At 46.1% G+C, this 70,762-nt stretch overlaps 2 protein-coding genes across 10 annotated transcripts in view; both read right to left on the bottom strand.

The window, feature by feature from the left end:
• The window catches only part of LOC120296960 (protein CTLA-2-alpha-like), a 25,829-nt gene extending 12,899 nt beyond the window's left edge, over positions 1-12,930 (bottom strand). Inside the window, exons 1-2 of one of the 4 annotated variants that reach the window (XM_039319045.1) lie at positions 12,798-12,930; positions 3,692-3,772 (exon numbers count right to left, since the gene is read on the bottom strand). The gene's annotated coding sequence lies outside the window, so the exon portion shown is untranslated. Of the gene's footprint in view, positions 603-3,691; positions 3,773-12,797 lie in introns of those variants that run through there. The other 3 variants (XM_039319044.1, XM_039319046.1, XM_039319043.1) reach the window with 3 other exon arrangements.
• Positions 12,931-19,824: 6,894 nt separating this feature from the next.
• Positions 19,825-69,647, bottom strand: ANKRD24 (ankyrin repeat domain 24). Of its 6 annotated transcripts, none has more exons than XM_039319037.1 (17): positions 69,428-69,647; positions 68,505-68,569; positions 64,109-64,166; positions 62,440-62,510; positions 60,121-60,227; positions 57,451-57,638; positions 53,702-53,730; positions 52,336-52,437; positions 47,400-47,507; positions 46,214-46,255; positions 44,811-44,909; positions 42,056-42,128; positions 39,586-39,707; positions 34,688-36,280; positions 28,351-28,518; positions 27,173-27,238; positions 19,825-20,261 (listed from the first exon to the last, which is right to left on the bottom strand). In XM_039319037.1, the coding sequence occupies exons 1-17, from the start codon at positions 69,630-69,632 to the stop codon at positions 20,184-20,186; spliced, it is 3,174 nt and encodes a 1,057-aa protein (XP_039174971.1). In that variant the 5' UTR covers positions 69,633-69,647; the 3' UTR covers positions 19,825-20,183. The 6 variants fall into 6 exon arrangements, with proteins under 6 accessions (XP_039174971.1, XP_039174972.1, XP_039174974.1 ...); XM_039319038.1 differs by having other exon boundaries at positions 52,336-52,419; XM_039319040.1 differs by lacking the exon at positions 69,428-69,647 and having other exon boundaries at positions 62,440-63,316; positions 68,505-68,547.
• Between the last annotated feature and the right edge of the window lie 1,115 nt (positions 69,648-70,762).

The raw sequence follows: 70,762 nt of genomic DNA, 5'->3' as shown, positions 1-70,762 counted from the left end.
TATCGGTCGGGATAAAGCACATGCAATTTAGGACGGTGTTGCATGTCCTGCTTCTGGCTATTTCACTAACTTAGCTTCTGAGGATGGGAAGAACAGGAGGAGGGTGTGAGAGCAGCCAATTGTTAGTTGTCTTCCTTAGCCAGCTGGAAATCCTCCTCCCATTGCACTGGGATATTTGTTGGAATTTGGGGTCGAAAAGGAAAAAACACACACACAGCTTTCCCTGCTCGCTCCTTGTTAACATCACAAAAAAATGAATGGACTGGCCAGCAATCTTGTTTTTCTTCCCCTGCCTTACCTCCTGTGAGCTATGGGTTTCTCTCAGAGAGAAACTGCAGCCCGGAGAACTGGCAAGGAAAGAAATACGATTAGGGATGGGAAATCGAGAGATATTCAGTAAGAGGACAGATAAAATGGAGAGGCTGAATAAATAAAGTTCATGCACAGAGGAATTAAAAGGAAGTTCCCCAAAAAGAATTGAAGGAAACACTCCTGCCTACTGCAAAGGGAATACACGCAGCACAGATCTTGGGATGAGGCCACAAATGGGAGGGGGAGGTGAGGGAGAGAGAAAGAGAGAGAATAGAATTGTAACAGAGTTGGAAGGGACCTTGGAGGTCTTCTAGTCTAACCCCCTGATCAAGCAGGAAGCCCTATACCATTTCAGACAAATGGTTGTCCAATCTCTTCTTAGAAAACTCCAGTACTGGGGAATCCACAACTTCTGCAGGCAACTTCTTCCACTGGTTAATTGTTTTCCTACTTGAGCAGGGGGCTGGACTAGAAGACCTTTAAGGTCCCTTCCAGCTTCTATTCTATTTCTAATTCTAATTCTAATTCTAATTCTAATCTACTCTACTCTACTCTACTCTACCCTACCCTACCCTACCCTACGCTACTCTACCCTATCCTACCCTACCCTATTCTACCCTACTCTACTCTACTCTACTCTACTCTATTCTACTCTATTCTATTCTATTCTATTCTATTCTATTCTATTCTATTCTATTCTATTCTATTCTATTCTATTCTTGTTCCCACTGTCAGGAAAATTTCTCCTTATTTCTAGGCTGGTTCTCTCCCTAATTAGTTTCCATCTATTGCTTCTTGTCATGTCTTCATTGGTTTAGAGAAGAGATTGACACCCTCTTCTTTGTGACAGTCGCTCAAATATTGGAATACTGCTATCCTGTCACTCCTAGTCCTTTGCATTAAACTAGGCCTAGCTCTATTTTGATTGATTGATTGATTGACCACAAGGGAATATCACTGCTAGATCATGTCTGGGCAGCATTTTCTCTCATGTGGTGGCCCGCCAAATCCATCTCAGAAGCCCACAAATAAAAGATTGCGGTAGATCTCTCCTGTTGCCTTGTCGAGGTGGAGTGTTCTTGCTTTCCAGACATATTGTCATCTGTCGTTCGGTCTTCTCGATCTAGAAACTGGTGTAGTTTCCTTTAGAGCAGTGGTTCTCAATCTATGGGTCGCGACCCCATTTGGGGTCAATCGACCATTTCACGGGAGTCGCCAAGCAAGGCTGTCCGCCATTTTTTTCCCCTTTTCCGGCGGGTGCCTCACCTCCCTTGGGCTGAGCCAGCTGGTGGCCCAGCCGGTGGTCGGCCTGCTCCGTCTCTGCCACTTGCCAGCTACGCCTCGGCCAGCGCAGGGGGCAGCACCATGCATGCGTGGCGCTCCCGGGCAGGGAAAGTCCCCAACTTACGACTGGTTGGGTAGTCTCGACTTACGACCGGCTTAGTCCTCAACTTATGACCGGTTGGTGGTCGCGGCATTAAAAAGGTTGAGAACCACTGCTTTAGAGGCCTCTTGAATTAGCAGCAAATATGTGGCATCATCTTCCGTGGATTGATTATCTGCTTCATGGAGAAATATATTTTCCTTCTGGGCTCTATCTTACTTCTTGTGAAAATTGCCTATTTTTCCCATTCTATAGGAGTGTTTGGGGAGGAGGTTGTTTTTGGGTTGTTGTTGTTTTTTTGGTAAACCGGACACCAGCCTCACAGAAGATCTCCTCTAATCCTATGATGGCTCAATTCACTTAAGTAGCTTAGATCGAGTTCATCAGAAGCTTTTTGAAAATCCAAATATACAATGTCAACAGAGTCACTTCCACCGCATGCTTGCTGATATCTTGAAAGAACTCGAGTTAATGTTGTTAGTTGTGAAGTCGTGTCCAACCCATCGCGACCCCATGGACAACATTCCTCCAGATCTTCCTGTCCTCTACCATCTTCTGGAGTCCATTGAAGCTCATGCCTCCTGCTTCAGGGACTCCATCCAGCCACTTTTCTGTCGTCCCGTTCTTCTCTTGCCTTCCATCTTTCCCAGCATCAGGCTCTTCTCCAGTGAGTCTTTCCTTCTCATTAGGTACTTGAGTTTCAACTTTAGGATCTGGCCTTCTAAAGAGCAGGGATATTTTAAAAAGGCAGGATAGAATATTTCCTCTAAAGGAGAAATGGAGAAAAGTCTTAACAAAGGCAGAAAGCAGCCCCAGTCTTTCTTAACAGCCTCAAGCAGAAGTCTCAAGTCTTTAGAGATGGATATTTTATACCTATTAAGAAAGACTGGGGCCAATCTATTCATAAAGAAAATGCCCTAGCCCCCATGGCTGATGGGATTAAGAATTTACATTCCCCCACCCAAATTCTAAGGCCAGGGCATGACCTTTAGGACATATCATTAGACTAGCAAAAGGCACAAGGCTCACTACATTGCACAACCCCCTGGAGCATCTCAATCGGAACCCTATAAAAATCCATCCACTCACTCAGCCATTTTGTCAGCTGTTCTAGAATGCATGCTGTTGCTGGTTCTATTCATCAATAAACAGACCTTTCAAAAGCAGCCAGCCTCCATTTTATTCCCAGCTTGGAACTGGACCTGATTTTTCTTTCGACAACAGTTATCGTGTCCCCGTAAACCTTCTCTTCAATAAGCTATACATACCTAGCTCCCTCAGTCATTCATCCTACGATTTAATCTCCAATCCCCTAATCATCTTTGTTGCTCTTCTCTGCACACTTTCCAGGGTCTCAACATGCTTTTTTAATATATTGGGAGACCAAAACTGGATGCAGTATTCCAAGTGTCATCTCACCCGTGCAGTATAAAGCGCTTCTATCACTTCTCGTGATCTTGATGCTATCCCTCTGTTCGTGAAGCCCAGGATTGCATTGGCTTTTTTTAGCAGCTGCAGCACACTGTGGGCAAGCTTCCACATCTGGAAATGGAGAACGCTATTCTCCAGGCAAATAAAATAGAGGCAATTCAGATTTGCAGAGAGGATAACAAAAGCTATGGCTGTTTCGTTGTCTGCTCTGAGATCTCGGAGGCCCAATCATTTCGTTTTTAAATCGATCTCAGATGTGCCTTGTTTTCCTTTGCTGAGAACACAAATGTGTTTCCAGAATGCCAGTATCAAAATAAGGCCTTTATTAAGATGGCTGTAGTGACAGAATCTTGCAAGTCTGATTATGCAGGGGGTTGGATTACAAGACCACCAAGGTCCCTTCCAGTTCTGTTTATTGTGTATTCCACCTGTTTGCCTCCCCCTTCTTATATTCCAGGGAATTAAAAAAGTGTCTGTTTGAGCCACTTCCAAATGTTATCTCACTGTTCTGGACTTTTAAAAATAGAAATAGCGTGGATGTCCTCTATACTAAGATGTACTTACGTTGCAGAGAAAATATGTAATTTACAATTTCCCTTTCTCTTCTCAACTGTAGTAAAGCAGCGTTGATCCCAGTCCATATATCTATTAAGATAATAAAGCCAACATTGATCTCCAAATACAGGTAGTCCTTGACTTAACAACCACAACTGAGCCCAAAACCTCTGTGGCTAAGTGAGACATTTAGTAAGTGAATTTTGCCCCATTTTACGACCTTTCTTGCCACAGTTGTTAAGTGAATCACTGCAGTTGTTAAGTTAATAACCCGGTTATTACGTGAATCTGGCTTCCCCCGTCGATTTTGGTTGTCGGGAAGTCGCAAAAAAAGATGATCGCGTGACCCCGGGACACTGCGACCGTCATAAATATGGGTCAGTTGCCAATTGTCTGAATTTTGATCACGTGGCCACGGGGATGCTGCAGTGGTCTTAAGTGTGAAAAAACGGTTGCTTTTTTCAGTGCCGTTGTAACTTTGAACAGTCACTAAATGAACAGTTATAAGTCGAGAACTACCACTAATTATTTGTAAGGGTGTGCAGAACCTGTTCAGTCACCCAAAGCAACACTGCCAAGCTGGAAGAGACCCTCCCGGCGCTAAACAAAATTGTGTTTACTTTGCAGAAACATAAAGACTCAAATTACAGACGATTGAATGCAAGGCAGGTGTCAAATGATTTCTGCAGTTGGATATAAATCGAGTCATGATAAGGTCAATGTTCTGCTTCAGGAAAAGAGGCATTGAGATGAAGCAACGAGTTCCAACAGTTTATTTATTTATTTATGAGACTTATATACCGCTTTAAGTGCAAGCACTCTCTAATAGGTGTACACCAGTAAGCAATGTGTCAGAATCCAATTATATTTCATCTTTAATTATCAAACATAGAAACTCCCAATTCTGCCTTCTCTGGATTCTGCCATAAGAGGGAGAAAAGGGGGAGAGCAAAGGGGCTTTATGGCCCTCACTTCCTTCAGCACACTTCAAAGGACTGAATGTGTGTTTATTGTGGCCTCTAAGCTTTAACATATCAAAGAAGAGTAATTGCCTTTCATGTAGTTATCTGAAGTCTCCATCCAGACGGAAGAAGAAAGGGGATGGAATTGTGATACTTGAAACTATCACTGGAAGGGGGGTTGATTGGGTGGGACTACTGGGGAACCCCTTAAAACCTTGAATGGGAGAGCTTGAACCCCAAGTCCTGTCTAGCATGCCTGCAACCATTTTCTCTTAATAAAGGATTCCTGTTGGAAGAGCTATTCCAAGAGTTCTGTCTTCTTAAGATGCAAAGTGGGGTGGGTCCTTACATTAGACAGGACTTGCAAAATTAATCCACCTGGAAGGTAGACCCTTGCCGGGGGATTTTGCAAAAATTTACCATGTCAGACAACGAAGCAAGAGAGGGAGAAAACTCCCTGGAAAGAGAGCCGCTGACCCAGTTGGAACCTTGCCAGATGTTGGGATCCGAGAGGCCAGATTTCTCAGAAGAAGAAATGGTGGAGACACAGGACCACAAGCCTAGCTGGTCGATGGGCGTTGGAAAGAAAAGCGAGTGGGGAAAGGAATCAAGAAAAGTGACCCTGAGACGGGGGACCAAGCAACCAGAATGGAAGCAGGAGATGGAGAAATCCCTGCACGCAAGTGAAGAGGGAGGAAGCTGTATGCCGTACTCAGACTGGATCCTAGAGAGAGCTATTGACCTGATGAAGAGAACTCTCAGCTCCCTAGGAGAGGAGATTCCTGAGCCCTACGCCCGCCCCAGTTCCTGGAGCCACAAAGGGAGAGACACCGAGGGGGACGTGGAACCTGCAACCCCAGGGACATTTACTGATCCAGGAGCTCCCACCCCCTACCGGACCACAGATGGAAATCTGGACGGAAGACACTACCACCCACAATGGAGGCACCGATCCATTCCAAGACGTCCACCGTTGGAGGTGAAATTCAAAGGGGAGCCAACACGCTTGGGGTTTTTCCTAACCCAAGTCCTCAGCTACATGGAGGAATATGGGCAGGACATCCCCAGCGACAAAGCCCGCATCCGGATCGTGCAATCTGCCCTGGATGGACCAGCTGCAGATTGGGTGGTGAACCTGCATGACTCCAATGCCCCAGAACTCAGTAACTTCAACCGTTTCATGTCCTCGTTGAGAAGACGATTTGAAGACCCCCTGGCTGATCGCAAAGCCCGTGAAAGAATAACAACGATGAGGCAGGGCAAACGCCCAGTGGCTGAGTATACACAAGAATTCCGAGCCATTGCCAGCAAACTGAATTGGCCAGAAGACATCCTCCTTGGCCGTTTCAAAGACGGACTAAACTATGATCTATATGATGCTTGCCTGCCCCGAGGAGACCCACATCGACTTGAGGAATGGTACGTCTTGGCAGAGGAAGCAGAGATCGACATATTGAAGAGGCATCGCCGAGGAAAACAATGGAGCCGCCCCCCGCCTGAGCTGACACACCAACCGGTGAAATCATCGGATACAGCCAAGAAGCAGATGGGGTGTTTCAAGTGCGGAAGAGAAGGGCATCGAGCTGTAGAATGCCGCTCAAAGGCCCCCCAGCACAACCCAGACAGATCCCCAATCAACAAACCCAGAGGGTATTCAGCTAAGCCAAAAGAAACAGCCATGAAAATGATGGAAATTGCAGAAAACCCCACCTCTGCTCACCAAGGGGAAAGAACTCCAGCCTACACCACAGGGACGGTGGATGCCTCAGATGACAGCTCGGAAGGCGAACCCCTGGTAAGTGGACGCATCACACCCATCTTCAAAACAGTGACTATATTAATCCCCCCCATGCCCGAAGCTGTGAAGGTGAAAGCCTTAATAGACTCTGGCTGCACCCGCTGCCTCATTAGCCCAACACTAGTGGGGAATCTGGGCATCCCATCCAGGAGACTGGAACAACCAATCTCATTTGGCCAGCTAGATGGATCCATAGCAGGGGGGGTGCCAGCTACCCTAGCCACTCTGCCAATACACCTCTCCCTGGGCAACCATGAAGAGGACTTAACGTTTGTGGTGACCCCAGGTATGGAATGCCCAATGATTCTAGGGATGGAATGGTTGAAAAAATGGAACCCCTGGGTAAATTGGAGGACGACAGAAATCAAATTCCCGAAGGGGGACCCTATGGACTTAAAACCCCAAGAGAGGCTACCAGAATCAAGAATAGAAAAAGCATCCATAGGAGAGGAAAAAAGATTAACAGAAATACCAGAGGAATATAGGGACCTTGCTGAAGTCTTCAGTGAGGAGAGGGCGAATGAGCTTCCCCCCCACCGACCCACAGACTGTACCATTGAATTCAAGCCTGGGGCAAAACTCCCGAAACCCAGATTATACTCCATGAGCCCAAAGGAGAAGGAGGAAATGGAAAGATTTATAAAAAAAAACCTGGAGAGAGGTTTCATTGAACCAGCTAAGCCTAAAGTGGCTGCCCCGGTCCTTTTTAGAGAGAAGAAGGATGGCTCTTTACGTTTATGCGTGGATTATAGGGCCCTGAACACAATCAGTGAAAGCAACCTATACCCGCTGCCCCTCATGAAAGACATGCTGTCACACCTATCGAAAGGGAAAATTTTTTCTAAACTAGACTTAAGGGAAGCTTACTATCGCGTGAGAATCAAGGAAGGGGACGAATGGAAGACTGCATTTAACTGCCCCATGGGGTGCTATCAATTCAAAGTCTTGCCATTTGGATTACAAGGGGGCCCTGCAGTCTTTATGCAATTAATCAATGACGTTCTAAGGGAGCACCTGTTTAAGGGGGTCCTTGTTTACTTGGACGACATTCTTATCTTTACCGAAACAAAAGAAGAACACGTCAAACTTGTCAGAGCGGTTTTAAAGAAGCTGCGAGCCGCTCACCTATATGCCAAACTCTCAAAATGCGAATTCCACCAGGAAAGGATAGACTACCTAGGCTATCGCATATCCCCACAGGGCATTGAAATGGACCCAGAGAAGGTCAGAGCAGTATTAGAATGGGCACCACCCCGCACAAGAAAGCAACTACAAAGTTTCCTGGGCTTTGCAAATTTTTACCGCCAATTCATCCCCTCATTTGCACAGATAGCCTTGCCCCTCACCAACTTACTAAAAACGAAGGGAACATCCTCAGTAAAACCTAGCCAGCCACTAACATGGACAATGGAGTGCCAAGCAGCGTTTGAGAGACTAAAGAGACTTTTTTCTGCCGAACCAGTACTAAGGCACCCAGATATGGACAAGCCCTTCATAATACAGGCAGATGCAAGTGATGTGGCAGTGGGGGCTGTGCTATTACAAGAAAATGATGATGCAGTATTGCAACCCTGTGCATATACATCTAAGAAACTCACGGAAACAGAACAGCGCTGGCCCGTATGGGAGAAGGAGGCTTATGGGATACGTTGGGCATTACTCACGTGGCGACAGTTCCTGGAAGGCAACAAAATCCCCTTCCAGGTATGGACTGATCACAAAAATTTAGAAGCCCTGAAAACTTCCAGGAAACTCAATCCCAAACAAGCCCGCTGGTCCCAGCATTTTCACCAATTCCAATTTAAGCTCAAACATTTACCAGGAAGAAAGAACTTCCTGGCAGATGCACTATCTCGCATGCCCCAATATAACAGCGCACGAACCACAGACTCTAGACCAATAATGGCAGAATCACAACTGGCAGCGCCAGTAACCACAAGAACCCAAGCCAAAATAAAACCACAACTGGACAGCCAAACTGGGATTGAATTCAGAAAAAGTTTGGAAACAGATGATTGGTTCCAGAAAAACAAACATGTGTGCACAATGAGAGACGGATTGCCTTGGGTAGGGGAAAAGTTATATATACCAACAACTCAAAGACTAACTTTCATGCAACTTTGCCATGACACAAAATCAGCAGGGCATTTTGGATTTGTAAAAACTTTACACTTAATTAAACGGCAATTTTGGTGGCCATCAATAAAAAAGGACATAGAAAGTTATGTTGCCAGCTGCCCAACCTGTGCATCAGCAAAGAGGTTGCAAGGGAAATCGCCAGGGCTGTTACAACCAGTGGCAAGTCCCTCAGCCCCCTGGAGGGAAATAGCCATGGATTTTATAGTGGAATTGCCTGAAAGCAATGGGAATACTGTTATCTGGACAGTCACGGACCTATTTTCCAAACAGGTGCACTTTATCCCTTGCCAAAAAATTCCCACTGCAAAGGCCTTAGCAAAACTTTTTATCCAGCACATTTACAGATTGCACGGGGCACCCCAACGCATCATCTCTGATAGGGGAGTGCAATTTACGTCTACATTTTGGAAGGAATTTTTATCCCTCTTAGGGACCACTCAGGGACTGACATCTAGCCATCACCCTCAGACAGATGGACAAGCGGAACGCTGCCAGTCGGTACTTGAGCAATATTTGAGATGTTTTTTAAATTTCCAACAGAGTGATTGGACGGACTTACTTCCTTTTGCAGAAGTTGCCTACAATAATGCAGTCCACTCCAGCACAGGCTACACTCCTTTTCAAATAGCCAACGGCCAAAGTTTCAACCCTATGCCAGAGTTAACCCCAAAAGAACCAACGATCCCTTCACTGAAAGAATGGATGGAAAACCTACAAAACACCTGGCCAATAGTCAGAAAATCACTAGATGAAGCTAGGCGGGCATACAAAGCACAAGCCGATAAAAAAAGGGTTGAGCCTACACCATTCATTATAGGAGAAATGGTGTACTTATCTACAAAATACCTAAAGTCCCTACAGCCCTGTAAAAAACTTGGACCAAAATATATAGGACCTTTTCCAATTAAAAGGATCATAAATCCAGTAACAGTAGAATTAGAATTACCCAAAAACCTCAGGCAAATACACCCAATTTTTCATTGCAGCTTGCTGAAAAGAGAGCATCAGTCACCTCTACGGCCAAAAATCCCCCCCCCACCACCTCCAATCATGGTGGAGGGGGAACAACACTTCGAAATAAAAGAGATCCTTGACTCTAGGAGATATCGTGGAACAACTCAGTACCTAGTTGCCTGGAAACACCTCCCTGCCTCACAAAATGAGTGGGTCCATAAACGTCACGTCAGAGCCCCGAAGCTATTGAAGAAGTTTCACACAGAGTATCCTAACAAGCCTAACTAAATTTTTTACTTGTGTTTTCTTTCAGGTGGATCTCTCTTATTGTTAAGAGGGGCCGGATGTCAGAATCCAATTATATTTCATCTTTAATTATCAAACATAGAAACTCCCAATTCTGCCTTCTCTGGATTCTGCCATAAGAGGGAGAAAAGGGGGAGAGCAAAGGGGCTTTATGGCCCTCACTTCCTTCAGCACACTTCAAAGGACTGAATGTGTGTTTATTGTGGCCTCTAAGCTTTAACATATCAAAGAAGAGTAATTGCCTTTCATGTAGTTATCTGAAGTCTCCATCCAGACGGAAGAAGAAAGGGGATGGAATTGTGATACTTGAAACTATCACTGGAAGGGGGGTTGATTGGGTGGGACTACTGGGGAACCCCTTAAAACCTTGAATGGGAGAGCTTGAACCCCAAGTCCTGTCTAGCATGCCTGCAACCATTTTCTCTTAATAAAGGATTCCTGTTGGAAGAGCTATTCCAAGAGTTCTGTCTTCTTAAGATGCAAAGTGGGGTGGGTCCTTACACAATGTATATATATATATATATATATGTATTTACATTGCCCCCAACAATCTGGGTCCTCATTTTACCTACCCCGGAAGGAGGGAAGGCTGAGTCAACCTTGAGCCGGTGAGATTTGAACCGCTGACCTGCTGAACACAGTCAGCTAAAGTGGCCTGCAGTACTGCACTCTAACAGTTCATTTAGTGACCGTTGAAAGTTGCAACAGGACGGGAAAAAGAGACTTGGGACCATTTTTTCACCCTTAAGACCATTGCAGCCATGGTCACATGATAAAATTCAGACGCATATATAAATATGTCAGATAGATGCTGGAAATGTAAGCACAACTCAGGCACGTACTATCATATTTGGTGGACATGTGGCAAAGCAAAGGCTTTGGTCAGGCCACACTTGGAATACGGCATCCAATTTTGGTCACCACGATGTAAAAAAGATGTTGAGACTCTAGAAAGAGTACAGAGAAGATCAACAATGATGATCAGGGGACTGGAGGCTAAAACATATGAGGAACGGTTGCTGGAATTGGGTATGTCTAGTTTAACGAAGAGAAGGACAAGGGGGGACATGATAGCAGTGTTCCAATCTCTCAGGGGCTGCCCCAAAGAAGAGGGAGTCAAGCTATTCTCCAAAGCCCCTGAAGGCAGGACAAGAAGCAACGGATGGAAACTCATCAAGGAGAGAAGCAACCTAGAACTAAGGAGAAATTTCCTGACAGTGAGAACAATTAGCTAGTGGAACAACCTGCCTCCAGAAACGGTGAATGTTCCAACACTGGAAGTTTTTAAGAAGAAATTGGACAGCCATTTGTCTGAAATGGTATAGGGTTAACTGCCTGAGCAGGGGGTTGGACTTGATGACCTCCAAGGTCCCTTCCAACTTTATTAGTATTAGTATTGTTGTTGCTGCTGTTGTTGTTGTTGTGAAAAGATACATGCTTGGTTAAAAAAAATATTAGGTGAACATGTTGACTTTAAACCTGAACTTTTCTTACTGGGTATAATGCCTGAAAAGATCAATAAGCAAAGTCAATATTTGATTTTACACGTCACCACAACAGCAAGAATAATCTTTGCGCAATATTGGAAGAACGAAAGACTAGCACCAGAGGAAGAAATAATCAGAAAAATATTGGAATGCGCAGAGATGGACAGATTAACTATGAGATTGAAAGATAAAGAAGACACAGATTACTATCAAACTTGGGACTTATTTTATTGTTGGTTAGAGGAAAGAATGAAGGATTAGGAATCGAATAGGTATTAGCATAGCCGATCCCAGACAGCTTGTTGGCTGAAAAATTGACATATGCATGTCAAAGAAAATCAATAAAATCTTTGTTTAAAAAAAAATTCAGACGCTTGGCAACTGACTCATACTTACGACGGCTGCAGTGTCCTGCGTGCGATGTCATCACTTTTCAAAAGCTGACAAGCAAAGTCGATGGAGAAGCCAGCTCCACTTAACAATCCTCTTAATTAGTTAACAACTGCTGCTATTCACTTAACAATTGTGGCAAGAAAGGTCGTAAAATGGGGCAAAAACTCACTTAACATGTCTCACTTAGCAACAGAACTATCAGGCTCACTTGTAATGGTAAGTTCGAAGACTACCTGTATTGGATGAAAACTGTGTTGTGTTGTGCGTGTTACCTGAAGTCACTTAAAGACCCACCTTCCACCTGTCTGACTGGCTTTGCAAACACAGTTCTCACATATGTTTACTCCAGAACAGTGGTTCTCGACCTGTGGGTCGGGACCCCATTTGGGGTCGAACGGGAGTCGCCAAACAACGCAGTCCGCCATTTTTTCCCCCTTTTCCTTAGCTGTGCTACTCCCTTTTATTCTATTGGCTTTTGAAAGCCAATAGAATAGACTCTCTTGAATAGAGTCTAATTCTATTGGCTTTCAAAAGCCAATAGGAAGTGTCCAGGCTGTCTCTGCCCTGCTGAGCCCGCCAAAAGCCCCAGTCTGCAAACGGTGCTGCACCAGTTGAGTAGTCCTCGACTTACGACCGGTTGAGTAGTCCTCGACTTACGACCGGTTGGGGGTCACGGCATTAAAAAGGTTGAGAACCACTGCTCCAGAGGAACACTCACTCCAAAAAGATACACAAGTGCACAACAACTCAGTGGGACTCTCCTAAACGGGATGCCATTCTGACGATTAAGCAGATTCTTGAGGACCTGCAGATGCACTTACACAATTAGGATCCACAGTGAATCAATCAGAATGGAGCTGGAAGGGACCTTGGAGGTCTTCTAGTCCAGCCCCTTACTCAAGCAGGAGACCTATACGATTTCAGAGAGGTGCAGAAAGAGAAACATTTTTTCAAGCATTCTGCAGCCCTTGTTCTTTTCACTTTTTTAAAAAAACAAAAAACATTCTGTCTTTGCTTGATAACCAGATCAAAATCAGGAAAAGCATCTTGGGCAGTGAAGAGAGAAAAGGACTCACCAGGACTTTGCTTCTTACGTTGTGAAGCAAATTAGAAAAAGGCCTCAGAGTTCAAGCTCTCTTAAGCTTGCAAAGTTCCTCATCTGCACCATTTACACATACCCGGCTCGCTTTTAACTCCCTCAAATGCTCCTTATAAGCCATAGGCTGGCTAAGCATCAGAGGGCAAACAGGAAATTGGGTGTGTACTGTGTACATACACACATGGGAAGAATAGAGTGAATCGGAGAGGGGAAAGTCAACACTGAGAAGGGAATTAATAGAATGTATGAGTGTGCAATGAAGGCGAGGCCCAGTATGTTCAAAATAGATTTTTGGGTTAATCAGAATAACAGAGTTGGAAGGGAGCTCGGAGGTCATCTAGTCCAACCCCCTGCTCAGGCAGGAAACCCTATACCATTTCAGACAAATGGCTGTCCAGTCTCTTCTTTAAAACTTCCAGTATTGAAGCATTCACAGTTTCTGGAGGCAGGTTGTTCCACTGGTTAATTGTTCTCACTGTCAGGAAGTTTCTCCTTAGTTCTAGGTTGCTTCTCTCCTTATTTCTAGGTTGCATTTCTGTTTGATTAGTTTCCATCCGTTGCTTCTTGTCCTGCCTTCAGGGGCTTTGAAGAATAGCTTGACCTCATGTTCTCTGTGGCAGCCCCTCAAATATTGGATAGCTATTATGTCACCCCGAGTCGTTCATTAAACTAGACGTACCCAATTCTTGCACCTATTCTTCACATGTTTTAGCTTCCAACCCCCCCTAATCATCTTTGTTGCTCTTCTCTGTACTCTTTGTAGAGTCTCAACGTCAACATTTTTTACGTCGTGGTGATCAAAACTGGGTGCAGCATTCCACATGTGGCCTCACCAAGGCGTTGTAAAGTGGTACTAACCACTTTGCGTGATCTTGATTCTCTCCCTCTAGCATCGACCTCCCTTTTCCCAATCACTGGGGTCAATTCAAGTTTTTGTCACCTGCAGAACTCTCGGAAACAGACCCAACGAACCTGTCAGACCGCCCCACGGTTTTGAAAAGAGTGAAAATACTCTAAACAGAGCGAAGGCAGATGTTTTATTGCTGTGGATTGTGAAAAGAAAGGCAAGGACACGGTGCATTTTTGTACGGATCCTCGGCTTAACCATGCAAGGAAATTATTAACCCAGTTTGTTCCCCTGTGGCTTTTACCTTATGATGCCCCCCACCGGTCTGGAAACCAAGTAAGAGATACAGAATTCCTTCCTGCATTCCTGCTTCAAACAGTGGGTTTTGTTAAAAAAAAAAATTAATGTGAGGATGAAAAAAAAAAGTGTAGCTTGCCAACATTCCTTCTGTGCCCACCCAGAATTGCTAGAGCGAAAAATTCTTTCTTAAAGATGCTTAGGAAAGCCACACCCCTTTAAAACTCCTGAAAGCCTCTCCAAAAATGCCCTGGATCCTCAGCCACTGTTGACATCCAGGCTATCTTGACCTAGGTTGGCCCTTCAGACAACACATGCAGGCTTAAACACAAAAACCGACTCACCTTAGCCTTTGGAAGGGACTGAGCAACTTGCTTCCAATGGGAGAGGGGGGGTCTATGGAGATTCTCAGTCATCAAGCTCACGGATGCCCCAAAGTGGGGTTTCTTTTGTTTCTCCTTGAAGACGTTTCGCTTCTCATCCAAGAAGCTTCCTCCATTCTGACCGAATGGTGGAGGATGGAAGGAGAAGGGAAGGACTGCAAGGAATGAATATATATCCTTCCATTCTCCATCATTCAGTCAGAACTGAATGCTCCAACACGGGAAGTTTTTAAGAAGAGACTGCACAGCCATTTGTCTGAAATGGTATAGGGCACGGGGGAGGCAACCTTGGCTCTTATAGGACTCGTGGGCTTCAACTCCCAGAATTCCTGAGCCAGCATGGGGGAATCATGGCCCCCTTTAGGACTCGTGGACTTCAACTCCCAGAATTCCTGAGCCAGCAGGGCTCAGCTTGGAAACCTCTCCCTTTCCCCTCAGCGTGGCTGGCTCAGGAATTCTGGGAGTTGAAGTTCACAGGTCATAAAAGTGCCAAGGTTGCCTATCTCTGGCCTAGGCCGCTTTATGACTCGTGGACTTCAATTCCCAGAATTCCTGAGCTAGCATGGCTTAGCTTGGAAACCTCTCCCTTTCCCCTCAGCGTGGCTGGCTCAGGAATTCTGGGAGTTGAAGTCCGCGAGTCATAAAAGGGCCAAGGTTGCCTACCCCTGTACTGAGCAGGGGGTTGGACTAGATGACCTCCAAGGTCCCTTCCAACTTTTTGATTATTATTCTTATTCTTAAGCTTCCTGGATGAGAAGTGAAACGTCTTCAAGGAAAAAAACATAGAAAAGTCCATCCCTGGAGATTTTTCAAGAGATTGGACAGCCATTTGTCTGAAATGGCATAGAGCAGTGGTGGCGAACCTATGGCACACGTGCCAGAAGCGGTACTTGGAGCCCTTTCTCTGGGCACACGTGCCATTGCCTGAGCCTCGCCTCCCCCCACGACCCCACCAGCAGCCCCTCTGGAGGAGAGTCACCCGAGAGTGTGGCCCACATGAAGCAGTGCAGCCAAGGACATGGCAGCCAGGCAGCGTGGACAAGACTCTGCCCTCATGCTCCATTGGGCACAGTTGATGCTGTGGGGCACGGGCAGAGGGCATGGCTGCCATGGCACTGCTGGGCTGCCTGGGCGATCTGTGGCGGGCCATGGAGGTGGTGAGTGGCCCTGCAGGCAGGCAGGGCTGGGGGTGGGCTGGGTCAGAGCAGGGCTGGGGCCAGTTTTTGGGCACTCGGTCTCTAAAAGGTTCACCATCACTGGCATAGAGACTCCTGCTTGAGCAGGGGGTGAACTAGATGACCTCCAACGTCCCTTCCAAGTCTGTGACTCTATATCGTTATTATATTATTCTATCTTCTGAAAACAGGTAGTCCTCGACCTACAACAGGGCGCTTAGTGACCGTTTGAAATTACAGCCAGCTTCTCAAAGGCTACTTCAGTGGTTCTCAACCTGTGGGCCGGGACCCCATTTGGGGTCGAACGACCATTTCACGAGGGTCGCCAAACAATGCAGTCCGCCATTTTTCCCCCTTTTCCTTGGCTGTGCTGCTCCCTTTTATTCTGTTGGCTTTTGAAAGCCAATAGAATAGACTCTCTTGAATAGAGTCTAATTCTATTGGCTTTCCAAAGCCAATAGGAATTGTCCAGGCTGTCTCTGCCCTGCTGAGCCCGCCAAAAGTCCCATTCTGCAAACGGTGCTGCACCAGTTGAGTAGTCCTCGACTTACGACCGGTTGAGAAGTCCTTGACTTATGACCGGTTGGGGGTCACGGCATTAAAAAGGTTGAGAACCACTGGGCTACTTGCAACTCGGTTTCAAAGTTACGACAGCTGCCGTCACTCACTCTGACGACCAAGTGCAGGGATGCTCCAGGACTCTCACCCACTTATCCCGCTGGGTACCCGGGTACCTTCATCCACGCAAATCAGCTGGAGCTCGGAAGCCGAAGAAAGGAAGGAGAAATGGAGGGGGTGCCCACACGCCCCAGAAACGAAGGAGGTTCCCACTCAAGCGGGCTTGCTCCAGGGCCCAGCTAACTTGCCTTTTTGATTTTTAAGCTTTGGAGAGAGAGACACCTGGCCCTGCAGGATCAGGTTTTTTTTTTTAACCCTGTGGCAAACTTCGGTAATACTTTGCAACAGGATCACGGATCAAATGACCCTGTTGCAAAATAGTACAGGAGTCAAAAGTCGATGAACCCCTTGCAAAATTTCCGATTCTCACCAATTCTTTGACTCTTGTACGTCGAAAGATTACCTGTATTGTGGTTGACATCTTGATTTTAATAATAATAATAAAGTTGGAAGGGACCTTGGAGGTCATCAAGTCCAATTCCCTGCTCAGGTAGGTAACCCTATACCAAATGGCTGCCCAGTCTCTCCTTAAAAACCTCCAGTGTTGGAGCATTCACCACTTCTGGAGGCAGGTTGTTCCACTGGTTAATTGTTCTCACTGTCAGGAAGTTTCTCCTTAGTTCTAGGCTGATTTTCTCCTTGATTAGTTTCCATCCGCTGCTTCTTGTCCTGCCTTCAGGCGCTTTGGAGAATAGCTTGACTCCCTCTTCTTTGTGGCAGCCCCTGAGAGACTGGAACACTGCCATCATGTCCCCCCTCGTCCTTCTCTTCATTAGAATAGAATAGAATAGAATAGAATAGAATAGAATAGAATAGAATAGAATAGAATAGAATAGAATAGAATATGGAATAAATAGAATAGAATAGGAGCTGGAAGGGACCTTGGAGGTCATCTAGTCCAACCCCCTGCTCAGGCAGGAAACCCCATACCATTTCAGACAAATGGCTGTCCAGTCTCTTCTTAAAAACATCCAGTGTAGGAGCATTCACATTTTCTGGAGGCAAGGAGTTCCACTGGTTAATTGTTCTAACTGTCAGGAAGTTTCTCCTTAGTTCCAGGTTGCTTCTCTCAGACACAAAACAAAAGGAATCCTGGACAATCTCTAACTCTCTGCCCAGCCCAGGAAGAAATTCTTTTTACTTTTCAGCACAGATGGCTCTGATTCATTCAAAGTCACGGGGAAAGGCTGTTGCGTAATTTCACTGGAAATCTTATTTGCAGCCCTCTCCTTGTTGGCACCCTGACTCAAGTGTTAAGCCACCAAAGTTCATTCTCAAATGCAGGCTAATATTATGGAAGACTTCAACTGCATTTTTTTTTTTCCTGGCTAGTAAAAAGTTTTCCCAGCTTTGGGCATTTCATCCCAGTCATTTTCACTATTAAACAATTAGCAGTGATTAATTGTTAAGAATTGAAACTGTTTGCTCATTTGCCTAAGGCAGGGGTAGGCCACCTTGGCTCTTTTATGACTGGTGGACTTCAGCTCCCAGAATTACTGAGCCAGCTTGGCTCAGCTTGGAAACCTCTCCCTTTCCCCTCAGCGTGGCTGGCTCAGGAATTCTGGGAGTTGAAGTCCACCAGTCATAAAAGAGCCAAGGTTGCCTATGCCTGATCTGGGACTTCAACTCCCAGAATCCTCTAGGCCAGGGGTAGGCAACCTTGGCTCTTTTATGACTCATGGACTTCAACTCCCAGCATTCCTGAGCCAGCCACACTGAGGGGAAAGAGAGAAGTTTCCAAGCTGAGCCATGGCCAGCTCAGGAATTCTGGGAGTTGAAGTCCACGAGTCATAAAAGAGCCAAGGTTGCCTACCCCTGCCCTAGATGACAGACAGACCACTGACCAACCAGGGATAGGCAACCTTGGCTCTTTTATGACTGGTGGACTTCAACGCCCAGAATCCCTCAGCCAGCATGGCTCAGCTTGGAAACCTCTCCCTTTCCCCTCAGCATGGCTGGCTCAGGAATCCTGGGAGTTGAAGTCCACCAGTCATAAAAGAGCCGAGGTTGCCTACCCCTGGCCTAGGATGAAGATTAAGAGCAGGGGTCTTCAAACTTGGCTCTTTTATCACCCGTGGACTCCAACTCCCAGAATTCCTGAGCCAGCCATTCTGAGGGGCAAGGGAGCCCTCCAAGCTGAGCCAGGCTGGCTCAGGAATTCTGGGAGTTGAAGTCCACGGGTCATAAAAGAGCCAAGGTTGCCTCCCCCTGGCCTAAGGTAACATCTTAATGGGTTGTGGGTTTTTTTTTTTACACACCCTGTCAAATTTCAGCAGAGACAAGTCACTTGCTCTCAGATCCCAGACTCCCAATACAGGTAGTCCTCAACTTACGACCAAAATGGAGCCCAGGATTTCTGTTGCTAAACAAGACAGTTGTTAAATGAGCTTGGTCCCATTTTATGACCTTCCTTTCCACAGCAGCTGTTAAGCGAGTTGCTGCAATTGTTAAATTAGTAACACACTTGTTAAGTGAATACCTCCATTGACTTTGCTTGTCGCAAAAGGGGATAATGTGAACCTGGGACGTTGCGACCGTCATTAATATGAGTCAATTGTCAATCCTGATCACGTGAACCGCAGGGTATGCTGCAATAGTTGTGTGAAAAAACAGGTCCCAAGTCTCATTTTTTTTCACTGCTGTTGTAACTTTGGTCACTAAATGAACGGTTATAAAGTCGAGGATTACCTGTAATTAACTTTGCCCTGCATTTATATCTCACTGCTTCTCTGCCAAGCTGGGAGGTCGGGGGAGGGCAAAAAAGTCAAGATGGTGGTCCCGCTCCTTTCCTACACGTGTTGCAAAACACATTAAAAAGAAGACACGGCTTCGATTTTTGCAAATGTGACCTTCCCCTCCCACAACTCTTTCACATACACTCACACACTGACACCCTGGTACAGAACTCAAAGCTACCTATTTGCCCCCCCTCCCATTTTACCAAAACGACAAGCCTGCAGGTAGTCTGTGATCCAAGAGACCGAATAGAATAGAATAGAATAGAATAGAATAGAATAGAATAGAATAGAATAGAATAGAATAGAATAGAATAGAATAGAATAGAAAATATAGAATAGAATAGAATAGAATAGAATAGAATAGAATAGAATAGAATAGAATAGAATAGAATAGAATAGAATAGAAAATATGGAATGGAATGGAATGGAATGTGGAATGGAATAAGGAATATGGAATAGAATAGGATAGGATAGGCTGGGATGGGATGGGATGGAATGGGATGGAATAGAATGTGGAATGGAATAAGGAATATGGAATAGAATAGAATGGAATGGAATGGAATAGAATAGAAAATGGAATGGAATACAATGGAATAGAATAAGGATTGGAAGAATAGAATAGAATAGAATAGAATAGAATAGAATAGAATAGAATAGAATAGAATAGAATAGAATAGACCTTGTAGGTCAGGGGTGTCAAACTTGACACATCACATAACATGTCCTGACGTATCATGACTTTTTTCCCATTGCCGGAGCTGGGGTGGGCACGGCTTCCCTGTGACGCATCCTGCCCCTGGTCCAGCAGTTTAACACCCCTGTTGTAGGTCATCTAGTCCAGCACCTCCCCCCCCCCCCCCCCGCCGCCCAAGCAGGAGACTCTACACAGTTTCTGATGATTATAATGCAGTATCGCGGGCTAATTCTGCTGATTGCCACTATGGGTCACGCACTTGTCTCGCTCTAGGTCTGCCTTCTACTCGTTTTCCCCCCTCCCGCCCCGCAATGACCCTGTAGCCTTTAACATTGTGATGGCAGGCAGAAATTCAACCGGGAGTGCTTTGGCCATCGTGGACACGCCGAGGTGAAGCGCAAAAGATTTCCTGCCTGCTGTGAAGCCATTCAAAGGCGTTTGGGTGCCCGCCGGTCTTGCTCGCTTCCGGGCTCATGGTCGGTGTGGCCTTCGTAGTCCACCCAGCCTGCCCACCCCACCCCGGGTTCGAGTCAGCGACCCGTCACTTTGTCTCATCTGCCTTGTTCCTGGAGCCTTTGCATCTTCAAAATCTGGAAGAGGATTTTTTGCACGTCTTCATCCATGTTGCCCTGAAAGGAGCAGAAAGGGGGGGGGGGGAGGAAAGAGAGATCATGAACATCTGGACATGTTCCTCAGCAATTTAACCAAGCGTTTTGACTGGCAGGGCTTCTGACTTCGTCCCTACAAGAGGACGGAAGTCCAACAACAGATCTGTAATCTCACTATTCGAGGAGACTGGTTGCGCTGGGGGAATCCCTACGAGATCAGCGGTCACCATCTCTCCGATAAAGGAGAATATTTGTAGCCCAGGGCTGAAATGGGGTCCTGGGTGCTCTCTGAGCTGGGTGCTTTTCTTGCAGGCGTTTCGTTACGCAAACTGGGTGACATCGATAGTGCTAGTCACCCTAGCACTGATGATGTTACCTAGTTTGGTCATGAAATGTCTGCAAGAAAACCACCAGGCTCAGAGACCATCAGGGACCTCCCAGTACCACCACCACCTCCTCCTCCCAAAACTCACTCCCTTCAAGCACTGATGATGTTACCTAGTTGGGTCATGAAATGTCTGCAAGGAAACCACCAAGCTCAGAGAGCACCAGGGACCCCACAGTCCTCCTCCCTTCCCCTCCTCCTCCTCCTCTCCAGAAACCGCACACTCTTCTAGCACTGATGATGTTACCTAGTTGGGTCATGAAACGTCTGCAAGAAAACAAGCCAGCTCAGAGAGTACCAAGGACCCCACAGTCCTTCCTTCCTTCCTTCCTTCCTTCCTTCCTTCCTTCCTTCCTTCCTTCCTTCCTTCCTTCCTTCCTTCCTTCCTTCCTTCCTTCCTTCATCCCTACCTACCTACCTACCTACCTCCTCTTCTCTACAAACTCCACTCCCTTCTAGCACTGATGATGTTACCTAGTTGGGTCATGAAACATCTGCAAGAAAACAAGCCAGCTCAGAGAGCCCCAGGGACCCCTCGTGACCTCTCTCCTCCATAAGCTGCCTTGGTTGCCCGTCCGCTTCTGGGTTCAATTCCTGCTGCAGGTTATGACCTATAAGGACCCACGTGGCATGGGGCTGGATCATCTGAGATAGCTCTTCTCCAGTTATCTGTACCCATCCCATCAGGTCTGGCAGAAGAGGCGTGTTATGGGTCCCGTCTCGTTCCTCTGACAGGACGAAGGAAGAGAGCCTTCTCGTCCACACGCCTGGGACATCGTCCCCTCTGAGGTTAGATTGGCCCTGACGCGTCTAGCCTTTCAGACAACCCTGGTTTTGCATCAGCCACGGGAACCTCATGGCGGTAGGAAGCCCGTGAGATGGCTGCATTGTTCGTAAGTCACCGGTAAGCCCTTCCCGTGTTTTCTGGTTAATTGATTTAACTTCTTTTCTTCTTCTTTTTTTTTTTTTTTGTAATATTTGATTGATTCTCTAATTTTACATTTCAGCATTTAAAAAGCAACGTGGCGGCTGGGTTAGTCAATAATTCAATAACATACTCTAGCTTATGAGTAAATTTTAGATTATTATTAATAGTTTAATATGGTTGAATTTATATTATTTTTAGTATTACGGTTTAATTGTATTATTATTTTTGTTATTAGTTTGTTAATATTTATCTTGAAAAGGAGTTAAAGTAGGTTATGGATTGGATTGTTAGTACAATTGGGTAATGTTAGTTAGATTATGATTGTTTATTTGTAACCCTGTAATCAGCTCTGGGAAGTGGGGGAGGGGTGGGAGGGATTTGGGATATATATTGTATAAAATTTTTAAAACTTTTAATAATAATAAAAAATAATTCAATAACATACAAAAACCTTTAAGTTGTTTTCAATAGTTTTTGTGATTGTGGTTTTGCGGGCCGGGGAATTCTGGCAGTTGGAAGTCTACATATCTTTAAAATTGCTAAGGTTGAGAAACGTAGTTCTAAAGGACTGCGAAAGCACTTTTTTGTTGTTGTTGTTGTTGTTGTTCCTTTCCATACTTTAAGTCTGGCTGGAAAGATAAGAATGTATTCCAGGAGACTCCATAGGGCAGTGGTTCTCAACTTTTTTAATGCCGCGACCCCCAACCAGTCGTAAGTCCAGGACTACTCAACCAGTCGTAAGTCCAGGACTACTCAACTGGTGCAGCACCGTTGGCAGAATGGGACTTTTGGCGGGCTCAGCAGGGCAGAGGCAGCCGGGACAATTCCTATTGGCTTTGGAAAGCCAATAGAATTAGAGTCTATTCAAGAGAGTCTATTCTATTGGCTTTCAAAAGCCAATAGAATAAAAGGGAGTAGCACAGCTAAGGAAAAGGGGAAAAAAATGGCGGACTGCGTTGTTTGGCGACCCCCATGAAATGGTCGTTCGACCCCAAATGGGGTCCCCACCCTCAGGTTGAGAACCACTGCCATAGGGGATCAAACCTGGAATGTACTCTCTTGCTCAAAGGTTCATGCTGACCAGTTGGACATCGGCCTGCCTAGTTTTATTCCTAAGGTGGCTCTATGAAAAAGTCAAAATAAATCGAAATACTGCCGTACAAGTAGTCCTTGACTTACAACAGTTTGTTTAGTGACCGTTTGGCACGGGAAAAAGTGACTTATGACCAGTTTTCACACTTACGACCGTTGCAGCATCCCTGTGGCCACGTGATTTACCTTCGGGTGCTTGACAACTGACTCACACTTATGACGGTCATGTGATCTCCTTTTGCAACCTTTTGATGAGCAAAGTCCATGGGGAAGTCAGAGTCACTTAACCGCTGTGTTACTAGTTTAACAACCGCAGGGAGTCACTTCACAAAGGGACCTTGGAGGTCATCAGGTCCAACCCCCTGCTCAGGCAGGTAACCCCAGGGCTTTTTTTCTCATAGAACGCTCAGAACGGAGTTCTGGCACCTTTTTTGGATGGAATTTTATAGGGTAGGCAAGACGGGTTGTATGAGTTCCAGCACCTTTTTTTTTTTTTTTAGAAAAAAAGCACTGGGTAACCCTATACCATTTTAGACAAATGGCTGTCCAGTCTCTTCTTAAAAACTTCCAGTGTTGGAGCATTCACCGCTTCTGGAGGCAGGTTATTCCACTGGTTAATTGTTCTAACTGTCAGGAAGTTTTTCCTTAGTTCTAGGTTGCTTTTCTCCTTGGTTAGTTTCCATCCGTTGCTTCTCGTCCTGCCTTCAGGTGCCTTGAAGAATAGCTTGACTCCCTCTTCTTTGGGGCAGCCCATGAGATACTGGAACACTGCTATCATGTCCCCCCTCATCCTTTCTTCGTTAAACTAGACATCCCCAATTCCAGCAACCGTTCCTTGTATGTTTTAGCCTCCAGTCCCCTAATCATTTTTGTTACTCTTCTCTGTCCTTTTTCTAGAGTCTCAACATCTTTTTTACATCGTGGTGACCAAAACTGGATGCAATATTCCAGGTGTGGCCTTACCAAGGCATTGAAGAGTGGTATTAATACTTCACGTGATCTTGATTCTATCCCTCTGTTAATGCAGCCTAGCACTGTGTTGGCCTTTTTGGCAGCTGCAGCACACGGCTGGCTCCTATTTAGGTGATTGTCCACTAGGACTCCGAGGTCCCGCTCACAGTTGCTACTACTGAGCAAGGTACCCCCTATACTATACCTGTGCATTTGGTTTTTCTTGCCTAAATGTAGAATCTTGCTTTTTTCATCCTTGAATTTCATTTTGTTAGATAACGCCCAGTGTTCGAGTCTGTCCAGATCAGTGGTTCTCAACCTGTGGGTGGGGAACCCATTTGGGGTCGAACGACCATTTCACGGGGGTCGCCAAACAACGCAGGCCACCACTTTCCCCCCCTTTTCCTTAGCTGTGCTACTCCCTTTTCTTCTATTGGCTTTTGAAAGCCAATAGAAGAGACTCTCTTGAATAGAGTCTAATTCTATTGGCTTTCCAAAGCCAATAGGAATTGTCCAGGCTGTCTCTGCCCTGCTGAGCCCGCCAAAAGTCCCATTCTGCCAACGGTGCGGCACCAGTTGAGTAGTCCTCGACTTACGACCGGTTGGGGGTCGCGGCATTAAAAAGGTTGAGAACCACTGCTCTAGATCCTCCTGTATCCTAAGCCTGTCTTCTGCAGTGTTGGCTATTCCTGCCAGCTTGGTGTCATCCGCAAATGTGATGAGTTCCCCATCTATCTCCTTGTCCAAATCTCAAAGCCGTTGTCATGCCTCTGTCTGAGCCTCAATCGGAGGAGGAAATGGAGCCGGAACAGGATCCTATGGAGGCCGAGGGAGAGGCGTCTTTGGCTTCGGAGGTCTGTGGGGAGGAGCAGGCTGAGGCAGGCCAGGGCCTTTCAGGTTTGGAACAGGGGAGAGAGAGTTCGGGCGAGGAGCAAGGCCCCTCCCCACCTGATCCTAGAGCAGTGTTTCTCAACTTTGACCATTTTAAGGCATGTGGACTTCAACTCCCAGAATTCCACAGCCAGCATTGCTGGCTGTGGAATTCTGGGAATTGAAGTCCACATGCCTTAAAATGGTCAAGGTTGAGAAACACTGTCCTAGAGCTAGGAAAGTGGAGAGGAGGAGGGAACAATGGAGGCAGGCTCACTTACTCCGGAGGAGAGCGTCCCGCCCCACCCCACAAGGCACACCTGGGGATTGAGATATAAGAAGCCGCTGTGGGTTGGGGACTTTGTCGGGAACAAAAGTTGAACCTTGGGAAAGTTGTGTATTGTTGCTCTTGTTCTGTGCCTCTGTTGGAAAACCCGGACACCTTGACAGACCGGACCCGGATGATCACGTGGATTTCCTGAATTACGACCTCAGACTGCCTGTTGACTTCTCTCTTTGCAAACGGTGCTGGCAAGCTGAGATTCAAGCGGACTCGTTAAGCTGATGTTTTGTTTGGTTTTGTTATCTTTACGGCCTTGGGGACATTCCGTATGGAAACTGCCTTCAGCCAGAGTCGGCTGGAAGGTGTGTGTGCGTATTTGGGTTGGAGGCTTGCCAGCCAATGGGGGAGCATTTGGAGGACACTTGCAACCATTAAAGAACTGTTAACACTGCCAGCTGTCTGCGTGGCCTTTGTGCTGTGCTCTGGGTCATCACAGCCATAGGGTTTTTCCTCAAGGTTGAATTCACTTGTTGGACTGTTGACATTGGGTCCACGTCACTAGCGGTGTCTCCACACTCAAACGGCAGTTCAGTCCTCTAGTCCAGGGGTCCCCAACCACCTGATCTGTGGACCAGCACCGGGCCACGGTATGCCAGCAACCAGGGCACACAAACAAGCAAAGCCCCATCATTGGGATGCAGGCAGCGTACAAAACCACGCACTCTCCGATCCACGGAAAAACTTCTCTCCACGGAACCGGTCCCTGGTGCCCAAAAGGTTGGGGAGACCTCTGCTCTAGCCCCCTCCTCGTCCCAACTTTGGCTCCTTGCAAACATATTCCAAATTCCTCTTTTCCCACCCTACGAAATATTTCTAATTAGGTTCCCTAGCCTGGTAGGCAGGGCTAGATGAGTCAAAAGTTGGAATTAAGATTGCCGGGAGAAATATCAACAACCTAAGATATGCAGATGATACCACTCTAATGGCAGAAAGTGAAGAGGAACTAAAGAGCCTCTTGATGCGGGTGAAGAAGGAGAGTGCAAAAGTTGGCTTGAAACTCAACATTAAGAAAATCAAAATCATGGCATCCAGCCCTCTCAATTCCTGGCAAATAGATGGGGAAGAAATGAAGGTAGTGACAGATTTTATTTTTCTGGGCTCCAAGATCACCTCAGGTGGGGACTGCAGCCAAGAAATTAAAAGACGCTTGCTCCTTGGGAGGAAAGCTATGGCAAATCTAGACAGCATTCTAAAAAGCAGAGACATCACCCTGCCAACAAAAGTGCGTATAGTCCAGGCCATGGTTTTCCCAGTTGCAATGTATGGCTGTGAAAGTTGGACCGTAAGAAAGGCTGAGCGCCAAAGAATTGAGGCCTTTGAACTATGGTGCTGGAGAAGACTCCTGCGAGTCCCTTGGACTGCAAGGCGTTCAAACCGGTCAGTCCTAGAAGAGATCAACCCCGACTGCTCTTTAGAAGGCCAGATCCTGACGTTGAAACTCAAATACTTTGGCCACCTAATGAGAAGGAAGGACTCACTGGAGAAGGGCCTAATGCTGGGAAAGATTGAGGGCAATAGAAGAAGGGGACGACAGAGAATGAGATGGCTGGATGGAGTCACTGAAGCAGTAGGTGTGAACTTAAATGGACTCCAGAAAATGGTAGAGGACAGGAAGTCCTGGAGGAACGTTGTCCATGGGGTTGCGATGGGTCGGACACGACTTTGCAATTAACAACAACAAGCCTGGTAGTGAAACATTCGGCAACTGTTCTGTCCCAGCCTACATATGTCCTTGTTACTTCACAAAGACAACACCTCTCGTAACAGTAGACTGGGAAATAAACCCTTTTTATCTGAGTTACAGACCTGATAACTGTCCCAGAAAACCAAAGCAACAGAACACTTTTCCAATGGAGACCTTGCCCAAAAGCAACACGGAGCACGAGTCAAATAGGAAGTAACTCACAGGCAAAATAAACAGACCATGATCTCTTGACTCTAAAGTTCTTTGCAAACAGTTGCCTCCAGCAACCGGTCCTGCCCACACATTCCCTTTTTGTTACGCAGCCCCCAAGGCCTGGCTTCTCACTGCTTTCTCCTCTTCTCCTGGAGTCGTCACATTGCCTCCCTCTGTCCTACTCATATGACCTGTCTACATTTATGAACGTATCTGAGGTCTTCCAGCTGTGCTTCCTCTGAGTCCAATTCAGTTTCCCAGCACAGCTGGCTCTCAGCGTGATCACAAGTGGAAGGACCAGCCTCCGACTCTGATGACTCACCAGCCCCCCACCCTCTTCTGATTCCCCAGACTCAACTACTGAGATCACAGAATCACGATAGAAACCAACCCACAAGCTCGGAGAACGAACCTTCACCCTCATATTTCTAACTCACTGTCAGGAACGAAGACCTGGACGACTCACCTGGATAGCGTAGAGAAGGTGTCCTCTGTATAAAGAGACGATATTGCTATGGCGTCGCTCAGATTCCTAGTACGAAAGAGAATGAAAACAAATAAGTAAATAGTTCAAAATAAAATAAAATAACAGAAATGGCTCAGCTGAGATTATTTCAAGTGGAGTTCACGGCGGTCACAAACATCTTCGTGGTGGCTTAGAATGCAGGACTGCAGGCTACTTCTGCTGACCTCCAGCTGCCAGCAGTTTGGCAGTTCGATCCTGACCAGCTCAAGGTTGACTCAGCTTTCCATCCTTCCGAGGTTAGTAAAATCAGGACCCAGATTATTGGGGACAATGAGCTGACTCTGTAAACTGCTTAGAGAGAGATGTAAAGTACTGTGAAGTGGCATATGTGCAATTGCTATTCCAAATGTGGTGTTACCAATACATTAATAATAATAATAATAATAGTAGTAGTAGTAGTAGTAGTAGTAGTAGTAGTAGTAGTAGTAGTAAAGTTGGAAGGGACCTTGGAGGTCATCTAGTCCAACCTCCTGCTCAGGCAGGAAACTCTACACCATTTCGGACAAATGGCTGTCCACTCTCTTCTTAAAAACTTCCAGTGTTGGAGCATTTACTGCTTCTGGAGGCAGGCTGTTCCACTGATTAATTGTTCTCACTGTCAGGAAGTTTCTCCTTAGTTCTAGGTTGCTTCTCTCCTTGATTAGTTTCCACCGTTGCTTCTTGTCCTGCCTTCAGGTGCTTTGGAAAATAGCTTAATTCCCTCTTCTTTATGGCAGCCCCTGAGATATTGGAATACTGCTATCATGTCCCCCCTTGTCCTTCTCTTCGTTAAACTCGACATACCCAATTCTCGCAACCGTTCCTTATATGTTTTAGCCTCCAGTCCCCTAATCATCTTTGTTGCTCTTCTCTGTACTCTTTCTAGAGTCTCAACATCTTTTTTACATCGTGGTGACCAAAACTGGATGCAGGATTCCAAGTGTGGCCTTACCAAGGCCTTGTAAAGTGGTATTAACACTTCACGTGATCTTGATTCTATCCCTCTACTCCTTGTTCATTTTCCAAGGAACACCTAATCCATCTCAGAGGGAAGAAACCAGGCAGTTAGGTTTGAGGGACCCTCCTAAAACAACCTTTAGAGTTTCTCCTTAATTCTCCTTCCTTTGTCAGATACTCACAACCAATTGTTGCTCCAGATCTTTAATTCTGCTCTGGAAGGTAGCTACGTCCAGATCACTGTCTGCCTTTGGTGAGAAGATCCCTTTGGAAGAAGCACTGCTAGAAAGCTCGGAAAGATCCTTCGGAGCTTCTTTCAGTTTTAAGACCTCTTTGGAGAGCTCTGTGATCTGTCAAGAAGAAGAGGAAATAACAACACCAGGGCAACAATTATTTTTCATATCCAGCAAGCCACACATGACCGTCTGGGTTCTTCTGCAAAGCCAGAAAAGAAGTAAGAAATAGTAAGTCAAAGAAATTAAGGCCTGAGATAAGAAAAAGAATAGATTTCAGCTAAGTTCAGTTTACACCAGGGGTAATTTCAGCTTACACCAGGGATGTCCGACCTTGGCATCTGTGGACTTCAACTCCCAGAATTCCCCAGCCAGCCAACTTCTGGGAATTGAAGTCCAGAAGTCTTAAAGTGGCTGAGGTTGGACACCCCTGATTTACACCAACAGAATAACATTGTGGGAACGGACCTTGGAGGTCTTCTACTCCAGTGCTTTTCAGCCAGTGGTACGGGTACCACCTGTGCTACATTGGCACCTGGCAGGTGGTACGCGAGCATCCTAGAAAAGGGGTAGCGGTGGAGGGGAATGAGCTGAACCGGTGGCAGCACCGCACAAGCCTGAGCGAGAGACGGCTGGAGCTGCAGGGCTGTCGGGGCTCAGCGGAAGCGCCAGGATCAGTGCCGCTTTCCAGCTGATCGGCGCTTCTTCGGGGCTGTCAGGGCTCAGTGGAAGCGCCAGGATCAGCGCCAGGCTCCAGCTGGAGCTCAGCACTGATCCTGGTGCTTCTGCTGAGCCCTGAAGAAGCACCAATCAGCTGGAAAGCAGCACTGATCCTGGGGCTTCTGCTGAGCCCAAAAGAAATGCCGATCAGCTGGAATGTTGCAGCCTCTCCAGGGTCTTGTGATTTACATTCACATGCTTGGGAACTGATTCGTATTAATGACGGTCACAGTGTCCCAGGGTCATGTGAAGTGACCAAAACCTGCAGCAACCACCCAGCAGATGGGGGGGAATAAAAACCAAACACCCCCCCCACCCCACACCTGCTGCCAATCCTCAACAGAAATGCTCACAACAATGAAAACCTCGGACAGGAGGAAGAGCGCTGCCGGGCAGGCAGGCAGGTGTCTTGCTCGGCTGTGGCTTGGGGGGCCTTTTTTTCAGTGCCGTTGTAACTTCAAATAGTCACTAAGCGAACTGTTGTAAGTCGAGGACGACCTGTACTTTATCACTTTTTTTCCTTTGGGGGGGGTCATCAAGTTTTTGACACCTTGCTAGACAACTGGTGGTACTCGGATGTTGCCATATCCTAAAAGTGGTACAATGGGTGAAAAGGTTGAAAAGCCCTGTTTTAGAAGACCTGAAGGCCAAATGTCATTGTCATACTTAGCTCCATACTTGTGACTGAACTGTATTTCTCTTTCCCAACCACCATGTTCTCATCTTCTTCTTCCTCTCGACCCATTCATGCTTTTCTTCCCCTATTTCTTGGGAGCTGCAATCCTCATTTCTTGTCTCTGTAGGACCAAGCTAATAATATTAATAATAATAAAGTTGGAAGGGACCTTGGAGGTCATCTAGTCCAACCCCCTGCTCAGCCAGGAAACCCTAGACCATTTCAGCTCCCTCGGCGCATTTCTTTCGAAGGGCTCAGTTCTATATTCAATCCATATTGATTGGTTGATTTTTTAAAAAAACTTTATTGGTTTTTAAAACATAAATCACATAATAGGTGATTAACACTGTGTTTGTCTGGCTTACATTTACAAAGGAAAATCGTCAACAATTAATATCTATAATTCATAATTCACGTATTCCACACAAATGTTTCTTTTTTCTTAATTTTCACTTTAATATTGAAATATTTTCCCTTCCATCAGTATCATGCTTGATCAATGAGTTTGGCTGAATCGGAGTGTTTTTCCCTCTATTTTTCCTCAACCAAACATACAATTTGTTCCAGATTTTGTAGTAATCTGTTTCACTCTTATCCTTAAGTTCTAACATCAACCTGTCCATTTCAGCACAGGATAAAATCTTATTTATTACCGCTTCTTCTGAGGGTGTCTCACTGTCTTTCCATCTCTGTGCAAAGACTAATCTTGCTGCTGTTAGCATGTGTAATAATAGGTATAAGGATCCTTTATAGTATAGTATAGTATAGTATAGTATAGTATAGTATAGTATAGTATAGTATAGTATAGTATAGTATAGTATAGTATAGTATAGTATAGTATAGTATAATATAGTGCAGGGCAGGGCAGGGCAGGGCAGGGCAGGGCAGGGCAGTGGTTCTCAACCTTTTTAATGCCGCGACCCCCCAATCAGTCGTAAGTCGAGGACTACTCAACCGGTCATAAGTCGAGAACTACTCAACTGGTGCAGCACCGTTTGCAGAATGGGACTTTTGGCGGGCTCAGCAGGGCAGAGACAGCCTGGACAATTCGTATTGGCTTTTGAAAGCCAATAGAATTAGATTCTATTCAAGAGAGTCTATTCTATTGGCTTTCAAAAGCCAATAGAATAAAAAGGAGTAGCACAGCTAAGGAAAAGGGGGGAAAAAATGGCAGACTGCGTTCTTTGGCGACCCCCGTGAAATGGTCTTTCGACCCCAAATGGGGTACCGACCCACAGGTTGAGAACCACTGGTATAGGGGGTACCTTGCTCAATAGTAGTAACTGTGAGAGGGACCTCGGAGTCCTAGTGGACAATCACTTAAATAGGAGCCAGCAGTGTGCTGCAGTTGCCAAAAAGGCCAACACAATGCTAGGCTGCATTAACAGAGGGATAGAATCAAGATCACGTGAAGTATTAATACCACTTTACAAGGCCTTGGTAAGACCACACTTGGAATACGGCATCCAGTTTTGGTCACCACGATGTAAAAAAGATGTTGAGACTCTAGAAAGAGTGCAGAGAAGAGCAACAAAGAGGATCAGGGGACTGGAGGCTAAAACATATAAGGAACAGTTGCTAGAATTGGGTATGTCTAGTTTAACGAAGAGAAGGACGAGGGGGGACAGGATAGCAGTGTTCCAATATCTCAGGGGCTGCCCCAAAGAAGAGGGAGTCAAGCTATTCTCCAAAGCGCCTGATGGCAGGACAAGAAGCAACGGGTGGAAACTAATCAAGGAGAGAAGCAACCTAGAACTAAGGAGAAACTTCCTGACAGTGAGAACAATTAACCAGTGGAACAACCTGCCTCCAGAAGTGGTGAATGCTCCAACACTGGAAGTGTTTAAGAAGAGACTGGACAGCCATTTGTCTGAAATGGTATAGGGTTGTATGCCTGAGCAGGGGGTTGGATTAGATGACCTCCAAGGTCCCTTCCAACTTTATTGTTGTTGTTGTTGTTGTTGTTGTTGTTGTTGTTGTTGTTGTATCTATCTTTAGTGATACCCAGCAAAAAGAGTTCTGGTTTTAGCTCAATGTTCTGCATATTGATTGGTTGATTGATTTTGGCTTTTTAGGTCACGCCAAGCTGTAGGTTTGAGCAGCTCATAAAATGTAACCATAAATCACAGAATATTTCATTCAGAAGGGAAAAAACCCTGGTGGTTTTTAAGAATAGACCGGATAGCCATTTGTCCTGAATCGTATACTATACCCGTGCATTTGTTTTTTCTTGCCTAAATGGAGAACCTTACTTTTTCCATCATTGACTTATATGTTGCAACAAGGAAGGCTAAAATGACATTTGAGCTGGAGTATTTTATATATTTTGCCCATTTGCATGGAAAGTCTAAGAAACATGTGAAATATTTAAGAGTTTCATCATTTGACTTTCCATTTTTGCCATTCTATAATTTCCTAGGCATTCTATAAAACGCCTAATTTCAGACACTGACGGTAATCCTTACAAAGCCAGAATTAAGAAGTTAATTCCTCTTAAATTACATATCCAAAGTGTGCAATGAAACCTTAGATGAAGAATTACTGGTATAATAATAATAATAATAATAATAATAATAATAATAATAATAATAACCACAACAACAACAACAACAACAACAACACATCTGCCAATCCCAGGTCCTGGGTAAGGACTCGATAGGTAGAGAAAATGCCAAATCCAGTCTGAACATCTGGCTGACTGTGCGATGATCCATAATAATAATAATAATACAGTGGACCACCTGGTAAGCTGTTGCAAGAATATTGCACAGACTGACTACAAGCAGCGGCATGACAAAGTAGCAATAATGGTGCATTGGAAGATCTGCAAAAAATATCATTTGCCTGTAAGCAAAAACTGGTGGGATCATAAAATAAAGTCATAGAAAATGATAAAATTAAACTGCTCTGGGACTTCAGAATTCAAACAGACAAGCACCTGCAACATAACACCCCAGACTTAACAATTGTCGATAAGAAAGACAAAAAAGTCTGGATAGTGGATGTGGCAGTGCCTGGAGATAGCAGAATAGAAGAGAAAGAACTGGAGAAGATAACAAAATACAAAGACCTACAAATAGAAATAGAAAGACTGTGGCAAAAGCAAGCAAGGGTAGTACCAATAGTAATAGGCTCCTTGGGTGCAATCCCAAAACAACTGGAGCACCACTTGAACACCATTGGCACTGACAAATTCGCTATTAGTCAATTGCAAAAGGCGGCCTTACTAGGAACTGCTTCCATCCTGCGACGATATCTGTAATACCATCAAACATCCACATCTGCCTATCCCAGGTCCTGGGTAAGGACTCGATAGGTAGACAAAATGCCAAATCCAGTCTGAACATCTGGCTGACTGTGTGATGATCCATAATAGCCTATCCCAGATCAAACATCCACATCTGCCTATTCCAGGTCCAGTCTGAACATCTGACTGGCTGTGCAATGAATAATAATAATAATAATAATAATAATAATAATAATAATAATAAAAAGTTGGAAGGGACCTTGGAGGTCATCTAGTTCAACCCCCTGCTCAGGCAGGAAACCCTATACCATTTCTCCATGCAGAGGAGATAGCAAAGAAGATCCGGAAAAGATTCTCTCGGGCTAACCTGACAGGGAGAACAATTAACCAGTGGAACTCCTTGCCTCCAGAATTTGTGGGTACACCAACACTGGAGGCTTTTAAGAAAGGACTGGGCAACCCCTTGTCTGGAATGGTGTAGGATTTCCTGCTTGAGTAGGGGGTTGGACTAGAAGATCTCCGAGGTCCCTTCCAACTCTGAGAATAACGGAATAACAAAGTTAGGAGGGATCTTGGAGGTCATCTAGTCCAACCCCCTGCTCAGGCAGGAGACCCCCATATACCATTTCAGAAAAATGGTTGTCCAATTTCTTCTTAAAAACCTGTAGTGTTGGAACACCCACAACTTCTGGAGGCAGGTTGTTCCACTGATTAATTGTTCTAACTGCCAGGAAGTTTCTCCATAGTTCCAGGTTGCTTCTCTCCTTGATTAGTTTCCATCCATTGCTTCTTGTCCTGCCTTCAGGCGCTCTGGAGAATAGCTTGACCCCCCTTTTCTTTGGGCAGCCCCCCAAATATTAGAACACTGCTATCCTGTCAGTCTTAGCCTTTCTTTTCATTAAACTAGACATACCCAATTCCAGCAACCGTTCTTCGTATGCTTTAGCCTCCAGTCCCCTGTTCCTCTTTATTGCTCTTCTCTGCACTCTTTCTAGAGCAGTGGTTCTCAACCTTTCTAATGCCGCGACCCCATAATACAGTTCCCCATGTTGTGGTGACCCCCAACCACTTACCGTATATTCCGACGTATAAGGCGACTGGGCGTATAAGACGACCCCCAACTTTTGAGAAGATTTTCAGGGTTTAGAAAGTCATCTTATATGCCAGAAAATACAGTACAATATTGAATTTCTGTTTATAGATGAGCACAATAGGAGCTCCTTTGCTGCTAGAAAGCTTTGTCCTGTTAAGTGCTTATTTCTGTAAAAAAAATAGGGCTGGCCACTAGAGGGCAGATTGGTTTTAAATTCAGAGAACAGCTACCCGCATATACCTGCGTATAAGACGACCCCTGACTTTTGAGAAGATTTTCAGGCTTTAGAAAGCGTCTTATACACCGGAAAATACGGTATACATCACCAGGTGCCAGGGGTGTGGCCAAAGAAAAGGGGGAAAAAATGGCGGACTGTGTGGTTTGGCGACCCCCGTGAAATGGTCGTTCAACCCCAAATGGGGTCCCGACCCACAAGTTGAGAACCGCTGTTCTAGAGTCCTTTTTTTTTTTTTACATCGAGGTGACCCAAACTGGATGCAGTAGGACAAATCCGAGAGCATCTTTTCGGACAAACCAAAACATGACTCACCTTCTTGTCTTTCTCTTTGAGCAGCTCGGCCGAGTCCTCGACGTGGCTGTGCAACTCCTGGAGACGGTCGGACTCGGCCCGCAGGCTCTGCAGCTGCTTCTCGGCGCTGGCTAGCTGGGCCTCGGCAGCCTGCTTCTCGCTCTTCATGAAGAGGGCCTCCCGCTGCACCTGGAAGACTTCGGTGCAGGTCCGCTCGTGCTTGCGGCCCAGGTCGCTCAGCTTGGCCCTCAGGGCCTCGCTCTCGGCCTGCGAGGCGGCCCTCAGCTGCTCGTGGGCCTCCTTGGAGACGGCACCTCGACGGAGCTCGTCCAGGTCCGCCTGGAGTCGAGAGGCCTCCCGGGCCTTGGCTCTCAGCTCCTGCTCCACCAGCTTTGCTTTGGCCTTCAACTCCCACAAGGTGCCTTCTAACGCCTCCTTGGCCCGGACGTGCTCGGTCAGGGGTATCGACTGTCGCCTGTAGACCTCGGTGGACTTCTGAAGTTCCGCCAGCTCGATCCGGGTGGAGGTGTACTTCTCTTTCATCTCCAGCAGCCTCTCTTCGGCCTCGGAGAAGGCGGCCTTCAGCTTCTCCACCGTGTCTTCGTGCTCCGCTCTAGGGACGTACTCAGAGGCCAAGATCTCCTTGGTTGCTTGAAGCTCCTCTTCCAGCTTCTCCCGGCCTTCTCGGAGCTCCTCGAGATGAGCCTTTGCTTCTTGGTGTCGCTCAGTCATGGCTTCCAGCTGTTCTCGCAGCTTGCTGGTCTCCTGAAGGGCCTGGCTGATGGAAGACCTTCCTTCCAGCATCTGGTGGCTGTTCTTCTTCTCCTCCTTCTCCTCCTCCTCCTCCTTCTCCTTCTCCTGCAAGGAGGCCCTTAGTTCTCTTAGCTCCGTTTCCACAGAGGCGCACCTCTGGAGAAGCGCCTCTTTCTCCTTCGACACAGCATCCAAGGAGGCCCCAAGGGTGGCTTTCATCTCCTCGCAGGCCTGAGCGGAGCAGTTTTGGGCCCCTCTTTCTTCTCGAACCCTGAGCAGCCCTTCCAAATCCTTCACCTTCTGGTCTCGTTCCTTCAGCTCCTCCCGAGTCTGGTGCAGAGCAGCCTTCACCGTCTGGAGTTCGATGCTGGAACTCTCAGCAGCTTCTTTGTCCTCAACGGACAAGATGCCCAGCTCAATCTGGTCCTCCAGGAGCTTCACTTCGGCCAAAGCTACCTGATATTTCTCCTGGGTTTCTCTCAGTTTCTTTGTCAGCTCCTCCGTCTCTTCTCTCCCCCATCTCTTGAAGTTGCTTTGTCCTTCCGGCTCCACGTCAGCTTCGCTTTCCGTCGCTTGGTTCAGCCCGATCGGATCGCCCGGGCAGTTGATCTTCTCCAAGGCTTGCTTAAGGGCTGCGATTTGCTTCTCGTAATCGTCCTTCAGCCGTTGTTCGTAAGCCTCGGCCGAGATGGGTTTAGGAGGGCTTTCCTCCGTTCCCTGGCTTTCCAGCGACTTCAGCAGCTCCTGAGCCTCCAGCTGCTGTGCTTTCAGCTTCTCAAACTCGGATCGGAGCGAGTCGTACAAAACGACAGGGATGACATCCCCGGAAGGGTCAGCCTCGCTCTCGTCCTTCTCCAACACCTGCACAAAACAGAAAGTTACTTGAAACACCCAGAGACAGAGACAGAGAAAAAAAAACCCACCAAAAAGTGATCAGGAGAGTTGACTGCATTGTGTGGCATGATTGCAAGCAGTCCTTGACTTTGGACGGATGCTTTTGGTCCTTCTTCTGCGTTTTTGCCTTTCCTAAAAGGGTATTTATTAAGGTGACCAAGCGTCCTCCTTTAGGGAGGACAGTCCTCCTTTGGTGAGTTCTGTCCTCCCTCGAAAAGTGTCCTCCTTCATGTCCTCCTTTTCGATATTTGAAGACTACCGTATATGCCGGCGTATTAGGCGACCCGGCGTATAAGACAACCCCCGTCTTTATAGCCGGGCCGCATTCCTAGAACGTCGTCTTATACGCCGGAAACTACCAGTATTTCCGGCGTATAAGACGACTCGGCGTATAAGACGACCCCCGTCTTTGGCGCCGATTTCAGCGCTCACGGAAGTCGTCTTATACGCCGGCATTTACGGTAATCTACAGGGCTTTTTTTTTCTCACAGAACGCTCAGAATGGTGTTCCGGCACCTTTTTTTGATGTTTTTTGTTTTCAACTTTTGCATGAGCTGTGCTACTCCCGCTATTGGCTCTCAAAAGCCAATAGGAATTGCTGCTGAGCGCGCCAAAACACCCGTCCGGCAAACTTTGCACATGTAAGTTGTCTGCAGCGAAAGCGAATTGGCAGGAATTTTGCACCCCTCCTGCTACCCAACTACATCATCTCCTAGTTAGTCCTGAAGATACCTGAGGAGACTGGAGCAGCGATGCCACAGTAACTTTCTCTTGATCTTCGGCCCTGCTAGGGCAATAATGGCTGCGGGTGCAAGAGGCAGGGGCAACGGGGCTGCTGCGGGCGGGGGTGTGAGGGGCGGCAGTGGCCAGCTGCCCCCCGTGCTATGGGAGCCACGGGGCCTGCTCTACACAGGGCTGTGCAGGGTGGGTGGTGGTGCTGGCGGGGCGGTTGCAGGTGGGGTGTGTTGATGGTGGGCTACCCCCCAGGGCCAGAGCTGGCGCAGCAGATGCTTTCGGAGCCGCGGGGCCCGCTCTACGCAGCGGGGCAGCAGTGCTGGCGGGGCAGCTGCGGGCGGGGTATAGCATGTAAGCATAATTACAGTATAAAATGTTATTGTTACAAATGTTTTTTATTATGCAATTATCATATTATAGGGTATTCTGTATTATTGTTGCAATGAATAAAATGTTTTATTTACGATCTTTTTGTCTTCAATTTATTTGTGTCCTCCTTTTCATTGTAGAAAAGTTGGTCACCTTATATTGATTGTTATTCCCAGGCGGTCCTCGGCTTACGACCACAGCCGAGCCCCCAAATTTCCATGGCTAGGCGAGACAGCGGTTAAGTGAGCTTGGTCCCGTTTTACGACCTTCCCTGCCAGAGTCGTTAAACGAGTCTTAAGCAAACCGGGCTTCTACCTCGACTTTGCCCATTGGAAGGTTGCAAAAGGGGGTTGCGTGACACCCCCCCCCCCAGGACACTGCAACCGTCGCAAGTACATGCCAGTTGCCAGTCATTTGAATTTTGATCACAGGACCGCAGAGATGCTACGACAGTCGGTAAGTGTGAAAAAAATGGTCATAAGTCCCTTTTTTTCAGTGCCGTGGTGACTTTGGTCACTAAATGAACTGTCGTAAGTCGAGGATTATCTGTATTCCAACTCTGTCCTTGTGGGGGGGAGGGTCTCCAGCCGAAGGATCCCCCAGCTGCATGTGACTGCAACTCCAGGAGAGCATGCAGCTGGTCCTCAACTCACAAGCATTTCTTTAGTGATCGTTCCAAGTTAGAGCCACGCTGACTTATGACCGGGTTTCACACTTACGACCCTTGCAGCATCTCCGCGGCAACATGATCCAAACTCAGTCACTTGGCAACTGGCATGTACTACTTCTACTACTACTACTAATAATAATAATAATAATAATAAAGTTGGAAGGGACCTTGGAGGTCATCTAGTCCAACCCCCCCTGGTCAGGCAGGAAACCCTATACCATTTCGGACAAATGGCTGTCCAGTCTCTTCTTAAAAACTTCCAGTGTTGGAGCATTTACCGCTTCTGGAGGCAGGTTGTTCCACTGATTAATTGTTCTCACTGTCAGGGAGTTTCTCCATAGTTCTAGGTTGCTTCTCTCCTTGATTAGTTTCCACCCGTTGCTTCTTGTCCTGCCTTCTCTTTGGAGAATAGCTTGACTCTCTCTTCTTTGGGGCAGCCCCTGAGATATTGGAAGGCTGCTATCACAGTGGTTCTCCACCTGTGGGTCGGGACCCCATTTGGGGTCGAACGACCATTTCACGGGGGTCACCAAACAACGCAGTCCGCCATTTTTTCCCCCCTTGTCCTTAGCTGTGCTACTCCCTTTTATTCTATTGGCTTTTGAAAGCCAATAGAATAGACTCTCTTGAATAGGGTCTAATTCTATTGGCTTTCCAAAGCCAATAGGAATGGTCCAGGCTGTCTCTGCCCTGCTGAGCCCGCCCAAAGTCCCCTTCTGCAAACGGTGCTGCAAGTTGTCTGCAGCGAAGGCGAGCTGTCTGGAAGTTTCCACCCCTCCCTGCTGAGCACCTACTAAAAATGGAAGTAAAAGAGGGCCAGGGGTGGGAGGTGGGAGGAGTGGTGGCACAGTGGTTAGAATGCAGTATTGCAGGCTGACTCTGCCCACTGCCAGCAGTTTGATCCTGACCGGCTCAACGTTGACTCAGCGTTCCATCCTTCTCAGGTCAGTAAAATGAGGACCCAGACTCTTGGGGTAATAGGCTGACTCTATAAACTGCTTAGAGAAGGCTGTAAAGCACCGTGAAGCGGTGTATAAATCTAAGTGCTATTGCTATTGCCCTTCCTTCCTTCCTTCCTTCCTTCCTTCCTTCCTTCCTTCCTTCCCACCCTCCCGCCTGCCTGCCTGCCAGCAGTTCGATCCTGACCAGCTCAACATTGACTCAGCCTTCTCTCCGAGACCGGTAAAATGAGAACCCAGATTGGGGGGGGGGGGGCGCAACAGGGTGACTCTGTAAACTGCTTAGGGAGGGCTGTAAAGCACTATGAAGCGGTGTATAAGTCTGAGTGCTGCTATTGCTGTCAGAATTTTGATCACGTGATCACGGGGAGGCTGCAATGGTGGTAAAGCGTGAAAAACGGTCATAAGTCATTTTTTCTCAATGCCGTTGTAACTCTGAACGATCACTAAACGTTGTAAGTCTAGGATTACCTGTACTGTAGCATTGGTTATCTCAAGCAATCTTTCTCCACAACAGGGTGAGCAAAGCTGTAATTTACCTCTATTTTCTCCATTAATTTCTTGTTCTTCCGGGTCAGGGACTCGATCTGGCTCTGCAGGGTGGCTAAGAGCTCTTCAGTCGAGGCACTCAAGCTTTTTTTGGAGAGAAGCTCAGCTGCGGCTAAAAAAGAGAGGGAGGAGAAAGAAAGAAAGAAAGAAAGAAAGAAAGAAAGAAAGAAAGAAAGAAAGAAAGAAAGAAAGAGAGAAAGAGAGAAAGAGAAAGAAAGAAAGAGAGAGAGAGAGAGAGAGAGAGAGAGAGAGAGAGGAAGGAAGGAAGGAAGGAAGGAAGGAAGGAAGGAAGGAAGGAAGGAAGGAAGGGAAAAAAGGAAGGAAGGAAGGAAGGAAGGAAGGAAGGAAGGAAGGAAGGAAGGAAGGAAGGAAGGAAGGAAGGAAGGAAGGAAGGAAGGAAGGAAGGAAAAAGATGCAGAAAAACAGATTAAAGCTGGTGGAGAAGGCCCGCCTGCGCCCAACCTTTCTGTTGTTAAGTGAGGCATTTGTTAAGTGAGTTTTACCCCACTTTACGACCTCTCTTGCCACAGTTGTTAAGTGAAACACAGCAGTTGATAAGTCAGTAGCCTGGACGTTAAGTGAATCCAGCTTCCCCCACTGACTGCTTGTCAGAAAGTCGCCAAAGGGGATCACCTGAGCCCGGGACACCGTGACCGTCGTAAATATGAGTCAATTGTCAAGTCTCCCAATTTTGATCATGTCACCATGGGGATGCCAAAATGGCCATAAGTGTGAAACACGGTCCTAAGTCCCTTTTTTTCAGTGCCGTTGTAACTTTGAACGGTCACTAAATGAATCGTTGTAAGTCGAGGTCTACTTGTATTCTCCTCAGATACACCCTTGAGATACCCAGTGGTGGTGGTGGTCACTAATGCAATACAGGTAGTCCTCGACCTATGACCACAATTGAGGGAGGGGGGGTGTCTGAATTTCCATCGCCAAGCAAGATGGCTGTTCACTGAATCGCACCCAAACTTTCTGACTTTTTATATGCCACAATTCTTAAGCAAATCTTGGCGGTTGTTAAGTGCATCGCACGGTCGTTACGCGAATCCGGCTTCCTCCATTGACCACTGCTGATCAGGAGCTGTCTGGGAAGATCGGAAACGGCCATCGGGTGACCCAGAATCCTGCAACCGCTATAAATACACACGGAGGGTCAAGGGGCTGGATTTTGGTCGCGGGACCTTAGGGATGCTGCAGTGGTCGTATGTGTGAGGGCTGATGGTATGAGGTTGCTTTTTTCACTGCGGTTGTATTTCTGAACGGTCAGTAAAAGAATGATGGTAAGTAGAGGACCTTGCTCAATAGTAGTAACTGTGAGAGGGACCTCAGAATCCTAGTGGACCATCACTTAAATAGGAGCCAGCCGTGTGCTGCAGCTGCCAAAAAGGCCAACACAGAGCTAGGCTGCATTAACAGAGGGATAGAATCAAGATCACGTGAAGTGTTAATACCAAGTATTGGCATTCTTCAATGCCTTGGTAAGGCCACACTTGGAATACTGCATCCAGTTTTGGTCACCACGATGTAAAAAAGATGTTGAGACTCTAGAAAGAGTACAGAGAAGAGCAACAAAGATGATTAGGGGACCGGAGGCTAAAACATATAAGGAACGATTGCTGGAATTGGGGATGTCTAGTTTAATGAAGAGAAGGATGAGGGAGGACATGATAGCAGTGTTCCAATATCTCAGGGGCTGCCCTAAAGAAGAGGGAGTCAAGCTATTCTCCAAAGCGCCTGAAGGAAGGACAAGAAGCAAAGGATGGAAACTCATCAAGGAGAGAAGCAACCTAGAACTAAGGAGAAACTTCCTGACAGTTAGAACAATTAACCAGTGGAACCACCTGCCTCCAGAAGCAGTAAATGCTCCAACACTGGAAGTTTTTAAGAAGAGACTGGACAGCCATTTGTCTGAAACGGTGTAGGGTTACCTGCCTGAGCAGGGGTTGGACTCAATGAGCTCCAAGGTCCCTTCCAACTTTATATTATTATTATTATTATTACTACTACTACTACTACTGTTGTTATTGTTGTGTTCTTGTTGTTATTATGATGATGATGATGATGATGATGATGATGATGATGATGATGATTATCTATATTTAGATGGGGCCTAGCCGACAGATTTGCTCAGCTCTGAACACTTTATATGCAGGTAGTTCTCCACTTACTTCATTTAGTTACAATGGAACTGGAAAAAAGGGACTTAGGACCATGTTTCACACGTATGACCATTTCACGTGGTCACGTGATCCAAATTCAGATGCCTGGCCACCGACTCACATTCATGACGATCGCGGCGTCCCGGGGTCACGCAATCCCCACGAAAGCTCGTAAAACAGGGTCAAATTCACTTCACAAATCTCTCGTTTAAACGATACGAAACGTGGGGCTCGGTTGCGGTCGTTAAGCCGAGGACTGCCTGTGTTCTGCCGGGAGATGAAGGGCCAGCCTTACCTGGAAGCTCCAGCATTTCTCCTTCCTCGTCCTGCAGGGTCTCCACGTCGTAGCTGGTGTTTTCCTTGTCGTTCTGCACAAAGAGAAGAGGAGATGAGGGTTTCCTGGAATGTGGGAATCTAAGACGAGCAACACGGAGGAGAAAAGACGCTGACTGGCTGCTCTCGACTCAGGGACGAAGGCGACCGTTTTGGGAAAAAATTTGGACTTTATGCCAATTATGTAGGTGCATTTCTCTCTCCTAGATACGGTCCAGATGTGATGGAAGATCATCCAGATTCTCAAGAGGGAGGGGGGGAGGATGGGGTCCTGGGAGCTCTCTGAGTTTAGTTGTTTCCTTGCAGACGTTTCGTAACCCTTCTAGGTAACACCATCAGTGCTAGACCAGAGTGAGGTTTGGGGAGAGGAGGAGGAGGAGGAGGAGGAGGAGGAGGAGAAAAACTGTGGGATCCTTGGCGCTCTCTTGAGTTTGATCGTTTTCTTGCAGACATTTCATTACCAGACTAGGTAACATCATCAGTGCACGGTGAAATGTCTGCAAGAAAGCAGCCAAGCTCAGAGAGCACTAAGGACCCCACAGTCGTCGTCGTCGTCGTCCTCCTCCTCCTCCTCCTCCCTCCTAGCATTGATGCTGTTCCCTAGTTGGGTCATAAAACATCTGCAAGAAAGAAGCCAAGCTCAGAGAGCACTAAGGACCCCACAGTTGTCGTCATTCTCCTCCTCCTCCTCCTCCTCCTCCCTTCTAGCACTGATGCTGTTCCCTAGTTGGGTCATAAAACGTCTGCAAGAAAACAGCCAAGCTCAGACATTACCACGGAGCTCACAGTTCTCCCTCCTTCTAGCACTGATGCTGTTCCCTAGTTGGGTCATAAAATGTCTGCAAGAAAACAGCTAAACTCAGACATCACCACGGAACTCACAGTTCTCCTTCTCCTTCCTCCTTCTAGCACTGATAATGTTCCTTAGTTGGGTCGTAAAACGTCTGCAAGAAAACAGGCAGACTGGGAAAGCACGGACACACACACACACCCCTCCAGTTCAACCCTGCGCTGCAACTATTCTCCTCCATCGGGAAGGGGCATATTCCAAAGGAGCAAGAGACCCTTCCGTTCAGGAGAAAGGAGGTGCAGACAGCTCCTCCCCCACCGTTCCCCAAGCATACGTTTCACCGATGAAATGATTATTTGTTCAATTTGTTTGGCATCGTCTCGCTGCAAGCAGATGCGCGGTGGGGACGTTCGCTTGCTTTTTTTTGGCAAGATCCCGTGTACAGGGGAGGAACGAGAATGGCGCCTCCTTGAAAGAATCACAAGAATGTCTTTCTTGGGTTTTGCAGCCTGGCATCACGGCTTTCGCTTGACCATCGAGGGGGCTGGACGGCTCGGCCGGTCACTCAGCAAGAAGAAAAACCAAATGCACAGGTATAGTATAGGGGGCACCTGGCTCAATAGTAGTAACTGTGAGAGGGATCGTGGAATCCTAGTGGAGAATCCCTTAAATAGGAGCCAGCCGTGTGCTGCAGCTGCCAAAAAAGCCAACACAGTGCTGGGCTGCATTAACAGAGGGAGAGAATCAAGACCACGTGAAGTGTTGATACCACTTTACAAGGCCTTGGTAAGGCCACACTTGGAATACGGCATCCAGTTTTGGTCCCCACGATGTAAAAAAGATGTTGAGACTCTAGAACAGTGGTTCTCAACCTGTGGGTCGGGACCCCATTTGGGATTGAACGACCATTTCATGGGGTCGCCAAACAAGGCTGTCCGCCATTTTTTCCCCCTTTTCTTTGGCCACGCCCCTGGCACCCGGTGATGTATAAGTGGTTGGGGGTCACCACAACATGGGGAACTGTATTATGGGGTCGCGGCATTAGAAAAGTTGAGAACCACTGCTCTAGAAAGAGTACAGAGAAGAGCAACAAAGATGATCAGGGGACTGGAGGCTAAAACCTATAAGGAACGGTTGCTGGAATTGGGTATGTCTCCTTTAACGAAGAGAAGGACGAGGGGGGACATGAGAGCAGTCTTCCAATATCTCAGGGGTTGCCCCAAAGAAGAGGGAGTCAAGCTATTCTCCAAAGCGCCTGAAGGCAGGACAAGAAGCAACGGGTGGAAACTCATCAAGGAGAGAAGCAACCTGGAACTAAGGAGAAACTTCCTGACAGTGGGAACAATTAACCAGTGGAACCACCTGCCTCCAGAAGCAGTGAATGCTCCAACACTGGAAGTTTTTAAGAGGAGACTGGACAGCCATTTGTCCGAAATGGTATACGGCAGTGGTTCTCAACCTGTGGGTCGGGACCCCATTTGGGGACGAACGACCATTTCACAGGGGTCGCCAAACAACGCAGTCCACCATTTTTTCCCCCTTTTCCTTAGCTTTGCTACTCCCTTTTATTCTATTGGCTTTTGAAAGCCAATAGAATAGACTCTCTTTCAAAAGCCAATAGGAATTGTCCAGGCTGTCTCTGCCCTGCTGAGCCCGCCAAAAGTCCTATTCTGCAAACGGTGCTGCACCAGTTGAGTAGTCCTCGACGTACGACCGGTTGAGTAGTCCTCGACTTACGACCGGTTGGGGGTCGCGGCATTAAAAAGGTTGAGAACCACTGGTATAGGGTTTCCTGCCTGAGCAGGGGGGGTTGGACTCGATGACCTCCAAGGTCCCTTCCAACTTTATCATCATCATCATCATCATCATTATTATTATTATTATTTTCTTAAAGGGACGGCTTGATCCTAAAATATCCCTTCAGTACCTCGCATAACGAAAGCCGGCTTCGCAGCACTTCCAGTTCCTTCCTGAGACTTTCCTTCTCATTTGCCGTCTCCGCCAGTCGGCGTTGAAGATCGTCTAACTGGAAGACGACAAAAAGAAAAAAGAAAAGAAAAACCAGGATTTTATTCCAATTGTGATGCTCGCCTGTTTGGGTGTCTGATGAATTCTTTTGAACGGACCGGAATGGCCTCGATATGGAATTCCAGCGTTCCGTTGCAGGAGTCCTTGATGGGACTTTAGCGTTACCGGCGAGTTGAGTTCACGCAGGATGCTGGACTAGACCCAGACAGGATGTGGAGTTTGTGGCTGGAAACTAGGAAAGTGGGTCTTTGAATGTGCAGTTGGAAAGAGGCTTCAGGCCTACATGTTCCCAATGAGGGGGTCAACCACTGTTTGGGTGTCACTTATAGCCATTGTGTCTGTCTTTCTTTCTTTCTTTCTTTCTTTCTTTCTTTCTTTCTTTCTTTCTTTCTTTCATTTTCTTCCTTCCTCTTTCTTTCTTTTTCTTCCTTTCTTTTCTTCCTTCCTTCCCTCCCTTTTTCTTTACTTCCTTTCTTTTCTTTTTTCTTCCTTTCCTTCTTTCCCCCTCCCTCCCTCCTTTCTTTCTTTCCTTCCTCTTTCTTTCTTTCTTTCTTTCTTTTTCTTTTCTTTCTTTCTTTCTTCCTTCTCTTTCTTTCTTTTTCTTCCTTCCTTCCCTCCTTTTCTTTCCTTCCTTTTTCTTTTTTCTTCCTTTCCTTCTTTCCCCCTTCCCTCCCTCCCTCCTTCCTTCCTTTCCTTCCTCTTTTTCTTTCTTTCTTTCTTTTTCTTCCTTTCTTTCTTTCTTCCTTCCTCTTTCTTTCTTTTTCTTCCTTCCTTTCCTCCTTTTCTTTCCTTCCTTCCCTCCCTTTTCTTCCTTCCTTCCCTCCCTTTTTCTTTCCTTCCTTTTTCTTTTTTCTTCCTTTCCTTCTTTCCTCCTTCCCTCCCTCCCTCCTTCCTTCCTTTCCTTTCTTTCTTTCTTTCTTTCTTTCTTCCATCCTTCCTTCCTCCCTCTTCCTCTTTTCTTCCTTCCTTCCTTCCTTTTCTTCCTTCCTTTCCTCTTTTTCTTTCCTTCCTTTTTCTTTTTTCTTCCTTTCTTTCTTTCCTCCTTCCCTCCCTCCCTCCTTCCTTCCTTTCCTTCTTTTTTTCTTTCTTTCTTTCCTTCCATCCTTTCCTTCCTTTCCTTCCTTTTTTCTTCCTTCCTTTTTTCTTCCTTCCTTCCTTCCCTCCCTCCCTGCCTCCCTCCTTCCTTCCTTGCAATTTGCAAGCCGCTGTTAGGCTCCTCGTCATATTGTGGTGTGTGACATCATTGGGAGTTCAACCCCATGCCTCTCATCTTGTGTTCCTCTGCTCCAGAATAAGACTCACCTGCTTCTCCAGAAGAGACAAAGAGCCGTTTGGGGTCTCCAGCTGCTCCCAGAGGCGAAAGAAGGGGAGGGAAAGAGGTAAAGTTCACTGCCAGGAAAATGTCTGGTTTATTGACCCATCTCTCGAAACCGCCTCCCCCCCCCCCCCCCGGTTCTGGATGACCAGAAGGTAAAATAAAGCATGGAATTAAATGCAGGAACCAAAAATCCATAATCAAGGCTCCCTGCAGGATTTATTTACTTAACGGTACGCTTTATGAATCCTCACTTGGAATACAGCATCCAGTTTTGGTCACCCACATTACCAAAAAATGTTGAGACTTTGGGGGGAAAAGTGCAAAGAAGAGCAAGCAAGTTGATTAAAGGCTTAGAGCAGTGGTTCTCAACCTTTTTAATGCCGCGACCCCCAACCGGTCGTAAGTCGAGGACTACTCAACCGGTCGTAAGTCGAGGACTACTCCACTGGTGCAGCACCGTTTGCAGAATGGGACTTTTGGGGGGCTCAGCAGGGCAGAGACAGCCTGGACAATTCCTATTGGCTTTGGAAAGCCAATAGAATTAGACTCTATTCAAGAGAGTCTATTCTATTGGCTTTCAAAAGCCAACAGAATAAAAGGGAGTCGCACAGCTAAGGAAAAGGGGAAAAAAATGGCGGACTGCGTGGTTTGGCGACCCCCGTGAAATGGTCGTTCGACCCCAAATGGGGTCCCGACCCACAGGTTGAGAACCACTGGAATAGAGACTAAAACCTATGAAGAACGGCTGCAGGATTTGGGTTTGGCTAGTCCAGAAAAAAGAAGAAATTGGTTTGACATGAAAGCAGGATTCCAGTATGTGAGGGGCTGCCCCAAAGAGGAGGAGGGGGGGGTCAACCTCTTCTCCAAAGCACCAGAGGGCAGGAGAAGAAACAACGGTTGGAAACTCATCAAGGAGGGAAGCAACCTGGAATTCAGGAGAAACTTCCTAACCGCGAGGAAAATTCGTGGAATAGCTTATCTTCAGAAGTGGTGGGTGCTTCATCACTCAAGGTTTGTAAGAAGGGACTGGACAGCCACCAGTCTGAAACGGCAGGGGGGGTCTCCTGCTTGAGCAGGGGGCTGGACTAGAAGACCTCCAAGGTCCCTTCCAGCTCTATTCTGATTGATTGAAATCTTTATCCGGGGGGGGGGGGGTCTTCAAACACTCACTTCCTGTTTCTGTTTGTCCTGGAGCTGCTCCAGTCCCCGGATCTTTTGGAGAAAGTGAGCCCTCTCCTGCCGCAGCTTCGCAATCTCCTCGTAGGCATCCCGATCCTCCTAGGAATAAAAAAGGTAGTTGGGGAACCTTGGGCCAGTCCCCTCATCTCTCTCTCTCTCTCTCTCTCTCTCTCTCTCTCTCTCTTTCCTTTCCTCTCTCTCTCTTTCTCCTTCTCTTTCCTCTCTCTCTCCTTTTCTCTCTCTGCTTTCTTTCTCCTCTCTCCCTTTCTCTCTCTCTCTCTCTCCCCTTTTCTCTCCTCTTTTTCTTTCTCCTTCTCTCTCTCTTTTTTCTCTCCTCTCTCCGTTCTCTCCTTTTCTCTCTCTCTCTCTCTCTCCTTCTCTCCTGTCTTCTCTCTCCTTTCTCTTTTTCCTTCTCTCCCTCTTCTCTCTCCTCTCTCTTTCTCTCTCCTTTTCTCTCTCTCCTCTCTTCTCTCGCCTTTCTCTTTCCCTCTCTCCTTCTCTCTCTCTCTCCTCTCTTTCCTTCTGTCTCTCTCCTCTCTCTCCTCTCTCTTTCTCTCTCTCCTTCTCTCTCCTCTTTCTCTCTCCTTTTCTCTCTCCTCTCTTCTCTCGCCTTTCTCTCTTTCCTTCTCTCTTTCTTTCTCTCCTCTCTTTCCTGTCTCTCTCCTCTCTCTCCTTCTCTTTCTCTTCCTTCTCTTTCTCTCTTTTTTCTCTCTCTCCTTTTCTCTCTCTCTCCTTTTCTCTCTCCTTCTCTTTCTCTCCTCTTGTCTCCTTTCTCCCTTTCTCTCTCTCTCCTTCTCTCTCTCCTCTCTTTCTCTCTCCTTTTCTCTCTCTCCGCTCTTCTCTTGCCTTTCTCTCTTTCCTTCTCTCCTTCTCTCTCTCCTCTCTTTCCTTCTGTCTCTCTCCTCTCTCTCCTTTCTCTCTCTCTCTCTCTCTTTCTCTCTCCTTCTGTCTCTCCTCTTCTCTCCTTTCTCCCTTTCTCTCTCTCCTTCTCTCTCTCCTCTCTTTCTCTCTCCTTTTCTCTCTCTCCGCTCTTCTCTTGCCTTTCTCTCTTTCCTTCTCTCCTTCTCTCTCTCCTCTCTTTCCTTCTGTCTCTCTCCTCTCTCTCCTTTCTCTCTCTCTCTCTCTCTTTCTCTCTCCTTCTGTCTCTCCTCTTCTCTCCTTTCTCCCTTTCTCTCTCTCCTTCTCTTTCTTTCTCTCCTCTCTTTCCTTCTGTCTCTCTCCTCTCTCTCTTTCTTTTTCTCTCTCTCCTTCTCTTTCTCTTCCTTCTCTTTCTCTCTTTTTTCTCTCTCTCCTTTTCTCTCGCCTTCTCTTTCTCTCTCCTTCTATCTCTCCTCTTGTCTCCTTTCTCCCTTTCTCTCTCTCCTTCTCTCTCCTCTTTCTCTCTCCTTTTCTCTCTCCTCTCTTCTCTCGCCTTTCTCTCTTTCCTTCACTCCTTCTCTCTCTCCTCTCTTTCCTTCTCTCTCTCTCTCTTCTATCTCCTTCTCTTTCTCTCTCCCCTTCTCTTTCTCTCCTTTTTCTCTCTCTCCTTCTCTTTCTCTCTCCTTCTATCTCTCCTCTTGTCTCCTTTCTCCCTTTCTCTCTCTCCTTCTCTCTCTCCTCTCTTTCTCTCTCCTTTTCTCTCTCTCCGCTCTTCTCTTGCCTTTCTCTCTTTCCTTCTCTCCTTCTCTCTCTCCTCTCTTTCCTTCTCTCTCTCTCCTCTCTCTCCTTCTCTTTCTCTCTCCTTCTTTCTCTCCTTTTTCTCTCTCTCCTTCTCTCTCCTTCTATCTCTCCTCTTGTCTCCTTTCTCCCTTTCTCGCTCTCTCCTTCTCTCTCTCCTCTCTCTTTCTCTCTCCTTTTCTCTTTCTCTCCTATCTCTCTCTCGCCTTTTCTCTCTCTCTCTCTCTCTCTCTCAGCCTGACCCACCTCACTGGGTTGTTGTAGTTGTAGGAAAAATAGCTGGAGGAACAGGTATTAGGGATGTTCAGCGTCTTGAGTTATTTATAACAACTAATAAAGGTGAGATTAAAAAATAATTTAAAGATTTAAAAAAGAGAGACTCAGGTTGGCTGTTGGCGACTCCTTGGGGCTTGCAGTGATGTCATTATAAGTACATCATTACAGCCTCTTTTAACAGATTTAGCCAGAGCTTCTAAGAGGCAGCTTGTCAACCCACAGCCTTTTTGAAGTTGTGAACGGCACCAGGGCAAAGGACAGGAAGTCTTCGTCTTACAACCGTTCGTTTAGTAACCGTTTGAAGTGACACTGGCATTGAAAAACAGTGAATTATGGCCGTTTTTCACTGTTGCATCGTTCCCCATGATCATATGATCAAAATTCAGAGGCTTGCCAACTGACATGTACTTAGGATGACTGCAGCATCCCGGGGTCACATGACCCTCTCTCGCGACCTCTTGACAAGCAAAACCAATGGGGAAAGACAGATAGTGCCACTGGGCACTATCTAACAAAATGAAATTCAAGAAAAGGCAAGAAAAGGCAAGAAAAACCAAATGCACAGGTATAGTATAGGGGGTACCTGGCTCAATAGTAGTAACTGTGAGAGGAATCTCGGAGTCCCAGTGGACAATCACTTAAATATGAGCCAGCTGTGTGCTGCAGCTGCCAAAAAGGCCAACACAGTGCTAGGCTGCATTAACAGAGGGATAGAATCAAGATCACGTAAAGTGTTAATACCACTTTACAAGGCCTTGGGAAGGCCACACTTGGAATACTGCATCCAGTTTTGGTCACCACGATGTAAAAAAGATGTTGAGACTCTGGAAAGAGTACAGAGAAGAGCAACAAAGATGATCAGGGGACTGGAGACTAAAACATATAAGGAACGGTTTCTGGAATTGGGTATGTCTAGTTTAACGAAGAGAAGGACAAGGGGGGACATGATAGCAGTATTCCAATATCTCAGGGGCTGCCATAAAGAAGAGGGAATTAAGCTATTCTCCAAAGCACCTGAAGGCAGGACAAGAAGCAACGGATGGAAACTAACCAAGGAGAGAAGCAACCTGGAACTAAGGAGAAACTTCCTGACAGTGAGAACAATGAATCAGTGGAACAACCTGCCTCCAGAAGATGTGAATGCTCCAACACTGGAAGTTTTTAAGAAGAGACTGGACAGCCATTTTTCTGAAATGGTGTAGGGTTTCCTGCCTGAGCAGGGGGTTGGACTAGATGACCTCCAAGGTCCCTTCCAACTTTATTATTATTATTATTATTACTACTACTACTACTACTATTAATTGTCTTTTAATTCTAATGTTACATTTACTGCACAACCCCGTTACTTAGCAACTGCAATAATTTGCTCATCAACTGTGGCAAGCAAGGTCGTAAAATGGGGCAAAGTTCACAACATCTGTCTCACTTAGCAACAGAAATTTTGGGCTCAATTGTAGTCATAAGTCAAGAACAAGCCAACTTCGGTGTATTTTTTTTTTCTGCTTTGTATTTTGCTTTCTTAATTAAATCTCTCTGGGTTCCCGTTTCACTAAATATCCTAAAAGGCTAAAGGAATAGAAATAGAAATAGAATAGAGAATGGAATGGAATAGAAAATGGAATGGAATGGAATGGAATGGAATGGAATGGAATAGAATAGAATAGAATAGAATAGAATAGAATAGAATCTTTATTGAGAATAGAATAGAATAGAATAGAATAGAATAGAATAGAATAGAATAGAATCTTTATTGAGAATAGAATAGAATAGAATAGAATAGAATAGAATAGAATAGAATCTTTATTGAGAATAGAATAGAATAGAATAGAATAGAATAGAATAGAATAGAATAGAATCTTTATTGAGAATAGAATAGAATAGAATAGAATAGAATCTTTATCGAGAATAGAATAGAAAAAGGAATAAAATAGAAAAAGGAATAGAATAGAATAGAATGGAGTGGAGTGGAGTGGAGTGGAATGGAATGGAATAGAATAGAATAGAATAGAATAGAATAGAATAGAATAGAATAGAATAGAATAGAATAGAATAGAATAGAATCTTTATTGAGAATAGAATGAAATAGACTAGAATAGAATAGAATAGAATAGAATAGAATAGAATAGAATAGAATAGAATAAGGAATAAGGAATAGAATAGTATATAGAATAGAATAGAATAGAATAGAATAGAATAGAATCTTTATCGAGAATAGAATAGAAAAAGGAATAAAATAGAAAAAGGAATAGAATAGAATGGAGTGGAGTGGAGTGGAGTGGAATGGAATGGAATGGAATGGAATGGAATAGAATAGAATAGAATAGAATAGAATAGAATAGAATAGAATAGAATAGAATAGAATAGAATAGAATCTTTATTGAGAATAGAATGAAATAGAATAGAATAGAATAGAATAGAATAAGGAATAAGGAATAGAATAGAATAGAATAAGGAATAAGGAATAGAATAGAATAGAATAGAATAGAATAGAATAGAATAGAATAGAATAGAATAGAATAGAATAGAATAGAATAGAATCTTTATCGAGAATAGAATAGAAAAAGGAATAGAATAGAATAGAATGGAGTGGAGTGGAGTGGAATGGAATAGAATTGGAAAAGAACAGAATAGAATAGAACAGAATAGAATAGAATAGAATAGAATAGAATAGAATAGAACAGAACAGAACAGAACAGAACAGAACAGAATAGAATAGAACAGAACAGAACAGAACAGAACAGAACAGAACAGAATAGAATAGAATAGAAGAGTTGGAAGGGACCTTGGAGGTCTTCTAGTCCAACCCCTATACCATTTCCACCTTCCAGAATGGTTTCCCACTTTGTAGTTGAGCCAAGAGCCCTGGATATCCCAGTCAGGCCCCTCCCCCCACTCCCCATGCCAGAATGGGGCCTTTTCAGCCCCAGGCACAGGGGGGCTCCCCGTCTCTTTCTCTAATGGACAATCTGGGCACAGGAGCCCATCGGCCTCCTACCTGGCTGGGGTTCCCGCTGGGCGGTGGTGGGGGTGGGGGTGCCTTCCGCTTCCTTGGACTGTTGCTCTTCTCCTTGCAGAGAGACTGTCGGGAGGAAGACGCCTGAGGACGGAGAGAAGCAGGAGGGCGGAGAGGAAGAGGGGAGAAAAAGGAGGGAGGGAGGGAGGGAAAAGGGAGGGAGGGGGAAGGGGGAAAGAGAAGGGGAGGGGAGGAAGGAAGAGAAGGGAAAAAAAGAGCGAAGAAGGGAGGGAGAGAGCAATGGGGAAGAGGGAAGGGAGAGGGGGGGAAGAAGAGGAGGGACAAAGGGAGGGGAGGGATGGAGAGAGAAGAAAGAGAAGGGTGGGAGGGAGAAAGAAGGAAGAAGGGAGAGAGGGGGCGAGGAAGGGAGGGAGAGAGGGAGGGGAGGGAAAAGAGAAGGGAGAGAGGGAGGGAAGAGGGGAGGATGAATGGAGGAGAGGGATGGAGAATGGAGAAAGAAGGGAGAAAGAGAAGGGAGGGAGGGATGGGGAGAAAGAGGAGGGAGAGAAGGGAGAGAGGGAGAGGAGGGGGAGAAGGGAGGGGAGGGATGGCGAGAGGAGAAAGAAGGGAGGGTGAAAGAGGGAATGAGAAAGAGAAAGGAGAGAGGGAAAAAGAGAATGGAGGGAGGAAAAGACGGAGGGAGGGGGAGAAAGGGGAAGGAGAAAGAGAAGGGAGGGAAGGATGGGGAGAAAGGAGGGAGGGAAGGAGAGAAGGGAGGGAGGGAGAGAGGAGAAAGAAGGGAGGGAGGGAGAGAAGGGAGGGAAGGATGGGGAGAAAGAGGAGGGAGGGAGGGAGAGAAGGGAGAGAGGGAGGGTAGGGGGGGAAGGGAGGGGAGGGATGACGAGAGGAGAAAGAAGGAAGGGTGAAAGAGGGAATGAGAAAGAAAAAGGAGAGAGGGAAAAAGAGAATGGAGGGAGAGAAAGAGGAAGGGAGGGGAGAAAGGGGAGGGAGAAAGAAAGGAGGGAGGGAGAGAAGGGAGAGAGGGAGGGGAGGGGACAAAGGGAGGGGAGGGAGAGAGGAGAAAGAGAAGGGAGAGAGGGAAAAAGAGAATGGAGGGAGGGGGAGAAAGGAGAGGGAGAAAGAGAAGGGAGAGAGGAAGAGGGGGAGGATGAAGGGAGGGGAGGGAGGGCGAGAGGAGAAAGAAGGGAGGGTGAAAGAGAAGGGAGAGAGGGAATGAGAAAGAGAAAGGAGAGAGGGAAAAAGAGAATGGAGGGAGGGAGGGAGGGAAAGGACGTGGGGCCAGGGAAAGGGGGAGAGAGGGAGGGAGGGAGGGGGAAGGGGGGAGGAGCATTAAGACCTCCCAGCTGCTGCCGCCGCCCGGGAGCCCTTTGGGGGTGGGAAAGATCACCTGAGAAGACAGGTTGCCTGACTCTTCCTCTGCAAAAAAGACAAAAACATCAAAGGGATATTTCAGGTCAGAGCGGCTGGCAAGCAGGCCTCCAATTTGGGGGGTGGGGTGGGGGGGTTGACCCAGGGCCCCTGGGAAACAGCCCCCAAACAGCCGGATGCCTAAACTAGGGGAAGGGGCTTATGGAGACCCCCCCATCCTCATTGCTGGGAGGTCTGTCAAGGGGGGTCTCCGGACACGATGCCACTTTGGATAGGAACATACCAGGGCTTTGATGACAGCTGGTTTACAGGTGGGGGAGAGGCTAGAAACCCGGTTAGTTAGGGTCTGGTTAGTTTTCCGCTTGCCGAGGAGAAGACGGCAACAGACCGAGGTGGAACTGCTAGACGGGCAGTCCTCGACTTACGACCCCAATTTCCGTGGCTCAACGAGACCCTCGTTAAGCGTGTCGTGCCCCACTTTACAGCCTGTCTTGGCCGAAGTTGTTAAGCGAGGCGGTTGTTAAGTGAATCCGGTTTGGCTGGTCAGAAGGTCGCAAAAGGGGGACCGCCTGAAACCCCCCCCCGGGGACGCTGCAACTGTCATAATCGTGAGTCGGTCGCCCAGCGTCTGGAATTTCAATCACATGACCACGGGGACGCTGCAACAGCCGTTTAATCTGAAAAACGGTCGTCACTCCCTTTTTTTCGATGCCGTTGTAACTTAGAACGGTCACTAAACGAACGGTTGTAAGTCCGGGATGACCTGGACAAGGCAGGCTCTTGTCCTCTCACACTCTTAAGAGGGTAGAAAAAGAAGCAGGGACTTGACACTAGGCTAGTCCTCAACCCGCAACCATAACTGAGACCAGAATTTTAATCGTTAAGTCATGACGGTCGTAAGTCGAGGTACCCACAGGTGACTTTTACCACCCTTTTTTAATGCGTTCATGAAACGAACCATGTGGTCGTAAGTCTGAATCGATTTTCCAGAAAAACGTCATCTGTCGCAGTTACATGATGGCGGGAGGATGCAACCAGTCGTAAATGTGAGCAGGAGGGCAAACATCCAAAATGTGGTCATGTGGTCAGTGACATTTTACGACATCCCGAAGTGCTTTACAAGCCATAAATCGCCTTTTGTGAAGCCATTCCTTAAACAATCGAACATGCATCATAAGTACATCATAAAGAGACTTTAGGGTCTGTTGGGGTAGAGCAGGGCTCTTCCAACTTGGCCCTTTGATGACTGGTGGACTTCAACTCCCAGAATTCCTCAGTCGGCCATTTTGATGAAACTGCCGGCTTGGATCCAGACCAGGGGTCTTCAAACTTGGCCCTTTGATGTCTTGTGGACTTCAACTCCCAGAATTCCTCAGTCGGCCATTTTGATGAAACTGCGGGCTTGGATCCAGACCAGGGGTCTTCAAACATGGCCCTTTGATGACTGGTGGACTTCAACTGGCTGAGGAATTCTGGGAGTTGAAGTCCACCAGTCATCAAAGGGCCAAGTTTGAAGACCCCTGGGGTAGAGAGTCCTGACAGTAGAAACCGCCAGCCAGTAAAATACAGCTAGTCCCCGACTTACGACAGTTCATTTAGTGACCGTTCAAAGTTACACCACCACTGACTTAGGAGCGTTGTTCACACTTAATGCCCGTGGCAGCATCCCCATGGTCAGTATTCAGACGCTTGGCAACTGACTCATATTCAGGACAGTGGCTGTGTCCCAGAGCCTGAGCCCTGGGGGCGCAGTGGTTAGGATGCAGTACTGCAGGCTAATTCTGCGGAGTGCCGACTGCCAGCACTTTGGCAGTTCGATCCTGACGGGCTGAAGGTGGACTCAGCCTTCCGTCCTTCCGAGGTTGGTAAAATGAGGACCCAGATTATTGGAGGCAAATAGGCTGACTCTGTAAACTGCTTAGAGAGGGCTGAAAAGGACTGTGAAGAGCTATATAAGTCTAAGTGCCTATTCTATTCTATTTTCTATTCTATTCTATATTCTATTTTCTATTCTATTTTCTATTCTATTTTCTGTTCTATTCTATTGTCTATTCTATTCTATTTTCTATTCTATTCTATATTCTATTTTCTATTCTATTTTCTGTTCTATTCTATTCTATATTCTATTCTATATTCTATTCTATTCTATATTCTGTTTTCTATTCTATTTTCTATTCTATTCTATTTTCTATTCTATTCTATTTTCTATTCTATTCTATTTTCTATTCTATTCTATTTTCTATTCTATTTTCTATTCTATTCTATTTTCTATTCTGTTCTATTCTATTTTCTATTCTATTCTATTTTCTATTTTCTATTCTATTTTCTGTTCTATTATATTCTATTTTCTATTCTATTTTCTATTCTATTCTATATTCTATTTTCTATTCTATTTTCTATTCTATTTTCTGTTCTATTCTATTGTCTATTCTATTCTATTTTCTATTCTATTCTATATTCTATTTTCTATTCTATTTTCTGTTCTCTTCTATTTTCTATTCTATTCTATATTCTATTCTATTCTATATTCTTTCTATTCTATTTTCTATTCTATTTTCTATTCTATTTTCTATTCTATTTTCTATTCTATTTTCTATTCTATTCTATTTTCTATTCTATTCTATTTTCTATTCTATTTTCTATTCTAGTCTGTATTCTATTTTCTATTCTATTTTCTGTTCTATTCTATTCTATTTTCTATTCTATTTTCTATTCTAATCTATATTCTATTTTCTATTCTATTTTCTGTTCTATTCTATTCTATTTTCTATTCTATTCTATATTCTATTTTCTATTCTCTGTTCTATTCTATTCTATTTTCTATTCTATTCTATATTCCATTCTATTCTATATTCCATTCCATTCTATTCCATATTCCAATTCCAATTCTATTCTTTTGAATTCATTTCTAATTCTATTCTTTCTATCCCATTCTACTCTAGTCTAGACTTTTGGTGACGCAGTTGTTAGAATACAGTATTGCATGGTGACTCTGCTCACTGTCAGGAGTTTGACCCTGACTGGCTCAAGGTGGACTCAGCCTTCCATCCTTCTGAGGTTGGTAAAGGAGGACCCAGATTATTGAGGGCAAATATGCTGGCTCTGTAAACCGCTTAGAGAGGGGCTATAAAGCCCCGTGAAGCGGTATATAAATGCTATTGCTAATTGTCATCTATCTATCATCTATCTCTCTGTCTACTTATCTCTATCTTCTGTCTATCTACAATATCTATCTATCACTGTCTATGTCAAACCTGACTCGATTCCATAATTGCCTACAACCACGTTCCCTCGCAGCTTTGCCAGTGATGGGAAGAGGGAGGTGAATTCCTAAGAGCGGGAGGAAGAGGCTATGGAATGCAAGTGAACCGTCAGTTGTCGGGGAGACTTTATCTACCAAGGTCGAGTGATGAAGAACTTTTGACCGGAGCAGACAGTTTTTTCCCAAAGCAATAGAACTTGGTGGTTTCTTGCAGATGTTTCACAACACCCAGTGCACTAATGATGTTACCTAGCTGGGTACTATAACGGCTGCAAGAAAACAGTCAAGCTCAGAGAGCACCAAGGACCTTGGATGTAAAAAGTCCTTCACGGGGTCAACGCAAGGGGAGAAAGCCCACCTCCAATCCAGCTGAATGACATTGTGAGTTTCTTTCTGGCTAATCCAGACTTCTCTTTGAAGGCCCCTGTCCCAATTCCTCCGGGGAAGCCAGCAAACCCTCTTCCTTCAACAGGACTAGCCTCAGGGAAGCAGAACTGGGGTCTTACCGCTGGCCCAAGAGTGGCGTTGGGCAGCCTCTTGGAGATAATGTTGAATGAGGGCATTGCCCATCGCAGCTCCGTAGTGTGCGGCATCGCGGCCCGTGGCATCGATGAGGCCGACCCGTGCCCCCCCGTGGATAAGCGCCTCAACTGTCTCCACACTGCCGTTCTCACATGCCACCATCAGGGCTGTTCTAAAGCAAAGAGAGGCACCGTCACTTCGAGGAGAGGACCTCGAGATTAATATTACAGAAGTAACTCTCAAAATACTACCAAGTGTTAGTCAAATGGGGACCTTGGATACTTTGAAAACTTTTTGAGACTGTCCAGTTTGTTACCTAGTTGGGTCATGAAATGTCTGCAAGAAAACCACCAAGCTCAGAGAATGCCAAGGACTCCACAGTTGTCCTCCTCCTCCTCCTCCTCCTCCTCCTCCTCCTCCTCCTCCTCCTCCTCCTCCTCTTCTCTCTTCTCTACAATCCCCACCCCCTTCTAGCACTGATATTGTTACCTAGTTGGGTCATGAAATGTCTGCAAGAAAACCACCAAGTTCAGAGAGCACCAAGAACCTCACAGCTTTCTTCTTCTTCCTCCTCCTCCTCCTCCTCCTCCTCCTCCTCCTCCTCCTCCTCCTCCTCCTCCTCCTCCTCCTCTTCTCTCCTCTCTACAATCCCCACCCCCTTCTAGCACTGATAATGTTACCTAGTTGGGTCATGAAATGTCTGCAAGAAAACCACTAAGCTCAGAGAGCATCAAGGACTCCACAGTTGTCATCCTCCTCCTATTATCTCCTCGGGTGTGGATTTCATCCTGGGCTCCCTGCAGCTTCTGAAGAGCGAGGTCGCCCGAGGATCTCGAGATGTTTCCAAAGCTGGACATCCCAGCATGGACCAGTTGGACAATTCGAGAAACAAACTGCAGCCATCGACACCCCCCCCCCCCCGGAAAATCTTCTTTTAAAAGATGACATTTAGCCAGTGGTGGGATTCAAATAGGGGAACAACCGGTTCTCTGTGTGGATGCCGCTTCCGGATGTCCGTTCTGGGCCTGGGCCACAAAAAATTAGCTACCGGTTCTGCCAAAGTGGTGCAAATTGGCTGAATCCCACCACTGGAGGAAGGAAAGTATTTGATGAGAAAGGAAGGAAGGACAGAAGGAGGGAAGGAAGGAAGGAAGGAAGGAAGGAAGGAAGGGGAAGGAGGGAGGGAGGGAGGAAAAGGAAGGAAGGAAGGAAGGAAGGAAGGGAAGGAAGGAAGGAAGGGGAAGGAGGAGGGAGGGAGGGGAGGAAGGAAGAAAAGGGAAGGAGGGAGGGAGGGAGGAAAAGGAAGGAAGGAAGGGGAAGGAGGGAGGGAGGGAGGAAAAGGAAGGAAGGAAGGAAGGAAGGAAGGAAGGAAGGAAGGAAGGAAGGGGAAGGAGGGAAGAGAGAGGAAGGAGGAGGAAGGAAGGAAGGAAAGGAAGGAAGGAAGGAAGAAGGAAGGAAGGAAGGAAGGAAGGAAGGAAGGAAGGAAAGGGAAGGAGGGAGGGAGGGAGGGAGGAAAAGGAAGGAAGGGGAAGGAGGGAGGGAGGGGAAGGAAGAAAAGGGAAGGAGGGAGGGAGGGAGGAAAAGGAAGGAAGGAAGGAAGGAAGGAAGGAAGGAAGGAAGGAAGGATGGAAGGATGGAAGGAAGGAAGAAAAGGGAAGGAGGGAGGGAGGGAGGGAGGGAGGAAAAGGAAGGAAGGAAGGAAAGGGAAGGAGGGAAGGAGAGAGGGGAAGGAAGGAAGGAAGGAAGGAAGGAAAGGGAAGGAGGGAGGGAGGAAAAGGAAGGAAGGGGAAGGAGGGAGGGAGGGGAAGGAAAAAAAGGGAAGGAGGGAGGGAGGGAGGAAAAGGAAGGAAGGAAGGAAGGAAGGGGAAGGAGGGAGGGAGGGAGGGGAAGGAAGGAAGATATTTGATGGGGAAGGAAGGACAGAAAGAGGAAAAGAAGGGAGGGAGAGAGAGAGAGGGGGAGAGAGGGAGGCAGTGGTGGGATTCAAATAAGTGAACAACCGGTTCTCTGTGTGGATGCCGCTTCCGGAAGTCTATTCTGGGCCTGGGCCACAAAAAATTAGCTACCGGTTCTGCCGAACTGGTGCGAACTGGCTGAATCCCACCACTGCATTTATCCAGTTAGTACGTGCATAATACCCATCCGGTTATTGTATGAACTGTATAGAATCTCACAGTTGCAATGGATATCAATACAATACTGTAAATCAGTACAGGCAGTCCTCAACTTACGACCGTTCATTTAGTGACCATTCGGAGTTACAACGGCACTGGAAAAAGTGACTGAGGACCGTTTTTCACACTTACGACCGTTGTTGCAGCATCTCCATGGTCACGTGATCGAAATTCAGAGGCTTGGCGAGGGACTTTAATTGTCAGAAGGTTGCAACAGGGGGTCACGTGACTCCTAGGGACATGGCCACCGTCGTAATTACGAGTCAGTTGCCCAGCGTCCGAATTATCCCAGGACCGTGGGGGGGATGCTGCAACGGTCGTAAGTGTGAAAAACGGCCCTAAGTCCCTTTTTTTCACAGGTGTCGTAACTCCCAAACGGTCAGTAAACGAACTGTTGTAAGTCGTAACGAGGTTGGAGCATCGTGTCACATGGAACGAGAGAGACAAATCACCCGGCCTCCCCCCCCCCAGTTTCCTCACCGGCCTTTCTGGTCTCTGGCGTTAACGGCAGCTCCGCGGTGTAGTAAGTAGTGGCAGAGCTCCGAGTGGTTCATCCTGGCGGCCAGCATGAGAGGGGTCGCCCCATCCTGGCAGGAGAAAGCAGGGAACACAATGCCCGGTCAGTTAAAAACATCTGCACCTTCATCATAGCACGTTCGTCGCCACTGGGTGGGAAGCATCCACTCGGAAACGGGAGGAGGTGAAGGAGGAGAAGGAGGAGGAAATGGAAGACGAGGAGGAGGAGGAAAAGGAGAGAAAAGAAGACAGAAGGGGCTGCTTATGGGAGGCAGGACAGGAGGAGGAGGAAGGTGGAGAAGGAGAAAAGAGAAGAAGGAGAAGAGGAAAAGGAGGAAAGAGAAGGAAAGGAGAAGAGGAAGGAAGGAGAAGGGGAAAAGGAAACGGGAGGAAGTGGAGGAGGAAATGGAAGATGAGGAGGAGGAAAAGGAGAGAGAAAAAGAGAGAGAAGAGAAGGAGAGGACAGTAAAGGATGAGATAAAACAGGAGGGTATGGAGGAGGAGGAGGAGGAGGAGGAGGAGGAGGAGGAGGAGGAGGAGGAGGAGGAGGAGGAGGAGGAGGAGAGAAAGAGGAGAAGAGGAAAGAAGAACGAGAAGAGGAAACAGGAGGAGGAGGAGGAGAAAAAGAAATGGGAGGAGGTGAAGGAGCAGAAGGAGGAGGAAATGGAAGACGAGGAGGAGGAGGAAAAGGAGAAAAGAAGACAGAGAAGAAGAGAAGGAGAGGAAAGTAGATGAGAGAAAACAGGAGAGTATGGAGAAGGCGGAGGAGGAGGAGGAGGAGGAGGAGAAGGAGGAGGAGGAGGAGGGAAAGACGGTCTCCTTCCTCCACCTGAAGGGGCTGGTTATCGGCCGGTTATTGCCACTGGAGAAGGAGAAAAGGAAACAGGAGGAGGTGAAGGAGGAAGAAATAGAAGATGAGGAGGAAAAGGAGAGAAAAAACAAAGAGGAGAGGAAAGTAAAGGATGAGAGAAAACAGGAGGATATGGAGTGGGGAAGAGAAGACGAAAGAGAAGAAGAGGAAACAGGAGGAAGGAGAAGAAGGCCAAAAAAGAGAAGAGGAAAGGAGAAAAGGAAACAGGAGGAGGAGAAGAAGGAAGAGAAGAAGGAGGAAATGGAAGAGGAGGAGAAAAAAGACAAAGAGAAGAAGAGAGGAAAGCAAGGGATAAGAGAAAACAGGAGGCTATGGAGGAGGAGGAGGAGGAGGAGGAGGAGGAGGAGGAGGAGGAAGAGGAGGAGGAGGAGGAGAAAGAGTGATACAGAAGGAGAAGTGGGAAGGAGAAGAGGAAAGAAAAGAAGGAGGAAACAGGAGGAGGAGGAAATGGAAGAGGAGCAGGACGAAAAAGAGAGAAAAGAGAAGAAAGACAAAGGAGAAGAAAAGGATAAGAGAAAACAGGAGGAGGAGGAGGAGGAGGATGGGAGAAGGAGGAAATGTTATTTTTTTTTACAAATTACACACCTGTCATGGTTCTGACTGACGAAACTCTTCAAAAGAACTTCGAGGCACTGTTTACCTTAAAGAATCTTTATTCGAGTGGCATGGCATCGGCATGGACACGGTCAAAGCCAAAAATCTGGATTCCCCTCCCCTGAGCCCATAGTATCAAAGCACCATTCCCTCCTCCGATTTGTAGTCCTAAATTACATTCCCCAATTCGCTTGAAATGCGGGCCTTCCCTCCAGTTCTCCAACCCGCCACTTCTTTTCATCTCTTGTTCCAAACAACCTTGAATCACACACTACTACGGTCTTGTTATGTCTCACTAAGTCCCATCCACGTTCTTCCTCCTCCCCCCTCCCCTAGTATCATCTAATTCTAACTCTAAGAGAAACACCCAAATTAAGAGAAATGGCTGCATCTCCACATGTTGTCAAAGCAAGAACATTCGAGGTTAGCAGCATTGACAACACCCTTTCGATAGCCTTTCAGGGGCCAATCAGAATCACAGCCTGCTTGCAGGCCTAGGGAGTTACCGTATTTTCCGGCCTATGACCCGGCATATAAGACGGCCCCCGACTTTGGCGTCGATTTCCATGCCTAGAAAGTCGTCTTATCCACCGGAAACTACCATGATTTCTGGCGTATAAAACGACTCGGCGTATAAGACGACCCCCAACTTCGCCGCCGATTTCCACGCTTTAGAAAGTCGTCTTATACACCGGAAAATACGGTAAGTCAATCCTTCCATCCGGTTGGGAGAACAAAAGAAGGAAAAATGAAGGGACGCTAGAAAGGGGTCAACCTGACCCCGAACGGGCCAGGATGGAGGTCGGGCAGACTCTTACCTGATCCTTGGTGTTCAAGGATGCCTTGAAGTCACAAAGAATTTCCAAACAAGAGATAGAACCATGGATGGCTGGAAAGATGAAAAATAAAAAGAGGGCAAAAGAGACACTTTCTTAACAGGAACGGTCTTTCACTGCAAGACAAACCAAATGAGAATCCATGCAGCTTCATTGACAATCGTTGGGATCCTTTTGTAAGATTTACTGTATTTTCCAGCGTTGAAGACGACTCGGCGTATAAGACGATCCCCGACTTCGGAGAAGATTTGCATGGTTTAGAAAGTCGTCTTATACGCCGGAAAATACGGTACCTGCAATTGACAATTTCCTGTTCTCTTGAGAATGGGGTGCAACGTACTTACGGCCGCAACGGAGCCCCAATTTTATGCCGCTCAGCGAGGCATTTGTGAAGCGCATTTTGTCCCACTTTACAACCTTTCTTGCCAAAACGCGTTCAGTGAATGACTGCAGTTATTCTGTTAGTAAACCGGTTATTAAATGAATCTTGCTCCCCCCCCCATTGACTTTGGTTGTCGGAAGGTCGCAGAAGGGGATCACGGGACCCTCCCCCCTGGGACTCCGCAGCCGTCATAAATACGAGTCGGGTGCCATGCGTCTGAATTTTGATCGCGTGATCATGGGGGATGCTGCAACGGTCGTAAGTCTGAAAAACAGTTGTAGGTCACTTCTTTCAGCACTGTTGTAACTGTGAACGGTCATTAAATGAACGGTTGTAAGTGGAGGACTACCTGTGCCGTGGGTTTTAAACTTCAAGGGGAAGGATGCAACTTCCAGGCCTAAACAATTCCAAGTGACAGTCACTTAGATGTGAGCCAGCCGTGTGTGCAGCTGCCAGAAAGGCCAACATAGTGCTAGGCTGCATTAACAGAGGGATAGAATCAAGATCATGTGAAGTATTAATACCACTTTACAATGCCTTGGTAAGGCCACACTTGGAATTCTGCATCCAGTTTTGGTCACCACGATAGAAAAAAGATGTTGAGACTTTAGAAAGAATGCAGAGAAGAGCAACAAAGAGGATTGGGGGACTGGATGGTAAAACATATTGCTGGAATTGGGTATGTCTAGTTCAGGGGTAGGCAACCTTGGCTCTTTTATGACTCGTGGACTGCTGGCTCAGGAATTCTGGGAGTTGAAGTCCACGAGTCATAAAAGAGCCAAGGTTGCCTACCCCTGGTCTAGTTTAATGAAGAGAAGGACCAGGGGGGACATTATAGCAGTCTTCCAGTATCTCAGGGGCTGCCCCAAAGAAAAGGGAGTCAAGCTGTCCTCCAAAGCACCTGAAGGCAGGACAAGAAGCAGCGGATGGAAAATAATCAAGGAGAGAAGCAACCTAGAACTAAGGAGAAACTTCCTGACAGTGAGAACAATTAATCAGTGGAACAACCTGCCTCCAGAAGCAGTAAATGCTCCAACACTGGAAGTTTTTAAGAAGAGACTGGACAGCCATTTGTCCGAAATGGGATAGGGTTTCCTGCCTGAGCAGGGGGTTGGACTAGATGACCTCCAAGGTCCCTTCCAACTCTTGTTATTCTACTCTGTACATTATACTGCATTGGTGAGGCCACACTTGGAATAGTGTGTCCAGTTTGGGTCATCATGATACAAAAAAGAGGGTGAGACTCTAGAAAGAGTGTGGAGAGCTTACCTGCATGGTGGATTGCCGTCCTTCCCTGGCTATCGGCTACATCAACGGGGCAGGAAGACTTAGAAGCGAGAGAGAAAAACGTAGTGTCAAAAGATGCAATGCAAGTTGGATTCTGACGTTTGTTTATTTGGGAGTAACCCTGATCAGAATAAGAGACGTTTGCAAAAATCTCAGTGTTACCTTCCTCCCAGTCCAGGAAATTAGTCAGATTTCATCACCTTTTTTCTCCTATCTTCTCCATGGCCTTCTGGAATTGCTCTAAATCTTAAATAAAGTCATCTTTCTCTTAGTTCTCCCCAGTAACGCCAAATGCTTCTCCATCTCTCTGTTTATCACTTGTGCCTTGCTTTCCAAAACTTCCACTTTATCCATAATTTAATTCTCCAGCCATTCCACCAAAGAGTCTTCAATCTTCTTAAACTTAAACTTAAACTTGAACTTGAACGTAAACTTAAACTAAGGAAAAACTTCCTAACAGTGAGGAGAATTAACGAGTGGAACAGCTTGCCTCCAGAAATCGTGGGCGCTCCATCAATGGAGGTTTTTAAGAAGAGACTGGACAGCCACTTGTCTGAGACAGTATAGTTCTCCTGCTTGAGTGTGGGGCTGGCTAGAAGACCTTCAAGGTCCCAACTCTCTTATATTCTATTCTATTCTATTCTATTCTATTCTATGCTATGCTATGCTATGCTATGCTATGCTATGCTATGCTATGCTATGCTATGCTATTCCATATTCTATTCTATTCTATTCTATTCTATTCTATTTATTCCATATTCTATTCTATTCTATTCCATATTCTATGCTATGCTATGCTATGCTATGCTATGCTATGCTATGCTATTCCATATTCTATTCTATTCTATTCTATTCTATTCTATTTATTCCATATTCTATTCTATTCTATTCCATATTCTATGCTATGCTATGCTATGCTATGCTATGCTATGCTATGCTATGCTATGCTATGCTATTCCATATTCTATTCCATTCCATTCCATTCCAGTCTATTCTATTCTATTCTATTCTATTCTATTCTATTCTATTCTATTCTATTCTATTCTATTCTATTCTATTTATTCCATATTCTATTCTATTCTATTCTATTCCATATTCTATTCTGTTCTATTCTATTTATTCCATATTCTGTTCTATTCTATGCTATGTTATGCTATGCTATGCTATGCTATTCCATCCAGTCTATTCTATTCTATTTATTCCATATTCTATTCTATTCTATTCTATTCCATTCCATTCCAATCTATTCTATTCTATTTATTCCATATTCTGTTCTATTCTATGCTATGTTATGCTATGCTATGCTATGCTATTCCATCCAGTCTATTCTATTCTATTTATTCCATATTCTATTCTATTCTATTCTATTCTATTCCATTCCATTCCAATCTATTCTATTCTATTTATTCCATATTCTATTCTATGCTATGCTATGCTATGCTATGCAATGCTATGCTATTTCTATTCCATATTCTATTCCATTCCAGTCTATTCTATTCTATTTATTCCATATTCTATTCTATTCCATATTCTATTCTATTCTATTCTATTCTATTCTATTCCATTCCATTCCATTCCATTCCATATTCCATTCCATTCCATTCCATTCTATTCTTCCATTCCTATTTCTATTCTATTCTATTTATTCCATATTCCATTCCATTCCATTCCATTCCATTCTTCTTTTACATCATTTTTTTAAATTCCTGCCAATCCTTCTTCCACTTTTTGAAAGCAGCCAAGCTATTGGCAACCGATTACAATCCTCTTCTTGCCAATTTCTTCAAAACATTTTCTGCAATAAATCTGGTGATTTATTCAAACACAGGGCAGATTACTGCAAAGGACACAGAGAGGCACGTAGAATAAGTTTTAAAGTTTTTTTAAAAAAATTAAAAGACGTCCCGGAAAATAGCAAATCAGACAAAGTTTTTTTAAAAAAATAAAAGACATCCTGGAAAAAACCCAACATGAAATCCTGCCTAAAATACTTGCATGGATGAATCCACGTGGTGGGCAAGCAATACAAGTAGTCCTCGAATTACAACCGGTAATGGATCCTACCCATCAGAGTTGTGAGTCGTGACGGTTGTAAATCAGGTCGCCCGTGGGTGACTGCAAAAATTTTAGACCTTTTTTTACTGCAGCCGTTAAGTGAATGTGACCGTCGTTAAGCGAGCCAATGGTTCGCTATGGGCTGGTTTTGCCGAAAACCAGAAAACCATCGTAAAAGGCAGTCATGTGACCGTATGACACGGCAAACGATCATGAATGTGGGTCGGTTGCTGAGCATCCAAAATGGGACGCAACCTTCAGAAAAGCAGTAGCTGTCAGAACTTTGAAACCATGTTGTAAGTATGTCCCAAAAGTGCTTTTTCAACTGGACTCTTGTTTTTTCTTTGAAGACATTTCGCTTCTCATCCAAGAAGCTTCTTCAGCTTTGACTGGATGGTGGGGAAGGGAAGGATTTATACTCCTTGCAGACAGCTGGTCATTTGCATCCTTTTGGAGAGTCGCTCAGGCCACCTGGAGGCTTACCTGTGTCCTCAGGGTCACCTGAGTGGTGCAAATGGGTGTGGAGCTTTCTTGGCTGCAGGATGTCTTCTGCCCTGGGTCCCTTCACTGTGGAAGACAGGCACAGGCTGTTGGGGAGGAGTCTTTGTGGACACAAACATCCAAGTGGCCTCAACGACTCTCTAAAAGGATGCAAATGAGCGGCTGTCTGCAAGGAGTATAAATCCTTCCCTTCCCCACCATCCAGTCAGAGCTGAGGAAGCTTCTGGGAGGAGAAGCAGAACGTCTTCAAAGAAAAACAAAGAAGTCCAGTTGAAAAACACCTTTGGGACAACTATGACCTAGATGACTGTGAATCTCCATGGACATAAGTACATCCTAGGACAGGGGCTCTTTTATGACTCGTGGACTTCAACTCAACTCCCAGAATTCCTGAGCCAGCCATGCTGAGGGGAAAGGGAGAGGTTTTCCAAGCTGAGCCATGCTGGCTCAGGAATTCTGGAGTTGAAGTCCACGAGTCATAAAAGAGCCAAGGTGGCCTACCCCTGACCTAGATGATAGATAGATAGATAGATAGATAGATAGATAGATAGATAGATAGACAGACAGACAGACAGACAGACAGACAGACCTAGACCAGGGGCAGGCCACCTTGGCTCTTTTATGACTCGTGGACTTCAACTCCCAGAATTCCTCAGCCAGCGTTTCTTTGGAGAAATGGAGAGGTTTCCAAGCTGAGCCATGCTGGCTCAGGAATTCTGGGAGTTAAAGTCCAGGACTCATAAAAGAGTCAAGGTTGCCTACTCCAACCTAGATGATAGATAGATAGATAGATAGATAGATAGATAGATAGATAGATAGATAGATAGATAGATAGATAGATAGATAGATAGATAGATAGATAGATAGATAGATAGACAGACAGACAGACAGACAGACAGACAGACCAGGGGTAGGCCACCTTGGCTCTTTTATGACTGGTGGACTTCAACTCCCAGAATTCCTGAGCCAGCCATGCTGAGGGGAAAGGGAGAGGTTTCCAAGATGAGCCATGCTGCCCCAGGAATTCTGGGAGTTGAAGTCCACGAGTCAAAAAAGAGCCATTGCCTATCCCTGGCCTAGGAGGTCTTTTGTAACTGTAACAGTTGCTATGTGACTGGTCATAATTCGAGCACTGTCTACAAGCCCAAGTCCAGGATGTTTTTAGTTAAACCAAGAATACAGGTAGTCCTCAACATACGGCCACAACTGCATCCCAAATTTCCGTTGCTAAGCCAAACAGTTGTTAAGTGAATTTTGCCCCATCTAACAAACTCTCTTGCCACCGTTGTTAAGTGGATCCCTGCACCTGTTAAGTGAAGTGAAGGGAATCTCGCTTTCCCATTGAGTTGGCTTGTCAGGTCACAAAAGGGGACACGTCACACACACACACACACACACACACACACACACACACACACACAGGAACACTGCAAACGTCACAATTATGAGTCAGTTGTCAAGTGTCTGAATTTTGACCACGTGATCATGGATTTGCTGCAATGGTCATAAGTGAGAAATGGTCATAAGTCACATTTTTTTCAGTGCCGTTGTAACTTCAAAGGGTCACTAAATGAACTGTTGTAAATCGAGGACTACTTGTATAGGTAATTCTCAGCTAGGGAATTCTGGGAGTTAAAGTCCACAAGTCTTAAGGTGATCTAACCTATCAATAACAAGGAGCTTCCAAAGCCCCAAGGAGAAGAAGTCGAGAGAAATTCAAGATAGCAGCCACACAACTGGAGCCACGTCCCTTCTGATACATGCCATGCCCTCTGAAGACCCCCGGTGCCATCTATGGAGCCTTTGCGCATCCATCTCTTACCTGCAACAGCTTGCTGACACACTGGGGATGGCCGTGTTTTGCCGAGAGATGCAATGCGGTATGACCTACGGTGGAGAACATCAGAACAGGAAAAACATTAGAATAGAATAGAATAGAATAGAATAGAATAGAATAGAATAGAATAGAATAGAATAGAATAGAATAGAATAGAATAGAATAGAATAGAATAGAATAGAAAATGGAATGGAATGGAATGGAATAGAATAGAATAGAATAAGATAGGATAGGATATAGAATATAGAATATAGAATATAGAATATAGAATATAGAATATAGAATATAGAATATAGAATATAGAATATAGAATATAGAATATAGAATATAGAATAGGACAGGACAGGACAGGACAGGATAGGATAGGATAGGATAGAAAATGGAATGGAATAGAATAAGATAGGATAGGATAGGATGTAGAATATAGAATATAGAATATAGAATAGAATAGAATAGAATAGAATAGAATAGAATAGAATAGAATAGAATAGAATAGAATAGAATAGAATAGAATAAGATAGGATAGGCTAGGATATAGAATATAGGATATAGGATATAGGATATAGGATATAGGATAGGATAGGATAGGATAGGATAGGATAGGATAGGATAGGATAGGATAGGATAGGATAGAAAATGGAATGGAATAGAAAATGGAATGGAATAGAAAATGGAATGGAATGGAATATAATAAGATAGGATAGGATAGGATGTAGAATGTAAAATGTAGAATGTAGAATGTAGAATAGAATAGAATAGAATAGAATAGAATAGAATAGAATAGAATAGAATAGAATAGAATAGAATATATGGAATGGAATGGAATGGAATGGAACGGAACGGAACAGAACAGAACAACAGAACAGAACAGAATACGAAGTTGGAAGGGGCCGTGGAGGTCATCTCACCTGAACCGTCGGTGGTCAGAGCGTCCGCCCCGTGGGCCAGCATCACCTCCAAGCAGCCCACGTTTCCCTTCGTGGCACACAGGTGAAAGCTGCAAGAGGAAAATGAACTCCTGGGGACCGGCGATAGCCAGGGGGGACCCCATGAGGGCAGTCCTCGACTTACGACCACAGGGGAGCCCAACGTTCCTGTTGCTAAGCGTGACATTGGTTAAGCGACTTTTGCCCCATCTTAACAAACCTTTGCGGCCACGGTTGTTAAGCGAATCGCTGCGGTCGTTAAATGCGTCGCGCGGCTGCTAAGTGAAACTGGCTCCCCCATCGGCTTCGCTTGTTAGACGGTCGCAAAAGGGCATCGCGTGACACACACACACACACACACGGGGATGCCACGGCCGTCATATGAGCCGAGGTGGCGCAGCAGTTAGAGTGCAGTCCTGCAGGCCACTTTAGCTGACTGTGTTCAGCGGGTCAGCGGTTCAAATCTCACCGGCTCAAGGTTGACTCAGCTTTCCATCCTTCCGGGGTAGGTAAAATAAGGACCCAGATGGTTGGGGGCAATGTAATATATATACATATACATTGCTTACTGGTGTGCACCGCTTAGAGAGTGCTTGCACTTAAAGCGGTATATAAGTCTCATAAATAAATAAATAAAATATATAGGAAGCAGTTGCCAGGTGTTTGAATTTTGATCGTGGGGGCGCTGCGAGGGGTCACAAGTGCAAAAACCGGTCATAAATCCCTTTTTTCCAGCGTTGTAACTTTGAGCGGTCACTAAAGAAATGGTTGTTAAGTCGAGGACTATTCGTACACCCGGGGGCCTACAGGAGAAAGCAGGGATGGGCAACCTTGGGGGTGTCACCCCTGTCTAGAGTCCTGGACTCAGTGGGAAAGTCGGGGCAGGGCCCAGGTGACGGAGATCCGCAGGTGAGCAGGAACTGCCCCTCTCTACAGCCAGGTAAACCCTATTTGGAGACCCAAGGGGGAGGAACTGCCATTCATCCAGGCTTAGCCAACCTGGCTTCACAGCAGGGAGCGGGCCTCGGCTGACCCTCTGCAGGCCCCCAAACTAAGCAGGACTATTATTTGGATGGGAGACCACCCGGAGGCTAGAGCAAGAAGTCAGAAAGGGCTGGGAGGTGGAGGAGAGAGGGAGAGAGGAGAAAGGAAAGGAAAGGGAAGGGAAGGAAAGGAAAGGAGGGAAAGGAGGGAAAGGGAGGGGAGGGAAGGGGAGGGAAGGGAAGGGGAGAGGAGGAGAGGAGAGAGGGGAGGGGAGGGGAGAGGAGGGGAGGAGAGGAGAGGAGGAGGGGAGGGGAGGGGAGAGGAGGGGAGGAG

The sequence above is a fragment of the Crotalus tigris genome, unplaced genomic scaffold, assembly GCF_016545835.1.
Source record: "Crotalus tigris isolate CLP2741 ecotype Arizona unplaced genomic scaffold, ASM1654583v1 scf7180000021954.94103, whole genome shotgun sequence".
Lineage (NCBI taxonomy): Eukaryota > Metazoa > Chordata > Lepidosauria > Squamata > Viperidae > Crotalus > Crotalus tigris.
The sequence above is the reverse complement of the archived record's forward strand: the minus strand, read 5'-3'. Positions and strand labels throughout refer to the sequence as shown.

Excerpts from the sequence above, each read along its gene's own strand:
- ANKRD24 (XM_039319037.1), bottom strand. The coding sequence starts at position 69,632 with ATGTCACGCTTAGCAACAGGAACGTTGGGCTCCCCTGTGGTCGTAAGT. Across the intron at positions 52,438-53,701 it reads CAGGCAACCTGTCTTCTCAG|GCGTCTTCCTCCCGACAGTC; the intron begins GTGATCTTTCCC and ends CTCCGTCCTCAG. Across the intron at positions 36,281-39,585 it reads AATTAATGGAGAAAATAGAG|GTGTTGGAGAAGGACGAGAG; the intron begins GTAAATTACAGC and ends TGTTTTGTGCAG.